At 50.0% G+C, this 70111-nt stretch overlaps 5 protein-coding genes and 3 pseudogenes across 5 annotated transcripts; all 8 read right to left on the reverse strand.

The window, feature by feature from the left end:
- Nucleotides 1–5727: 5727 nt before the first annotated feature.
- Nucleotides 5728–6666, reverse strand: LOC113897838 (olfactory receptor 13J1-like). Its single transcript, XM_027550800.1, has one exon. It carries the CDS (start codon nucleotides 6664–6666, stop codon nucleotides 5728–5730), a length of 939 nt encoding a protein of 312 aa, XP_027406601.1.
- Nucleotides 6667–14522: 7856 nt separating this feature from the next.
- Nucleotides 14523–15495, reverse strand: LOC113897449 (annotated as a pseudogene).
- An 8627-nt stretch (nucleotides 15496–24122) lies between these two features.
- LOC113897839 lies at nucleotides 24123–25060 on the reverse strand (annotated as a pseudogene).
- A 6553-nt stretch (nucleotides 25061–31613) lies between these two features.
- Nucleotides 31614–32599, reverse strand: LOC113897450 (olfactory receptor 2S2-like). Its single transcript, XM_027550210.1, is given in 2 exon segments — nucleotides 31614–31855; nucleotides 31858–32599. Coding segments are annotated over 2 exon segments (984 nt in total).
- Nucleotides 32600–40020: 7421 nt separating this feature from the next.
- Nucleotides 40021–40959, reverse strand: LOC113897840 (olfactory receptor 13J1-like). The gene has a single exon (XM_027550801.1). It carries the CDS (start codon nucleotides 40957–40959, stop codon nucleotides 40021–40023), a length of 939 nt encoding a protein of 312 aa, XP_027406602.1.
- Nucleotides 40960–48360: 7401 nt separating this feature from the next.
- Nucleotides 48361–49323, reverse strand: LOC113897451 (annotated as a pseudogene).
- Nucleotides 49324–57662: 8339 nt separating this feature from the next.
- Nucleotides 57663–58601, reverse strand: LOC113897841 (olfactory receptor 13J1-like). The gene has a single exon (XM_027550802.1). The coding sequence runs from the start codon at nucleotides 58599–58601 to the stop codon at nucleotides 57663–57665; it is 939 nt and encodes a 312-aa protein (XP_027406603.1).
- Nucleotides 58602–65655: 7054 nt separating this feature from the next.
- LOC113897452 (olfactory receptor 2S2-like) lies at nucleotides 65656–66630 on the reverse strand. Its single transcript, XM_027550212.1, has one exon. The coding sequence runs from the start codon at nucleotides 66628–66630 to the stop codon at nucleotides 65656–65658; it is 975 nt and encodes a 324-aa protein (XP_027406013.1).
- Nucleotides 66631–70111: the final 3481 nt, after the last annotated feature.

The raw sequence follows: 70111 nt of genomic DNA on the forward strand, positions 1-70111 counted from the left end.
CCCACCGGCTCCTGTCCCCTCCCTCTTCTGCTTTCCTCAGGCTGGAGCACCTTTCTCTCTGTGGTCATCCTCCAAGGCTCAGCTCACACCCACCTCCTCCCTGGGGCTGCCCTCTCAGATGTCTCCACAGCACTGACCATCCTGACACCATGATGCTCACACAGTCATTAGCACGGTTTGTTGTGCGTGTCATTCTCTCTCACACAATAGACTGTGAGCCACGGAAATCACAGGGCTGTGTCCAATTTACCCCCAACCTCCCCAGCACCCCACACAGGAGCTGCCATTTAAGATCCTGTGCTTTCCTTCCGCTAAAATCCTGATCCCCGATTTCCTACCTTGAGATGACCCTCCTTCTCCTTCCCCCATGTGCACACACAGGATGTGATCACAAGGACGAGAGCTTTGGGGGTGCCATCTCCTCCATGCAAGAACAACTGCTCCCTCTCAAGAGCTAAATGAGGAGACAGGTGGGTTTCCTTACAATTGAAGCATCTGATCAGAACACATTCATGGAAATCAGGAATAGCTCATGAAGCTGTAGGCTTGTCACGCCAAAGAAATAAGACTCTGTGTAGAAAACACCATGCTGCCAGGTTACTGCCAGCTTGGACTGCAACATGGGCTCAGGCTGGCACCACAGACAGCAACTGTAGCTCTCTTGGTCCATCAAGATGAGCTGAGTTTTGGCTATTTTCAGAATGGATAACTAACAAGGACGTATTGTAAAACACATGGAATTGTACCCAATGTTACGTGCCAGCCTGGATGGTGGGGAGGGGTAGGGGGAGAATGGGTCCTTGTATCTGAATGACTGAGTCCCTTCCCTCTTCACCTGAAACTACCTCAATATTGTTCGTCAGCTATACCCCAATACAAAATAAAAAGCTTAAAGTTTAAAATCAAAAAGGTCTTACAGTGGGAAAAAAAAGTTGAGCAGCGTCTTGCTGCAGTAACACACAACCTCAGGATTTTAGTGACTTAGCAGGACAGAGGTTTAGTTTTCACCCTTCATATCCATTGCAGGTTTTCAGGGGGCTCGGTTCCAGGTTGTCATCCTTAGAGGCCCTGGCTCTACCCTCTGGGACGTCACCAGTTCTCACAGCTGGGGAAGAACACAGGAGAATCTCACACCAGCAGGTCACTGGTTCAACCCAGAAGCAACATGTGTCCCATCTGTCCACAGCCTGCTGCCCTGTGTATCCTACAAATGCCCAGAGGAGGACCAGACATGCTGCAGAGCATTTTGGTGCAATGGTGTTTTGCGATAGACTCAGGAAACCACTCTAGTATCTGTCTGACAGGTCTCTCATTCCATCATGTCCTGAAAAGTCAGGTTCACAGACAATCACTGTCTAACTCTCTCCCCACTTGTAGCCCTTCTGAGAGGCAAGGTGATGCCCTGGAAGGAGCCCTAGACTGGGAGTGAGGGGTCCAGGTTTGATTCTTGTTCTTGTTCCCATTCTGCTCTATGACCTTCGTTGAGTTTCTCCTTGTGTGAAATGGAATTATTCAATATGTGGTTTCTTACACTGTGTACCATCCCTTATATATTCCCTCATCGTTCTAGCAACTTCCAACCCAGATAAATATCATGTCAGTTTCATTGACTGGTAAATCTAGTTTGAACCATTTCATTCTTATTTTAAGCTTCAGACATGATTTTAAAACAAAGTTGAGGAGCACAAGAAGAAGCTGCTGTTAGAATGACCCAGAAATTCCCTCATCTGGTTTCCCGGATCACTCCACACTGTGATGGCAGAGATGGTGAGTGTGGGCTTTGGAGTCAGACCGCCAAGCCCAAGTCTGAGACCTGCCACTTGCTAATGGCTTTCTCAGTCTCAGCCTCCTTACCTGTAGGGATAAGAATAGTATTTCCTTGTGGGGGAATTTTGAGGATTCAGTGAAAGTTGTTAGCACAGATGTTTGCACAGGGTAAGTATTCAGCAAGTGAAGTGGATATTATGGTGTCACTTTGTTCCCTTCTCCAAGCAGGTATTCCGGTTTCTGTACGATTAAAGAAGATTTCAGGAGAATAGTCAACATGCTAGATGGATTTTCCTTGCCTCCTACCTGTTGTCCAGTGACATTAGGGCAGGCAGGTGGCTGGAGCAGCTGCCAGGTGAGGTGATCTGAGGCTTGGGAGAGCAGGGGGAGGGAGTGCTGAGTTCATTACCAGCAGACACACTGTGCTGGGTGAGCCAGGATCGAGGCCCCGAGCTCCCGAGGCTCAGCCTCCTGGTCCCCTGCCACGTAGGCATGTCTCCTGCTCCCTGCCTTCCGGGACTTGTAGTCCGTGCCCAATTTAAAGTTCAGACTCTGAAATGACATAAGTTTGCAGACTTGGCACAATGTGGCTTCAAAGACTCCAGGTTCCCTGTGCTGCCCCAGGAGGGCCTGGCTGGGTGAGGTGGGCACAGGAGAGACACTGGACAGGAATCTGAAGACTGGGTCTCACTGCAGCCCTACCGCTTTACCTGAATCTTAGGGGCTATGAAGTGGGGTGTCTCCTGGAAGGAGTGCTGTGGGAACCTGTGCTCATGAAAGATTGTTGTTATAGTTTAGTCGCTAAGTTGTATCTGACTCTTTTGTGTCCTCGTGGACTGTAGCCCACCAGGCTACTCTGTCCATGGGTTTTCCTACACAGAAATACTGGAGTTGCCATTCCCTTCTCCAGGGGATCTTCCCACCCAAGGATCAAAACTGTGTCTCCTGCACTGGCAGGCAGGTTCTTTACCACTGAGCCACCAGGGAAGGTTAAGGAAAGGGAATTGCTGTACAGGGTGAGGCCCTGGGCCCCTGTGACGGATGTGAAGTCAGTGATCGCGCTGGGTGTGTGATTTTCTGCAGGTTCCCTTTCATGTTTCCCTTCCCGTGCCTTTCTCTTTCCTTCACAAGAAACGATGACAACTTGACAGAGCTTAGGACTAAAAACAGCCTTAAATAATGTGGCAGCTATTGCACATTTTCTGAATAAACTGTGATATGTCTCTGGGAATATCTTTTTGTCAACAACACAGGTCGAAATAAAACATTGGAAGACTGTCACCGCTTGTTTTCTAACTGCTGAGGAACGGGACCATCTTGCCACTCCGTGGATGCCCACAGACAAGCTCCCCCCAGCCCTCCCACCATCTCCTGCCTACTCTTCTTCCTTATCTCTCAGGGCGTCTCTCAGGGTGATGCGAATTCCACCCAAAAAACCCAGAAACTCAAGCACCAAACCACAGTCTTCTCCTTCCTCAGCCACCTCTGCCATCAGCCTGATGTCCCAGGACATCAACTCCATGCTCTCTGCCTGACCGCCCACCTGGCTCAGGCCCCATCCGTGCTTCCTCACTTCCTGCCCTCAGGCATGGGTACTTCTCCTCTGTGCTCTATCTGGAGCCACATGATCTTCCATTTCTCAAAAACAATACTATCTTTTAAGTTCTAAGTCATGTTCATTTTAGAAGTATTGAACAAGGCTGGAAAGAATAATTCAGAAAGCAATATTAATCTGTAAATCCATCACCTTTAGGAAATAATTGTAAGTTAATATTTTGTCCTAATTTTCCAGGAATTTCTATATACATACTTGTTCATATATCCTTAAGAAAATATCATTAAAAAATTGAGATTATATTGAGTACAAAGTTACTTGTTCCATCTTTTTTATGTTAATTACAGTGTGAGCATTTCCCGTCATCAATTATTCTTCAAAAAATAAGACTTACAATGGCTGGGTCACAGTCCATCATTGGGCTCCACCAGAATTTATTTACACATTCTGCCCCAGTTGGACATTATGAGTCTTAGAATTTTTTTTACCAAAAATACCTCTGTGATTAATGACATATAGATAGATAAATAGACAAATCTTTGTACCTGTAACAATTTTCTCTGAGTAATTCCTAAAAGTAGAGGTGTTCGGTCAAAGGGTGTGAAGTTTTCAAGTCTCTTGACTGATACCCACAACTTACTTGGCAGGAAGCTCATATAAATTTATTCACACCCTCACCAGCTGTGTATGATATTACCTGCTTCACCGCACTATAGTTAGCGATATATGTCAGAAAAATTCTTTGCAGTTTCATGGGTGAAGTATGGTGTCTAATCAGTGACCCTGCTAAAAGGAAGTGTGATTGTAAACTCCCGTCCCCACAGCATAAAGTCCAAACTCCTGTCATGGCATCAAAGGCCTAGCAGAACATCTCTGCAGAAGCTTCGCCCGGGCTTGGTCAGCTGTGGGCTGCGGGCTGCGCTGCTCTCCTCTGTGCCTCTGTTCTGACCAGCAGAGGAAGCAGGAAGACAGACTGGAGGGTACCTGAGGGCTCAGAGAAGCACTGTGCTTACCTACAGGGCACAGGAGAGCTGGCCTGCTGCTCGGCGGCCGAGCTCTCCCATCACACAAGATGGTACCACTGAGGCCAGAGGAGGCAGGGAATGGAGATGCTATCAAGCCTGAGTCCGTTTCCTCTGTGTGTTCAAACCTGGGAAGAGGCTGAGCTCCAGGAAGAGGTGGAAATGGCAGGGTCTTAGTAGGTGGGTTGAGGACGGGTGAAGCAGAGTCTCCCCAAGGCCACATGAAGCCTGGACGCTCGGCAGGGAGGCAGTGGAGCGGCTGCTGCTAAAGCGACAGAGGAAGCCAGACCCTCCGCTGCTCCGGTGACCAGCGTCCCAGGGCCTGGGCTGGGCTGGAAATCGTGGAGGCTGGGCCTCGGCACTGCCTCTGCTGTGAGCTCCCCAGGTGCTAGACTGTGCCTGTCATCTGTGAACTTCATCTCAGCTCTGCTCAGATTTGGGGAGGACCCCAGGCTCTGCCCTACATTGATGTATTTTCTGTTTATTTGAGAAACCGGTGTGGGCTTGGGGTTGGGCAGGGCCAGACCTTGGGACAGAGTGAAATCCGGTATTACTGGCTCTTAGAGCAACACTGAAATAAAGCAGGAGGAGCACAGTGAGAGGTGCAGAGTGGGGAGGCTTCCTGGAGGAGGTGTCATTCAAGATGGGCCTTGAGGTGGGGGAGGGGTAAATCAGGAGTTGGGGATTAACAGATTTACAGTACTCTATATAAAATAGGAAAACAACAAGGACCTCATGTGTAGCGTAGGGAATTACATTTTCAAAATAAAAAGATGGGCCTCGAGGATCAGACAGTCCTTTTACAAATGGAGCTGTGTGCTGGCTGGGGGCTGCCTTGTGGGAAGAACCAAGAAGGGCACAGAGTCGGGCATTGCTGGGCTCACGAGGCTCTTGCCGGGTTGGTGTGTGCAGCTGACAGGAGGGAGTCTGTGGGGCACAGGGCGGGGAAGGGGATTGGTCATGTCCAGCAGGGCCAAGCTGCAGGGGTCCTGAATGCCCCCAGTAAAGCCCTTTCACTTCATCCTCAGAGCTCTGGGGGAGCTCTGAGCTATTCAGAGGTTCCATTCAAGAGAAAGACATGATCAAATATACTTTTCCGATATATCCCTCTGGATGACGCTTGGAGGATAGATTGGCTGGAACAAGACTGAAATCTTGAGGCCAGCAGGGAGGCTGGTGTGAAGATGCGGGGAGTGGTGCTGAGAGCTGGCCCAGGGCTCTGCCTGGGGAAGGAACAAAGGCGGAATTGTGAGCTCGGATCAGTGGGAGGTGGTGCTGCCTTTCTGGGTTGAAGATTCCAGACCCCCAACCCTGTGCCCTATCCATCCTCTCTGTAGGCGAAGGCAGACCTGAGCTTCTAACCTGCAGGAGCCCTGGTCTCCCTCACCTGGAGGTCTGTATCCTGCCCCACACCTTCCTGGCGGCCTCCTTCACCTCCTTGTTCCTCAGGCTGTAGATGACGGGGTTCAGCATGGGTGTGACCACAGCATAGAGGACCGTGAAGACCTCGTCAGAGATACGGGCCTCCTTGCTCTTGGGTTTCATGTACATGAAGATGACGGTGCCATAGAAAAGCATCACCACGGCCAGGTGTGCTGAGCAAGTAGAGAAGGCTTTGCGGCGCCCGGCAGCTGAGGGTACCCTCAGGGTGGTGGCCAGGATAAGCGTGTAGGACAGGCAGATGAAGGCCAGGGGCACGGGCAGCAGCAAGATGGCACCCACCAGCAGGAAGACCTCACTGATGGACGTGTCACCACAGGCCAGCTTCAGGACTGCCAGGATCTCGCAGGTGAAGTGACTGACCACACGGTGGCCGCAGAAGGGCAGCCTCATGGCGATGACTGTCTCAGTCACTGACTTGAAGAGACAGAGGACCCAGGCGGTTCCCGCCAGCAACCAGCAGAGCCTGTGGCTCATCAACACGGGGTACCTAAGTGGCCAGCAGATGGCCAGGTAGCGATCATAGGCCATGATGGTGAGCAGCAGACACTCTGTGGAGCCTGTAGACAGACTCAGACACATCTGGAGTGCACAGCCAAGAAAGGAGATGGTCTTCTGGGCTGACAGGAGGTGGACAAGCATCAGGGGCACAAAAGTGGATGTGTAGCAGATGTCCAGGATGGAGAGGTTGCCCAGGAAGAAGTACATGGGTGTGTGCAGGCGGGCATCCAGCACGCTGACTGCCACGATGCCTGTGTTCCCCAGCAGGGTCACCAGGTACATGGCTGAGCACAGAGGGAAGAGCAGGTGCTCCAGGGCAGGGTAACCTGAAAATCCTTTCAGGAAGAACTCAGAGACCTCTGTGCTATTGACTCGCTCCATATCACAGAGCTCTGGAGGGATGCATGGCTGGGAGGCCGGGAAAGAGGGTGCAGGGTTTATGGGTGAAGCGTATTGCTAGGGCCATTTTGAGCCCTGACACATTTTCTCTCTGAAACTCTGGGCAGTCCCCATACTTCTTGCAGTTCTCAATAGTTCCACGTAAAAAAGAGGAATGAGGTAGGTCAGAATTTCTCTAAGAGAGTGTTAATGGAAATGTGGGCAATCTGAAAAAGCAATTTGAAACAACATTGGATTAATCAAAAGCAAATAATTGACTGCGGAACTTCTCAGAGTCGTTAACACACCACTGTGATTGTGACTTTCTGAAAGTGATGCAGAGAGTAGGTAGTTCCCAAACTTATTTGACCATAGATTCTCCTTTTACAGAGCACCCGTTAACCTTCTGCAAATAAGTATTCTAGCAGCATAGTTTCGGGAACAATGGGCTGGATGGAAGGTCCTCAAATCTTAGAAGCACCTGTAAAGATCGCATGAGAATCACCTGGAAAGTTTGTGAAAGCACAGTGTCTATCTTATTCAGTCTGAGTGATGCTGTTATGTTGGTCAGGGGACCACACTTTGAGAATCACTGGGCTAGATGGTCTCTGAGGGTCCTCCTGGCTTTCAGGAAGCCTTGAATTGTATCACACTGTTCCCACGGATGAAGATGCCTGTCTCATTTATCTCCCAGCCTGCAAAACTCTGACTTGCCTCTGCAGTCAGCTCTGGTCTCCATGCATGAAGCACACATGCTTTGTATTGGAGGGGCTCCTGGCCTCTGAGCCTATTAGGGGCTCCTGGTCTCTGAGCCTATTAGGGGCTCGTCCACCTGTGAGCCCATAGGTCCTGCTTCATCAGCTACTGGGGACTGACCATCAGAATTGATCTTCACCATATTCATTGGAAGGACTGATGCTGAAACTGAAGCTTCAATACTTTGAACACCTGATGCAAAGAGCTAACTCATTAGCAAAGATCCTGATCCTGGGAAAGATTGAAGGCGGGATGAGAAGGGGAAGACAGAGGATGAGATGGTGGATGGTAGCACTGACTCAAGAGACACGAGTTTGAGCAAGCTCTGGGAGTTGATGATGGACAGAGAAGCCTGGCATGCTGCAGTTCATGGGGTCGCAAAGAGTTGGACACGACTGAGCAACTGAACTGACTACTGATTTGTTTTTGAGTGAAAGTTTGATGGGCCTTTCAGCCTGCCTCTTATTTTGTCTTAACCTTAGCCAGGGCTGCTTGGGCTTCATGAACTCCTAGGCATCAAATTGCAATAAGCTCTGAGAGATTAATCCATTGGAGCTCCCACTGTGCAGGTAGGGAAACCGAGGCTGCACAGTGGGTTCCTGGCAAGATGAGTCTAGAATCCTGTTCTCCTAACAGCATGACAGCTACACTGAGCTCACAGCAGATGTTTGCTTCTGTTAAACCCCAAATATTGGTTGTTCTTTCATCACCCTAGATGGACATCTTTCTCCTAAGTGTCTCCCCCTACTCCTAATCTTCTCACCAGCTAAGGAGCAGGACTTAAATTTTCCCTAGTGTTTTGGGCTCTTGGAACCTGTGGGACACACTGTCCAAGCCTGGTCTGGGCTGGGCACCAGTCCTCTCAATGCCACCCTTGCGGGAGACAGTTTCCTTCTGTTAGTCCTACCATGTTTATTCCTTTCAGAATCGAGACGGGACTGAGTTCCTATCACACCCCAGACAGGGTGCTAGGCATTAGCGGAAGGAATGAGAACACATGGGCCTCCAGGCCAGGAAGTCTCAACCATTCCCTGATAATAATCCTCTCCAGTTCCTAGCTGAGCCTCATCCTGCTTCTGTTGGCATGCCTCTAGTGACAGGAAGGTTACTCCCTTAGACACACTTTTCTTTTTGCTGTCAGGCCACTCAGCGGGTCACGAAATCCTTCCTGATGTGGACTCTCTGTGGGTCTCCCTGGGCCTCCAGCATCCAGTCAGGCCAGGCTGGGGCCCCTGTGGACTCTGCCCTCACATGCACAGATGTGGGGTCCTGAGCTTTGCGTGCTGCCTTGGGGGCGGAGTGGCCTTTCTGCAGCAAAGAGAGCACTGGACCTGTGGCCAGAGCTTCAGAGGACCAGGCAGGGCAGAGGAGGTGTGTGGAGACCAGGCAGGGGCCCTGGACGTATCACGGGAGAAGCAGCAGCCCTGCAGTTGGGGAGCAATCTCTGCCTGGGATGAACCATGAGCACAAAGAAAGCTCAGACCCCTGACATGGTGAGCAGACCTGCTCAGTGCTTAATCTGCCTTCCGGCCCGAGTGCTGAGAACCTGAGAATCTGAGCCGCTCAGCCTTCTCTCCTGGACTGGGTGCCAAGAAGAGCCGGGAGGAGGGATGTGGCTGCAGGCTGTGGGACTCTGCTTCCCAGAGCTGGGCCAGGGAGCTTCGTTTGCAGAGCCCACAGTGTCTTACAGTGTATCTTCTGGCCAAATGCTATCTGAAAACCAGTCCACTTCCCTTGGGGAGCCTCCCTTTTTCCTCTCCCAGCCCACCTGAGTCCTCTGTTCTGTATGCATCATGGCCGTGTGTGTGCACCCGGAGGATGGTGCTCACCTTTCTCACTGGCTGCCAGCCTGTTGCTTAGCCCCACCAGCCCACATGGAGGTCTCCCACTCCCCTCCTCACTCAGATTCTGAAGGCCAAGCTGAAGCCCCCAGCTTGGCCACAGCCAACTTCTTCCTGTCCCATTGCCACTTCCTGAGGCTAAGACACATTGGGAGTGAGCAGCTGGCTGCTCAGTCCGAGTGGTTCCTAGCCTGGATGACACCTGTCTGAACTGGGAGGGGGCTTGCAGATCAGCAAGACTACCCCTTCTTATGTATGGGAGAAATGAAACTCAAAGAAGGAAGGGGCTTGCCCAGTGCTGCACAGTGAGTTAGAGGGGAAACCAGGGCTGCAGGAGTTCCCTGGGGCTCCTGATCCCAGCCCTTTCCTTTGCCCCATGTCATCATTTTTTACTTACCTTCAGCCTCTTCCAGATCCATGAGCCTTGTTTCCTGGAAGATGTTTCTGAGACCAGGAACCTTCACTGGCTGTAATCAGGAGAAAACAGGTCCAAGAAGCAGGTCTGAGCCTCCTCTGTCCAAGGAACCTCAGTGGACAGGACCCGGAGTTTCACATTACTGGAGCTTTCCAAACTAAGAAGACACACCTAGGCTGTCGTAGAGTTTAGTGAAGTGTTTGCAATGTGATACAGTGAAGTGGAGCTCTTAGAACTTGGGAGAAGTAGACCAAGCACTTAGAATTCAGCGCGTTTTCTGCAGTTTATCAGGCTTTATAGAACTAGGAAATTCTGGTGGGCTCAAGGCTGAGCAGGGTGCCCAGTGGTTCACTGTCAGCAGCCAGGGACTGCCCGCCCGAGGAGTTCCCAGCCCCAGGCTGGCTGACAGCCTCCTGGGGAGCAAGGACGTTTCAGAGCTTCCTGAACCTGGGGACTGCACCATCCCCAAGGCAATTTAGAGGCAGAAGGGGAAATTCACCCAGCTTAGAAATTTTGGGATACTTCAGGGATGATGTCCCAAAGACCCAATTACACAGAGTCTACTTAGAGATCTTAATTGGTGTACAAAAGTTGGAGGAGGTGGCTCAGGGCCAGGACTCCACCTTCACAGGTCAGTCCTCAGTGTGGGCCATCAACATTTACAGGATCAATAAATGAATGGATGGATGGATGCAGAATTAAGTCAATGTATAGGCCACTCTTGGTGAATACATTTAAAGACATTGGGGTGACTGAATGAACAATTGATAGGCAGTTTCACCTTTAAGGGAATCTCTGTCCCCATTAACAGTCACACTCAATTTCCACTCAAGCTTCTTCTGGCCATCAGCTCAGTTCAGTCACTCAGTCGTGTCTGACTCTTTGCAACCCCAAGAATTGCAGCATGCCAGGCCTCCCTGTCCATCACCAACTCCTGGAGTTCACTCAAACTCATGTCCATTCATTGGTGATGCCATCCAATCATCTCATCCTCTGTCTTCCCCTTCTCCTCCTGCCTCCAATCTTTCCCAGCCTCAGCATCTTTCCCAATGAGTCAGTTCTTCGCATCAGGTGTCCAGAATATTGGAGCTTCAGGTTCAGTATCAGTCCTTCCAATGAATATTCAGGGTTGATTGCCTTTCGGATTGATTGGTTTGATCTCCTTGCTGTCCAAGGGACTCTCATGAGTCTTCTCTACCGGAGTCCAGCCCCAGTGGATCCAGGGAATTCAAAGGGGAGATGGCTTCGGCGATCAGGATATGATAGAATTAAAGATATAAAGAGTGGTTAAATAAGGATAGCTCAGTGAGAAAAGTCAGTGGAGAAAAGAGGCTGAATAACTTGGTTTACGTGGAAACCCAATAAAATTCCAAGACAAGGAATTTGTGTCACCTACCTAGGCCGCAGGCATCCTCCCGTTCTCCCAAAGGAGAGGAGACACTAAGGACTCCCTTGTCAGATCTTAGAAGCCCAGGCAAATTAGTAGGGTTGACGAGCCTCCACGTTCCAGATGGAAATTCAGCCAGAGGTGAGAGAAAGAACGACATGGGGAGATGAAACTTTGGTGAACAAGCCCGCACTTTATTTTCCAAAGTAGTTTTTATACCTTAAGTTATGCATAGAAGATAATGCGGGAAGGGGTAGAGTCAGCAGTAAGCCAGGCTTTCTTCCTGAAAACTTATAATATGCAAAAGTTTAGGTGATTTACATCACCTTCTGGCCAGGAGGCCTGTTAACATTTTACGACCCTTTCTTCAGAAAACTTATTTTTCTCTAAAGGTGATTATTCTAAAGTCAGGCGCCACCCTCCGAAAGCATTAGATAAAGTTGCATTCCTATAGGGCAAAGGTGTGGTGGGCTATAACAAGAAAAGAATTAACTCAAGGGCCCAAGGTTACAAACATTAAAGCTACTACTTACATTCCTATACACCAATTATATTAATCAATACACTCCCAGGGACACAGTAGGTAAGGGATATGGAAACTTAGCAGCAAACTTTGGCCCAATAATTGAAAAACCCTTACACCAATACAATTTCAAATCAATCTTTTAACAGCTCATAGGAATCTGTATTTAGACAGTTTAGAACATCTCATGCTTCTTACGGTTGGGAGGCTGTGAACAATCACATGTGGCCGGAAGAACCTGTTCAGGCAGGCTAGAGGACTTCCAAAGGAGTTTGTAGGTTGAAACACTCTTGTCATGCCCAGGAACTTTATTAACCGGAGCTGTAAGTTAACTCTTTTTCAGAGAGAGGTGGTGGGGGACAGCCCCCGTAAAGTCAGAGGTGTAGGTGAGAGCACAAAGCAGTAAAGTAGGCAGACTCTGATTTTGGGGGTAGATGCTCGAGAATTTCCAGGGGGATTCCTGAGGCTCGATCCCGCCTTTGCATATGCCGAGCCTCCTTCCTCATGACCTTTGCCATGGGTGGAGTTCCTCACGCTGGCTCCCGGCACTTCTCCAACACCACAGTTCAAAAGCATCAATTCTTCGGTGATCAGCTTTCTTTATGGCACAACTCTCACATCCATACATGACTACTGGAAAAACCACAGCTTTGACTAGACAAACCTTTGTCGGCAAAGTAATATGTCTGCTTTGTAATATGCTGTCTAGGTTTCTCATACTTTTTCTTTCAAGTAGCCAAGTGTCTTTGAATTTCATGCCTGTGGTCACCATATACAGTGATTTTTAGAGCCCAAGAAAATAGTCTGTCACTGTTTCCATTGTTTCCTCATCTGTTTGCCATGAAGTGATTGAACTGGATGCCATGATCTTTGTTTTTTGAATGTTGAATTTTAAACCAGCTTTTTCACTCTTCTCTTTCACCTTCATCAAGAGGCTCTTTAGTTCCTCTTCAATTTCTGCCAATAGGGTGGTGTCATCTGCGTATTTGAGTGACAGTTCAATAACCTTCTGTTGGGAAAGCTCTGTGGAGCTACAGAGACAAGCCCCTAAAGAGTCCTGCCTTCGAGGCACCCACATTGTTATGAAACATTGTGGACACAAAGCAGAAGGGCTTCAGTTCAGTTCAGTCCTTCAGTTGTGTCTGAATCTTTGTGACCCCATGTACTGCAGCATGCCAGGCCTCCCTGTCCATCACCAACTCCCGGAGTTTACTCAAACTCATGCCCATTGAGTTGGTGATGCCATCCAACAATCTCATCCTCTGTTGTCCCCTTGTCCTCCTGCCTTCAATTTTCCCAGCATCAGGGTCTTTTCAAATGTCAGGTCTTTGCATCAGGTGGCCAAAGTATTGGAGTTTCAGCTTCAATATCTGTCAGTAGGGTTTAGATAGCAAACAAAATGTGCCAACAAAGTGTGGTGGGACACAAAGGAGAGAGCCCCTTTAAAAAGCTAGGAAAGGCTGTGTTCAAGTGATGGAGTCTAAGGTGGCTTGAAAAAAAGCCCCAGATCTCCCCAGGGAACAGCATGAACAACATACAGAGATGTGCGGAGTACCGACAGTGTGGAGAGGGGTTTGTGGTGTGCAGGGGTGAGTAGAACATTGGGCTCACAAAGCGGGGGCTGTTTTCTGGAGGCCCAAGGACTCAGCTGAAGAATGTGGTCTTCCTTCTGTGGTAGGGGGAGGCATCATAGGTTCTTGGGTGGTGAATCAGCCAGGATCTGGCCAAAGTAGCAGGACCAGTGTGTGATGTAAGGCTTTGTTGTGGAGAACAGAGCTGTCATTTGTGGGAGCTGCAGGAGAAGCCTGTGCCATGCTCGGCCTCTGTGCTTGGTGGCTTGCTCTCGGGTGGCATGAAGGGGCAGGTGAGGACAGACCAGTGCTCAAGAGAACATGGTGGAACTCATGTCTGGCCCTCACTGCCTTCGACTCAGTGACACTGGTGACCCGCAGGAGGACCTGGCACTCTCTGCATTGAGCTCCCTTCGCTCCGGCCTCACAGCAGCTGCAGGTGGCCTGGCAGGAGCCCAAGGGGCTGCACTGACAGCAAGTGAGGGCTCCACCACCTCAGCACGGCCTTGCCTCTGCCTTTCCATCTCTTCCAGATTCTCTCGTGCTCAACCTGAACCCAGAACCTGAGAGCAGAGTAAGCTCTTGGAGGGCCGGTGGAAACCTAGCTGGATACTCCAGTCCAGAGTCACACAAGCCAGCTAACCAGTGCTCCCTGGGTTGATTAACCGGGAAGCAGCCAGTGAGGCACAGCTGGCCAGAGAATGGAAGCTCTAGAAATCTCTAGTAGCTCCTGGGTTGGCTGTAGGGTAGTGGCATTGTCACCAGGCTCTTCAGGATTCCTTAGTCTTACCCATCCCTCCAGAAGTGGGGTAAGTGGGCATCCCCAGGCCTTGGTGTCTGCTCTGGCCTGTGCCCTGAATGATTGGCCAAGGAGGTAGAAGTGGAAGCACCAGGTCATTTCTGAGTGGGAGCTGAAAGAATCCACATAGGCTTTGTCATCTTCTCTTCTTCTTTTGCCATTTGACCAGTAGTGTGCATAAGGCAGATGCTTTATCATCTTGAGGCCCACAGGATGAAAAAGATGAAGTAGACCCCCATTCAACCTCTGATGGACCTGGAGATTGAGCAAGAAAAAGAACCTTTGTGTTTTTAAGCCTCTGCAATTTTGAAGTCACACCACAGTATAACTAGTTCCCCAGGTGGTGCTAGTGGTAAAGAATCCCCCTGACAATACAGGAGACATAAGAGACCTTGGTTCGATACCTGGGTCGGGAAGATCCCCTGGAAGAGGACCTGGCAAACTACTCTAGTATTCTTGCCTGAAGAATGCCATGGACAAAGAAGCCTGGAAGACTAGAGTCCATAGGTTCCCAAAGATTTGGACAGGACTAAAGTGACTTAGCACACACACACCTGCCTGATGGACTTAGAGAACAACAGGAAAGTGGGATATTTTCCTGGAGAGGAGATCTCCCCTCAGCAGAGCTACGGCAGCAGCTTTCATCTCTGCATTCCTTAGGCTGTAGATGATGGGGTTAAGCGATGGGGTCACGACCCCGTAGAACAATGCAAGAAGCTTATCCAAGTAGAGGTCCTTGGCCTTGGGCTTGAAATACATGAAGGAGATAGTCCCATAGAAATCACCACCACTGTGAGGTGGGCAGAGCAGGTAGAGAAGGCTTTGTGCCGGCCGGCAGCAGAGGGCACCCTCAGGAGGGCAGTGAGGATGAACACGTAGGACAGGAAGATGAGCAGCAGTGGGGGCAGTGTCACAACAGCTGAAGACACCGTTAATATCAGTGCATTGAGAGAGATGTCCCCACAGGCTAGTTTCAGCACTGCCAAGTTCTCACAGAAGAAGGGATTGATGATATTGTGGCCACAGAAGGGGAGGCTCCAGGTGAGATTGGAATGGAGAAGGGAGTTGGCAAAGCCTTCCCCCCAGCTCAGTGCCACCATCCACATGCTCGTGTGCCAGCTCATGAGCTCTGAGTAGCAAAGCAGCTGGCAGATGGCCACGTACCAGTCATGCACCATCATGGCCAGGAGCACGCACTCCATGGAGCCCAGCGCCAGGGTAGGGTACATCTGCAGGGCACAGCCAGGGAAGGAGATGGTGCTTTGGGTTTCCAAGAAGTTGACCATTATGAGAGGCATGAAAGAGAATGTGCCACAGATGTCCATGAGGCCAGGTTGCTGAGGAAGAAGTACATGGGGGTGTGCAGGTGGGGGTCCAGCATGTTCAGCCCGATGAGGAGGGCGTTCCCCAGCACGTTCATGGAGTAGATGCCCAGGCAGAGTAAAAACAGGACCATCTCTAGGTTGTGGTGGTTGTGTAGCCCCAGCAGGGCAAAGTCTGTCACGACCGTCTGGTTTGCCCCATTCGTCTCACTCTTCATCCGTCTCATTGTCTTTCTTTTCCCATCTGCACCATGAAGGTTTGGATGAAAGCACCAGTGGGCCTGGGAGCCAAGCAACATGGATGTGTGACCTGGGGCGGGTCAGCCCTGCCTCTGGAACTCAGTTTCACCATCGGTACAATGAGAGAGTGGACTTCAGGTCTGCAAGCCAGCCCCCTCAGTTCTGTAGTTCTGGTGTAAGTTACAGGAGACAGGGTCCATTATAATCACCTAGGCTCTTCTCTCTTCTCCCCAGGCTGCCCTAGGGGAGACAAGAGAATAAATTCTTGTTTCTTGAGCTCCTTTTGAATCTGCAGTACTCTTGGTTATTAAGAGGAAGCACGTTTTCTAGGTTATGATTTCATGTGGCTGAATGATGCCCATAGGATTTCAGATTCATTCAGTTACTGAGGATTTGTTGAGTGCCTACCCTGTGCAGGGTGTTTAGGTGCTGGGCTATATCAGTAAGAAAACTATGTGGACAAGAGATGCCGCATTTGTAACAAGCGCTGCTCCTCTTTCTCAAATTAAGTGGGATGAGCTTGGGAAGGCACGTGGGTGATGAGTGATGGTCACCTCATTCCTTTGGGCATAAAGGTTGAACATTTCTACTGCATAGGGTGGCCAAGGGCTGTGGGAGGAAGAAGGGAGCAGGCAACTGTGCAGGGGGCAGGTGGGAGACAAGGAGAGAGGAGCTGGGCTCTGAAGAGAAGAAGCATCCCCCTAGTGGGGAGTAGAGGGAGGACAAGCCTTCAAAAGGGAACTTCTTGGGCAAAGGTATAGCTCTGGGGACAGACATGGTTTATTGAGGAAGAGTAAGCTCACCGGCTGATATGAACGATAGATGCAATTCTACAGGAAGAATGAGAGGGAGGGAACCATTGCTGAATGACAGAGAGGACCCTCAGGTGTCTTTTCAGGACTTATTCAGGTGTCTCTCCTTAAGATCAGAGACCATGAATTGAATTTTAAAAGAATATACAAGAACATACTTATCCCAATAGAGTCACTGGTCACAATATTTAACTCTCGACATAGAAGAAAATTGAGTCTCCTCTTGGCCTCCATATAGCTTTTTAGAATAAATGATATTGACAATAATATTTCACAGGAGGGAAATGCAGGTTCTAATCTGGCAGAGGTGTCCTGGGTCACTGACCCACTCTATAAGGGGAAGGTGGGAAGCGGCCACATCTTTGCCCAGGAGCCTCAATGTCTCTTCTGAGGTGGGCTCAGCCCCTTGGGAAATGCCAGTGTCTGGAGGGAGCCAAGTGTCAAGTGTCAGATGGACAGCTGTCTTGTGGCCCAGGTGACCCCCTGCTCTTAGGGATAAATAGGAGCTGATAGTGAACTTCCCTCCCTCCATCTCTTCACTCCTTGATGGACGTGAGGCCAGTGCCCCATGACAACATTAGAGTCCTCTCTGTCCTTCAGCAATGGTTCCCTCCCTCTCATTCTTCCTGTAGAATTGTATCTATCGTTCATATCAGCCGGTGAGCTTACTCTTCCTCAATAAACCATGTCTGTCCCCAGAGCTATAACTTTGCCCAAGAAGTTCCATTTTGAAGGCTTGTCCTCCCTCTCCTCCCCACTAGGGGGATGCTTCTTGTCCTCTTCAGAGCCCCGCTCCTCTCTCCTCGTCTCCCACCTGCCCCCTGCACAGTTGCCTGCTCCCTTCTTCCTCCCACAGCCCTTGGCCACCCTCCGTGTTCTTATGTTGCACACCTGTCTCCTCTGTCACACCTGAGAGCAGACTCTGTCTACTTCGTCCAGGCGCCTCATACTGTGAATGCTTCCAAGGCCAGTCAGTCAACAGATCGTCAGTTCAAAAACCCAGCACTGCTTCACAGCTTCATAACTAAGTATGCTGCTACTGCTGCTAAGTCGCTTCAGTCGTGTCCGACTCTGTGGGACCCCATAGACGGCAGCCCACGAGGCTCCCCCATCCCTGGGATTTTCCAGGGAAGAACATTGGAGTGGGTTGCCATTGCCTTCTCCAATGCAGGAAAGTGAAAAGTGAAAGTGAAGTCGCTGAGTCTTGTCTGACTCTTAGCAATCCCATGGACTGCAGCCCACCAGGCTCCTCCGTCCATGGGATTTTCCAGGCAAGAGTACTGGATTGGGATGCCATTGCCTTCTCTGATAATTAAGAATAGCTCTGCAATATCGACCAAGTCACTTGGCCTGTGAGACTCAATTTCCTCTTGAAAAGTGGGGATTCTGTGTAGTCCAGATGAGACTCACATTAAAAAGTACCAGTAAATCACCTAGCGGCAAGGCTTCAGGTCAGAGACTGTGCCTTCAACCATGGCACCTGCTGGATCTGTGCTCCCCTCCTCCCAGAAAAGACCTCCAGCATCTGTCAGGACTCCCTCTCTCCCCAGAGCTTGTGCTGGTTCTCCCTCCTCCAGCCTAAATCAGGGTGATATTGTTAAGGAAGTTTCTGGATCATATGGGGTAGGTGATTAATCTGGGTCAGTCATTGACCATAAATCTTACCCATGCAAACACTTGAAGGTAGGGATTCTTTTGCTGAAGTTTGGCAAACAGGTGAATAACTGCCTGAGTGTGATGGCTTATTAAGTCGCACATCCAGGATATTAATATGGTGCACCTACTATGCACTGAGTGCTGGCAACACAGCAGAGGCTTATGTGCCTTCTTCCCTCGCAGTGTTTGCAGGCACCCTCTTTTTCTTCAGGTGACCTTGATCCTATTCCCTCCTCTCACTTGGCTTTAGAAACATCTAGATTCTCTTTGAGTCTGGAATGTAAAGACAGAGTAAAACTTGATGTCTGGAAAGCAGAAGTTAAAAGGGCAGGTCTCTCCTAGGTTATGACTTCATGTGGCTGGATTAAGTCCACAGCTTCATTTCAGATTCAAGTATAAGGCCTTTGTCTATGTCCAAGAGTCCTGATAACCTCCAATTCTGACACTGGACACAGGAGTGGGGGTGTTTTCAGGCAAGTAAATGGTAGGAAACCACCTAACTCTGCATTTCTCTCCCCAAACTTGTCTCCATCAGAGAGACCAAGTGGGAATGGCATGGACATCGGAGGGCTTTGTCATCAGGCTCTGGCCTCCCCTCAACCCGCCTCACCTCCTGTACCTTCAGCATGCCTCCCCACCTCAGCAGACCACACTCTCCAATGGTGGACAAACCCCACCGGCTCCTGTCCCCTCCCTCTTCTGCTTTCCTCAGGCCGGAGCACCTTTCTCTCTGTACTCATCCTCCAAGGCTCAGCTCACACCCACCTCCTCCCTGGGGCTGACCTTCGTTGAGTTTCTCCTCGTGTGAAATGGAATTATCCAGTGTGGTTTCTTAGACTCTGTACCATCCCTGAAATATTCCCTCATCTTTCTAGCAACTTCCAACCCAGGTAAATATCATGTCAGTTTCATCGGCTGGTGAATCTAGTTTGAACCGTTTCATTCTGATTTTAAGCTTCAGACATGATTTTATTTTATTTTTTTTGTTTATTTTTTTAATTTAATTTTATTTAACTTTACAATATTATATTGGTTTTGCCATATATCAAAATGAGTCCGCCACAGGTATACATGTGTTCCCCATCCTGAACCCTCCTCCCTCCTCCCTCCCCATACCATCCCTCTGGGCCGTCCCAGTGCACCAGCCCCAAGCATCCAGTATCGTGCATCGAACCTGGAGTGGCGACTCGTTTCATATATGATATTATACATATTTCAATGCCATTCTCCCAAATCATCCCACCCTCTCCCTCTCCCACAGAGTCCAAAAGACTGTTCTATACACCAGTGTCTTTTTTGCTGTCTCGTACACAGGGTTATTGTTACCATCTTTCTAAATTCCATATATATGCGTTAGTATAGTGTATTGGTGTTTTTACTTCTGGGATACTTCACTCTGTATAATAGGCTCCAGTTTCATCCACCTCATTAGAACTGATTCAAATGTATTCTTTTTAATGGCTGAGTAATACTCCATTGTGTATACGTACCACAGCTTTCTTATCCATTCATCTGCTGATGGACATCTAGGTTGCTTCCATGTCCTGGCTATTATAAACAGTGCTGCGATGAACATTGAGGTACACGTGTCTCTTTCCCTTCTGGTTTCCTCAGTGTGTATGCCCAGCAGTGGGATCGCTGGATCATAAGGCAGTTCTATTTCCAGTTTTTTAAGGAATCTCCACACTGTTATCCATAGTGGCTGTACTGGTTTGCATTCCCACCAACAGTGTAAGAGGGTTCCCTTTTCTCCACACCCTCTCCAGCATTTATTGCTTGTAGACTTTTGGATCGCAGCCATTCTGACTGGTGTGAAATGGTATCTCATAGTGGTTTGGATTTGCATTTCTCTGATAATGAGTGATGTTGAGCACCTTTTCATGTGTTTGTTAGCCATCTGTATGTTTTCTTTGGAGATATGTCTATTTAGTCCTTTGGCCCATTTTTTGATTGGGTCATTTATTTTTCTGGATTTGAGCTGTAGGAGTTGCTTATATATTTTTGAGATTAGTTGTTTGTCAGTTGCTTCATTTGCTATTATTTTCTCCCATTCTGAACAGACATGATTTTAAAAGGAAGTTGAGGAGCACAAGAAGAAGCTCCTGTTAGAATGACCCAGAAGTTCCCGCATCTGGATTCCCACATCACTCCACACTGTAACAGCAGAGCCGATGAATGTGGGCTTTGGAGTCAGACCGCCAAGCCAAAGTCTGAGACCTGCCACTTGCTAATGGCTTTCTCAGTCTCAGCCTCCTTACCTGTAGGGATAAGAATAGTATTTCCTTGTGGGGGAATTTGAGGATTCAGTGAAAGGCGTTAGCACGGACGTTTGCACAGGGTAAGTATTCAGCAAGTGGTAGTGGTATTGTAGTATCACTTTGTTCCCTTCTCCAAGCAGGTATTCTGGTTTCTGTATGATTAAAAAGATTTCATGAGAATAGTCAACATGCTAGATGGATTTTCCTTGCCTCCTACCTGTTGTCCAGTGACATTAGGGCAGGCAGGTGGCTGGAGAAGCTGCCAGGTGAGGTGATCTGAGGCTTGGGAGAGCAGGGGGAGGGAGTGCTGAGTTCATTACCAGCAGACACACTGTGCTGGGGTGGGCCAGGATCGAGGCCCCGAGCTCCCGAGGCTCAGCCTCCTTGTCCCCTGCCACGTAGCCATCTCTCCTGCTCCCTGCCTTCCGGACTCGTATTCCCTGCCCAATTTAAAGTTCAGACTCTGCAATGACATAAATTTGCAGACTTGGCACAATGTGGCTTCAAAGACTCCAGGTTCCCTGTGCTGCCCCAGGAGGGCCTGGCTGGGTGAGGTGGGCACAGGAGAGACACTGGACAGGAATCTGAAGACTGGGTCTCACTGCAGCCCTGCTCCTTGGACCTGAATCTTGTGGGCTATGAAGTGGGGTGTCCCCTGGCAGTTTTGTGGGAACCTGTGCTCATGAAAGGTTGTTGTTATAGTTCAGCCTCTAAGTTGTGTCTGACTCTTTTTGTGAGTTTTGTGACCCTGTGGACTGTAGTGCACCAGGCTACTCTGTCCATGGGTTTTCCTACACAGAAATACTGGAGTTACCATTCCCTTCTCCAGGGGATCTTCCACCCAAGAATCGAAACTGTATCTCCTGCACTGGCAGGCAGGTTCTTGACCACTGAGCCACCAGGGAAGGTTAAGGAAAGGGAATTGCTGTACAGGGTGAGGCCCTGGGCCCCTGTGACGGATGTGAAGTCAGTGATCGCGCTGGGTGTGTGAGTTTCTGCAGGTCCCCTTTCATGTTTCCCTTCCCGTGCCTTTCTCTTTCCTTCACAAGAAACGATGACAACTTGACAGAGCTTAGGACTAAAAACAGCCTTAAATAATGCGGCAGCAATTGCACATTTTCTGAATAAACTGTGATATTTCTCTGGAAATATCTTTTTGTCAAGAACACAGGTCGAAATAAAACACTGGAACACTGTCACCGCTTGTTTTCTAACTGCTGAGGAACGGGACCATCTTGCCACTCCGTGGATGCCCACAGACAAGCTCCCTCCAGCCCTCCTGCCACCTCCAGCCTACTCTTGTCTTCCTTATCTCTCAGGGCGTCTCTCAGGGTGATACGATATCCACCCAGAAAACCCAGAAGCTCAAGCATCAATCCATAGTCTCCTCCTTTCTCAGCCATCTCTGCCTTCAGCCCGATGTCCCCAGGACATCAGCTCCAGGCTGTCTTCCTGACCACCCACATGGCTCAGGCCCCATCCCCGCTTCCTCACTTCCTGTCCTCGGGCGTGGGCGCTTCTGCTCTGTGCTCTATCTGGAGCCACATGATCTTCCATTTCTCAAAAATAATACTATCTTTTAAGTTCTAACTCATGTTCATTTTAGAAGTATTGAACAAGGTTGGAAAGAATAATTAAGAAGGCAATATTAATCTGTAAATCCATCACCTTTAGGAAACAATTGTAAGTTAATATTTTGTCCTAATTTTCCAGGAATTTCTTTATACATACTTATCCATATATCCTTAAGAAAATATCATTTAAAAATTGAGATTATATTGAGTACAAAGCTACTTGTTCTACCTTTTTTATGTTAATTACAGTGTGAGCATTTTCCATCATCAATTATTCTTCAAAAAATAAGATTTACAATGGCTGGGTCACAGTCCATCATTGGGCTCCACCAGAATTTACTTACACATTCTGCACCAGTTAGACATTATGAGTCTTAGAATTTTTTGTTACCAAAAATACCTCTGTGATTAATGACATATAGATAGATAAATAGACAAATCTTTGTACCTGTAACAATTTTCTCTGAGTAATTCTTAAAACTGGAGGTGTTGGGTCAAAGGGTGTGAAGTTTTCATGTCTCTTAACTGATACCCAAACTTACTTGGCAGGAAGTTCATACAAATTTATTCACACCCTCCCCAGCTGTGTATGATATTACCTGCTTCACCGCACTATAGTTAGCGATATATGTTAGAAAAGTTCTTTGCCAGTTTCATGGGTGAAGTATGGTGTCTAATCAGTGACCCTGCTAAAAGGAAGTGTGATTGTAAACTCCCGTCCCCACAGCATAAAGTCCAAACTCCTGTCATGGCATCAAAGGCCTAGCAGAACATCTCTGCAGAAGCTTCGCCCGGGCTTGGTCAGCTGTGGGCTGCGGGCTGTGCTGCTCTCCTCTGTGCCTCTGTTCTGACCAGCAGAGGAAGCAGGAAGACAGACTGGAGGGTACCTGAGGGCTCAGAGAAGCACTGTGCTTACCTACAGGGCGCAGGAGAGCTGGCCTGCTGCTCAGCGGCTGAGCTCTCCCATCACACAAGATGGTACCACTGAGGCCAGAGGGGGCAGGGAATGGAGATGCTGTCAAGCCTGAGTCCGTTTCCTCTGTGTGTTCAAACCTGGGAAGAGGCCGAGCTCCAGGAAGAGGTGGAAATGGCAGGGTCTTAGTAGGTGGGTTGAAGACAGGTGAAGCAGAGTCTCCCCAAGGCCACATGAAGCCTGGACGCTCGGCAGGGAGGCAGTGGAGCAGCTGCTGCTAAAGCGACAGAGGAAGCCAGACCCTCAGCTGCTCCGGTGACCAGTGTCCCAGGGCCTGGGCTGGGCTGGAAATCGTGGAGGCTGGGCCTTGGCACTGCCTCTGCTGTGAGCTCCCCAAGCGCTAGACTGTGCCTGTCATCTGTGAACTTCATCTCAGCTCTGCTCGATTTGGGGAGGACCCCAGGCTCTGCCCTACATTGATGTATTTTCTGTTTATTTGAGAAACCGGTGTGGGCTTGGGGTTGGGCAGGGCCAGACCTTGGGACAGAGTGAAATCCCGTATTACTGGCTCTTAGAGCAACACTGAAATAAAGCAGGTGGATCACAGTGAGAGGTGCAGAGTGGGGAGGCTTCCTGGAGGAGGTGTCATTCAAGATGGGCCTTGAGGTGGGAGAGGGGTAAATCAGGAGTTGGGGATTAACAGATTTACAGTACTCTATATAAAATAGGAAAACAACAAGGACCTCATGTGTAGCTTAGAGAATTTCATTTTAAAAATAAAAAGATGGGCCTCGAGGATCAGGCAGTCCTTTTACACATGTAGCTGTGTGCTGGGTGGGAGCTGCCTTGTGGGAAGAACCAAGAAGGGCACAGAGCTGGGCATTACTGTGCGCAACTTTTGCCGGGTTGGTGTGTGCAGTTGACAGGAGGGAATCTGTGGGGCACAGGGCGGGGAAGGGGATTGGTCATGACCAGCAGGGCCAGGCTACAGGGGTCTGGAATGCCCCCAGTGAAGCCCTTTCATTTCATCCTGAGAGCTCTGGGAGCCATTCAGGGGTTTCAGCCAAGAGAATCATGATCAAATAGACTTTTCCGAAATAACCCTTTGGATGACCCTTGGAGGATACATTGAGAGAAACAAGACTGAAATTTTGAGGACAGCAGGGAGGCTGATGGGAAGACGCGGGGACTAATGCTGAGAGCTGGCCCAGGGCTCTTGCCTGGGGAAGGAACAAAGGCGGAATTGTGAGCTCAGATCTGTGGCAGGAATAGTGGGAGGTGGTGCTGCCTTTCTGGGTTGAAGATTCCAGACCCCCAACCCTGTGCCCTATCCATCCTCTCTGTAGGCGAAGGCAGACCTGAGCTGCTAACCTGCAGGAGCCCTGGCCTCCCTCACCTGGAGGTCTGTATCCTGCCCCACACCTTCCTGGCAGCCTCCTTCACCTCCTTGTTCCTCAGGCTGTAGATGACGGGGTTCAGCATGGGTGTGACCACAGCATAGAGGACCGTGAAGACCTCGTCAGAGATATGGGCCTCCTTGCTCTTGGGTTTCATGTACATGAAGATGACAGTCCCATAGAAAAGCATCACCACGGCCAGGTGTGCTGAGCAAGTAGAGAAGGCTTTGCGGCGCCCGGCGGCTGAGGGTACCCTCAGGGTGGTGGCCAGGATAAGCGTGTAGGACAGGCAGATGAAGGCCAGGGGCACGGGCAGCAGCAAGATGGCACCCACCAGCAGGAAGACCTCACTGATGGACGTGTCACCACAGGCCAGCTTCAGGACTGCCAGGATCTCGCAGGCGAAGTGACTGACCACACGGTGGCCGCAGAAGGGCAGCCTCATGGCGATGACTGTCTCAGTCACTGACTTGCAGAGACCAAGGACCCAGGCGGCTCCCGCCAGCAACCAGCAGAGCCGGTGGCTCATCAGCACGGGGTACCTAAGTGGCCAGCAGATGGCCAGGTAGCGATCATAGGCCATGATGGTGAGCAGCAGACACTCTGTGGAGCCTGTAGACAGACCCAGACACATCTGGAGTGCACAGCCAAGAAAGGAGATGGTCTTCTGGGCTGACAGGAGGTGGACAAGCATCAGGGGACAAAAGTGGACGTGTAGCAGATGTCCAGGATGGAGAGGTTGCCCAGGAAGAAGTACATGGGTGTGTGCAGGTGGGCATCCAGCACGCTGACCGCCACGATGCCTGTGTTCCCCAGCAGGGTCACCAGGTACATGGCTGAGCACAGAGGGAAGAGCAGGTGCTCCAGGGCAGGGTAACCTGAAAATCCTTTCAGGAAGAACTCAGACACCTCGGTGCTGTTGACTGGCTCCATATCACAGAGCTCTGGAGGGACGCACGGCTAGGAGGCAGGGAAAGAGGGTGCAGGGTTTATGGGTGAAGCGTATTGCTAGGGCCTTTTCGATCCCTGACACACTTTCTCTCTGAAACTCTGGGCAGTCCCCATACTTCTTCCAATCTTCAATAGATCCACGTGAAAAATGAGGAATGAGGTGGGTCAGAATTTCTCTAAGAGAGTGTTAATGGAAATGTGGGCAATCTGAAAAAGCAATTTGAAACAACGTTGGATTAATCAAAAGCAAAGAATTTACTGTGGAACTTCTCAGAGTCGTTAACACACCACTGTGATTGGTGACTTTCTGAAAGTGATGCAGAGAGTAGGTAGTTCCCAAACTTATTTGACCATAGATCCTCCTTTTACAGAGCACCCGTTAACCTCCTGCAAATAAGTATTCTAGCAGCACAGTTTTGGGAACAATGGGCTGGATGGAAGGTCCTCAAATCTTAGAATCACCTGTAAGGATTACATGGGAATCACCTAGAAAGTTTGTGAAAACAGAGTTTCTATCTTATTCAGTCTGAGTGATGCTGTTCTGTTTGTTAGGGCACCACACTTTGAGAATTACTGGGCTAGATGGTCTCTGAGGGTCCTCCTGGCTTTCAGGAAGTCTTGAGTTGTATCATACTGTTCCCACGGATGAAGATGCCTGTCTCATTTATCCCCCAGCCTGCAAAACTCTGATTTACCTCTGCAGTCAGCTCTGGTCTCCATGCATGAAGCACATGTGCTTTGTATTGGAGGGGCTCCTGGCCTCTGAGCCTATTAGGGGCTCGTCCATAAATCCTGTGAGCCCATAAATCCTGCTCATCAGCTACTGTGGATTGACCTTCAGAATTCATCCTCATCATATTCATTGGAAGGACTGATGCTGAAACTGAAGCACCAATACTTCGACCACCTGATGCAAAGAGCTGACTCATTAGAAAAGATCCTCATTCTGGGAAAGATTGAAGGCGGGAGGAGAAGGGGAAGACAGAGGATGAGATGGTTGGATGGCACCACTGACTCAAGAGACATGAATTTGAGCAAGCTCTGGGATTTGATGATGGACACGGAAGCCTGGCATGCTGCAGTTCATGGGGTCGCAAAGAGTTGGACACGACTGAGCAACTGAACTGACTACTGATGTGCTTTTGAGTGAAAGTTTGATGGACCTTTCAGCCTGCCTCCTGTTTTCTCTTAACCTGAGCCAGGGCTCCTTGGGCTTCATGAACTCCTAGGCATCAAATTGCAATAAGCTCTGAGAGATTAATCCATTGGAGCTCCCACTGTACAGGTAGGGAAACTGAGGCTGAACAGCAGGTTCCTGGCAAGATGAGTCTAGAATCCTGTTCTAACAGCAAGACAGCTGCACTGAGCTCATAGCAGATGTTTGCTTCTGTTAAACCCCAAATATTGGTTGGTCTTTCATCACCCTAGATGGACATCTTTCTCCTAAGTGTCTCCCCCTACTCCCAATCTTCTCACCAGCTAAGGAGCAGGACTTAAACATTCCCTCGTGTTTCGGGCTCTTGGAACCCGTGGGACACACTGTCTAAGCCTGGTCTGGGCTGGGCACCAGTCCTCTCAATGCCACCCTTGCGGGAGACAGTTTCCTTCTGTTAGTCCTACCATGTTTATTGCTTTCAGAATCGAGAAGGGATTGAGTTCCTGTCACACCCCAGACAGGGTGCTAGGCATTAGCGGAAGGAATGAGAACACATGTGCTTCCAGGCCAGGAAGCCTCAACCATTCCCTGATAATAATCCTCTCCAGTTCCTAGCTGAGCCTCATCCTGCTTTTCTTGGCATGCCTCTAGTGACGGGAAGGTTACTCCCTTAGACACACTTTTCTTTTTGCTGTCAGGCCACTAGGCGCGTCACGAAATCCTTCCTAATGTGGACTCTCTCTGGGTCTCCCTGGGCCTCCACCACCAAGTCAAGCCCATGCTGGGGCCGTTGTGTACTATGCCATCACATGCACAGATGCGGGGTCCTTAGCTTTGCATGCTGCCTCAGGGCGGAGGGGCCTTATGCAGCAAAGAGAGCACTGGCCTTGCCCTGGGATGTCAGATAGAAGGCCGCTCAGCCTTCTGTCCTGGACTGTCGGCCAAGAAGATCTGGGAGGAGGGAGGTGGATGCAGGCTGTGGGACTCTGCTTCCCTGAGCTGGGCCAGGGAGCTTCGTTTGCAGAGCCCACAGTGTCTTTCAGCTTATCTTCTGGCCAAATGCTATGTGAAAACCAGTTCAAGTGCCACTTCCCCTGGGGAGCCTCCCTTTATCCTCTCCCAGCCCAACTGAACCCTCTGTCCTGTATGCATCACGGCCGAGTGTGTGCACCTGGAGGATGGTGCTCACCTTTCTCACTGGCTTCCAGCCTGTTGCTTAGCCCCACCAGCATGCAGGGAGCTCTCCCTCTCCCCTCCTCACCCAGATTCTGAAGGCCAAGCTGAAGCCCCTAGCCTGGCCACAGCCAACTTTTTCCTGTCCCATTGCCACTTCCTGAGGCTAAGACACATTGGGAATGAGCAGCTGGCTGCTCAATCCGAGTGGCTCCTAGCCTGGATGACACCTGTCTGAACTGGGAGGGGGCTTGCAGATCAGCAAGACCACCCCTTGGTATGTATGGGAGAAATGAAACTCAAAGAAGGAAGGGGCTTGCCCAGTGCTGCACAGTGAGTTAGAGGGGAAACCAGGGCTGCAGGAGTTCCCTGGGGCTCCTGATCCCAGCCCTTTCCTCTGCCCCATGTCACCATTTTTTTACTTACCTTCAGCCTCTTCCAGATCCATGTGCCTTGTTTCCTGGAAGATGCTTCTGAGACAAGGAACCTTCACTGGCTGTAATCAGGAGAAAACAGGTCCAAGAAGCAGATCTGAGCCTCCTCTATCCAGGGAACCTCAGTGGTCAGGACCCAGAGTTTCACATTACGGGAGCTTTCCAAACTAAGAAGACACACCTAGGCTGTCGTAGAGTTTAGTGAAGTGTTTGCAATGTGATACAGTGAAGTGGAGCTCTTAGAATTTGGGAGAAGTAGACCAAGCACTTAGAATGCAGCGCATTCTCTGCCATGTGTCAGGGTTGGTAGAACTAGGAGATTCTGGTGGGCTAAAGGCTGAGCAGGGTGCCCCGTGGTTCACTGTCAGCAGCCAGGGACTGCCCGCCCAATCAGCTCCCAGCCCCATGCTGGCTGACAGCCTCCTGGGGAGCAGGGACCTTTCAAAACTCCCTGCACCAGGCAACCGCACCATCCCCAAGGCAATTTAGAGGCAGAAGGGGAAATTCACCCAGCTTAGAAACTTTGGGGTACTTCAGGGATGATGTCCCAAAGACCCAATTACACAGAGTCTACTTAGAGATCTTAATTGGTGTACAAAAGTTGGGGGAGGTGGCTCAGGGCCAGGAATCCACCCTCACAGGTCAGTCCTCAGTGTGGGCCATGAACGTGTACAGGATCAATAAATGAATGGATGGATGGATGCACAATTAAGTCAATGTATAGGCCACTCTTGTTGAATACATTTAAAGACATTGGGGTGACTGAATGAACAATTGATAGGCAGTTTCACCTTTAAGGGAAACTCTGTCCCCATTAACAGCCACACTCCATTTCCACTCAAGTTTCTTCTGGCCCTCAGTTCAGTTCAGTCGCTCAGTCGTGTCTGACTCTTTGCGAGCCCATGAATCACAGCATGCCAGGCCTCCCTGTCCATCACCAACTCCTGGAGTTCACTCAAACTCATGTCCATTCATTGGTGATGCCATCCAACCATCTCATCCTCTGTCTTCCCCTTCTCCTCCTGCCTCCAACCTTTCCCAGCATCAGCATCTTTCCCAATGAGTCAGTTCTTCGCATCAGGTGGCTAAAATATTGGAGCTTCAGGTTCAGCATCAGTTCTTCCAATGAATATTCAGGATTGATTGCCTTTAGGATTGATTGGTTTGATCTCCTTGCTGTCCAAGGGACTCTCAAGAGTCTTCTCCAACACCACAGTTCAAAAGCATCAATTCTTTGGTGCTCAGCTTTCTTTATGGCACAACTCTCACATCCATACACGACTACTGGAAAAACCACAGCTTGGCTAGACAAACCTTTGTCGGCAAAGTAATGTGTCTGCTTTGGAATATGCTGTCTAGGTTTGTCATAGTTTTTGTTCCAAGTCGCCAAGTGTCTTTGAATTTCATGGCTGTGGTCAGCATATACAGTGATTTTTGGAGCCCAAGAAAATAGTCTGTCACTGATTCCATTGTTTCCTCATCTGTTTGCCATGAAGTGATTGGACTGGATGCCATGATCTTTGTTTTTTGAATGTTGAGTTTTAAAGCAGCTTTTTTGCTCTCCTCTTTCACCTTCATCAAGAGGCTCTTTAGTTCCTCTTCAATTTCTGCCAATAGGGTGGTGTCATCTGTGTATTTGAGTGACAGTTCAATAACCTTCTGTTGGGAAAGTTCTGTGGAGCTACAGAGACAAGCCCCTAAAGAGTCCTGCCTTCGAGGCACCCACATTGTTATGAAACATTGTGGACACAAAGCAGAAGGGCTTCAGTTCAGTTCAGTCGCTCAGTCATGTCCCACTCTTGTGACCCCATGGACTGCAGCATGCCAGGCCTCCCTGTCCATCACCAACTCCCGGAGTTTACTCAAACTCATGCCTATTGAGTTGGTGATACCATCCAACCATCTCATCCTCTGTCGTCCCCTTCTTCTCCCACCTTCAATCTTTCCGAGCATCAGGGTCTTTTCAAATGTCAGTTCTTTGCATCAGGTGGCCAAAGTATTGGAGTTTCAGCCTCAACATCAGTCAGAAAGGTTTACATAGCAAACAAACTGTGCCAACAAAGTGTGGTGGGACACAAAGGAGAGAGCCCCTTTAAAAAGCTAGGAAAGGCTGTGTTCAAGTGATGGTGTCTAAGGTGGCTTGAAAAAAAAGTTCCAGATCTCCCCAGGGAACAGCATGAACAACATACAGAGATGTGGGGAGTACTGACAATGTGGAGAGGGGTTGGTGGTGTGCAGCGTGGGTAGAACATCAGGCTCACAAAGTAGGGGGCTGTTTTCTGGGGGCCCAAGGACTCAGCTGAAGAATGTGGTCTTCCTTCTGTGGTAAGAGGGAGGCACCATAGGTTCTTGGGTGGTGAATCAGCCAGGATTGGCCAAAGTAGCAGGACCAGTGTGAGTGATGTAAGGCTTTGTTGTGGAGAACAGAGCTGTCATTTGTGGGAGCTGCAGGAGAAGCCTGTGCCATGCTCAGCCTCTGCGCTTGGTGTCACGTCTGAAGCTGTGCTCCGGTGGGTATGGGGCAGGTGGGGACAGACCAGCGCTCAAGAGGACACGGTGGAACCCATGTCAGGCCCTCATTGTCTTGGATTCAGTGACACTGGTGACCCACAGGAAGACCTGGCACTCTCTGATTGGAGCTCCCTTCGCTCGGGCCTCACAGCAGCTGCAGGTGGCCTGGCAGGAGCCCGAGGGGCTACACTGACAGCAAGTGAGAGCTCCACCACCTCAGCGCGGCCTTGCCTCTGCCTTTCCATCTCTTCCAGATTCTCTCGTGCTCAACCTGAACCCAGAACCTGAGAGCAGAGTAAGCTCTTGGAGGGCCGGTGGAAACCTAGCTGGATACTCCAGTCCAGAGTCACACAAGCCAGCTAACCAGGGCTCCCTGGGGTGATTAACCTGGAAGCAGCCAGTGAGGCACAGCTGGCCAGAGAATGGAAGCTCTAGAACTCTCTAGTAGCTCCTGGGTTGACGGTAGGGTAGTGGCATTGTCACCAGGCTCTTCAGGATTCCTTAGTCTTACCCGTCCCTCCAGAAATGGGGTAGGTGGGCATCCCCAGGCCTTGGTGTCCGCTCTGGCCTGTGCCCTGAATGATTGGCCAAGGAGGTAGAAGTAGAAGTAACAGGTCATTTCTGAGTGGGAAGCTGAAAGAATCCACACAGGCTTTGTCATCTTCTCTTCTTCTTTTATCATTTGATCAGTAGTGTGCATAAGGCAGATGCTTTATCATCTTGAGGCCCAGAGGATGAAAAAGATGAAGTTGATCCCCCGTCCAAAATCTGATGGACCTGGAGAGTGAGCAAGTGCACTGGGATGACCCAGAGGGAGAGTATGGGGAGGGAGGAGGGAGGAGGGTTCAGGATGGGGAAAACAGGTATACCTGTGGCGGATTCATTTCGATAATTGGCAAAACTAATACAATATCGTAAAGTTTAAACATAAAATAAAATTAAAAAAAATAAAATAAAATTAAGCAGAGAGAAAAAGAAAAGAAATAAAAAAAAAGAACCTTTGTGTTTTTAAGCCTCTGCAATTTTGAAGTCACGCCACAGTATAACTAGTTCCCCAGGTGGTGCTAGTGGTAAAGAATCCCCCTGCCAATACAGGAGACATAAGAGACCTTGGTTCGATACCTGGGTTGGGAAGATCCCCTGGAAGAGGACCTGGCAACCCACTCGAGTATTCTTGCCTGGAGAATACCATGGACCTTTAAAGAAGCCTGGAAGACTAGAGTCCATAGGTTCCCAAAGATTTGGACAGGACTAAAGTGACTCAGCACACACACACCTGCCTGATGGACTTGAGAACAACAGGAGAGCGGGCCATCTTCCTGGAGAGGAGGTCTCCTCTCAGCAGAGCTATGGCAGCAGCTTTCATCTCTGCATTCCTTAGGCTGTAGATGATGGGGTTCAGCGATGGGGTCACGACCCCGTAGAACAATGCAAGAAACTTATCCAAGTAGAGGTCCTTGGCCTTGGGCTTGAAGTACATGAAGGAGATAGTCCCATAGAAATCACCACCACTGTGAGGTGGGCAGAGCAGGTAGAGAAGGCTTTGTGCCGGCCGGCAGCAGAGGGCACCCTCAGGATGGCAGTGAGGATGAACACGTACGACAGGATGATGAGCAGCAGTGGGGGCAGTGTCACAATAGCTGAAGACACCGTTAATATCAGTGCATTGAGAGAGATGTCCCCACAGGCGAGTTTCAGCACTGCCAAGATCTCACAGAAGTGGTTGATGATATTGTGGCCACAGAAGGGGAGGCTCCAGGTGAGATTGGAATGGAGAAGGGAGTTGGCAAAGCCTGCCCCCCAGCTCAGCACCACCATCCACATGCTCGTGTGCCAGCTCATGAGCTCTGAGTAGCGAAGCGGCTGGCAGATGGCCACGGACCGGTCACACGCCATCATGGCCAGGAGCACGCACTCCGTGGAGCCTAGTGCCTGGGTCATGTACATCTGCAGGGTACAGCCAGAGAAGGAGATGGTGCTCTGGGTTTCCAGGAAGTTGACCAGCATGAGAGGCACGAAGGAGGATGTGCCAGAGATGTCCATGAGGGCGAGGTTGCTGAGGAAGAAGTACATGGGGGTGTGCAGGCGGGAGTCCAGCATGTTCAGCCCGATGAGGAGGGCATTCCCCAGCACGTTCACAGAGTAGATGCCCAGGCAGAGCACAAACAGGACCATCTCTAGGTTGTGGTGGTCGTGTAGCCCCAGCAGGACAAACTCTGTCATGACCGTCTGGTTTGCCCCACTCATCTCAGTCTCCATCCATCTCATTTCGCTCTTTTCCTATCTGCACCATGAAGGTGTTGGATTAATCACCAGTGGGCCTGGGAGCCAAGTAACGTGGATGTGTGACCTGGGGCGGGTCAGCCCTGCCTCTGGAACTCAGTTTCACCATCAGTACAATGAGAGAGTGGACTTCAGGTCTGCAAGCCAGCCCCCTCAGTTCTGTAGTTCTGGTGTAACTTACAGGAGATGGTGGTCCATTCTTATCTCCTAAGCTCTTCTCTCTTCTCCCCAGGCTGACCTAGGGGAGACAAGAGAATACATTTTTGTTTCTTGAGCTCCTTTTAAATCTGCAGTGCTCTTGGTTATTAAGAGGAAGCACGTTTTCTAGGTTATGACTTCATGTGGTTGAATGATGCCCACAGGATTTCAGATTCATTCAGTTACTGAGAATTTGTTGAGTGCCTACCCTGTGCAGGGTGTTTAGGTGCTGGGCTATATCAGTAAGAAAACTATGTGGACAAGAGATGCTGCATTTGTAACAAGTGCTGCTCCTCTTTCTCAAATTAAGTGGGATGAGCTTGGGAAGGCACGTGGGTGATGAGTGATGGTCACCTCATTCCTTTGGGCATAAAGGTTGAACATTTCTACTGCAAAAGATGTACAGCCTTATGCAGGTGTCTCTCCTTAAGATCACAGACCATGAATTGATTTTTAAAAGAATATACAAGAACATACTTATCCCAATAGAGCCACTGATCACAACATTTAACTCTGGTCATAAAAGCCAGTTGAGTATCTTCTTGGCCTCCATATAGCTTTTTAGAATAAATGATATTGACAATAATATTACACAGGAGGGAAAGGTAGGTTCTAATCTGGCAGAGGTGTCCTGGGTCACTGACCCACTCTATAAAGGGAGGGTGGGAAGCTGCCACAGTCTTTGCCCAGGAGCCTCCATGTCTCTTCTGAGGTGGGCTCAGCCCCTTGGGAAATGCCAGTGTCTGGAGGGAGCCAAGTGTCAAGTGTCAGATGGACAGCTGTCTTGTGGCCCAGGTGACCCCCTGCTCTTAGGGATAAATAGGAGCTGATAGTGAACTTCCCTCCCTCCATCTCTTCACTCCTTGATGGACGTGAGGCCAATGTCCTATGACAACATTAGAGTCCTCTCTGTCCTTCAGCAATGGTTCCCTCCCTCTCATTCTTCCTGTAGAATTGCATCTATCGTTCAAATCAGCCGGTGAGCTTAACTCTTCCTAAATAAACCATGTCTGTCCCCAGAGCCATAACTTTGCCCAAGAAGTTCCCTTTTGAAGGCTTGTCCTCCCTCTCCTCCCCACTAGGGGGATGCTTCTTGTCCTCTTCAGAGCCCAACTCCTCTCTCCTTGTCTCCCACCTGCCCCCTGCACAGTTGCCTGCTCCCTTCTTCCTCCCACAGCCCTTGGCCACCCTCCCTGTTCTTGTGCTGCACACCTGTCTCCTCTGTCACACCTGAGAGCAGCCTCTGTCTACTTCGTCCAGGCACCTCATACTGTGAATGCTTCCAAGGCCAGTCAGTCAACAGATAGTCAGCTCAAAAACCCAGCACTGCATGACAGCTTCATAACTATGTATACCTCTCCAATATTGACCAAGTCACTTGGCCTGTGAGCCCCAATTTCCTTTTGAAAAGTGGGGATTCTGTGTATCGAGATGCGACTCACATAAAAAGTACTGGTAAATCACCTAGCGGCAAGGCTTCAGGTCAGAGACTGTGCCTTCAACCACGGCACCTGCTGGATCTGTGCTCCCCTCCTCCCAGACAAGACCTCCAGCATCTGTCAGGACTCCCTCTCTCCCCAGAGCTTGTGCTGGTTTTCCCTCCCCCAGCCTAAATCAGGGTGATATTATGAAGGAAGTTTCTGGATCATATGGGGTAGGTGATTAATCTGGATCAGTCATTGACCGTAAATCTTACCCATGCAAACATTTGAAGGTAGGGATTCTCTTGCTGAAGTTTGGCAAACAGGTGAATATCTCCCTCAGTGTGATGGCTTATTAATTCGCACATCCAGGATATTATTATGGAGCACCTACTATGCACTGAGTGCTGGCGACACAGCAGAGGCTTATGTGCCTTCTTCCCTCGCAGTGTTTGCAGGCATCCCCTTTCTCTTGGTGACCTTGATCCTATTCCCTCCTCTCACTTGGCTTTAGAAACATCTAGATTCTCTTTGAGTCTGGAATGTAAAGACAGAGTAAAACTTGAGGTCTGGAAAGCAGAAGTTAAAAGGGCAGGTCTTTCCCAGGTTATGACTTCATGTGGCTGGATTAAGTCCACAGCTTCATTTCAGATTCAAGTATAAGACCTTTGTCTATGTCCAAGAGTCCTGATAACCTCCCATTCCGACACTGGACACAGGAGTGGGGCTGTTTCCAGGCAAGTAAATGGTAGGAAACCACCTAACTCTGCATTTCTCTCCCCAAACTTGTCTCCATCAGAGAGACTAAGTGGGAATGGCATGGACATCGGAGGGCTTTGTCATCAGGCTCTGGCCTCCCCTCAACCCCGCCTCACCTCCTGCACCTTCGGGCATGCCTCCCCACTTCAGCAGACCACACTCCCCATTGGTGGACAAACCCCACCGGCTCCTGTCCCCTCCTTTTCCCGCTGCTTTCCTCAGGCTGGAGCACCTTTCTCTCTGTACTCATCCTCCAAGGCTCAGCTCACACCCACCTCCTCCCTGGGGCTGCCCTCTCAGATGTCTCCACAGCACTGACCATCCTGACACCATGATGCTCACACAGTCATTAGCACGGTTTGTTGTGCATGTCATTCTCTCTCACACAATAGACTGTGAGCCACGGAAATCACAGGGCTGTGTCCAATTTACCCCCAACCTCCCCAGCACCCCACACAGGAGCTGCCATTTCAGATCCTGAGCTTTCCTTCCGCTAAAATCCTGATCCCCGATTTCCTACTTTGAGATGACCCTCCTTCTCCTTCCCCCATGTGCACACACAGGATGTGATCACAAGGACGAGAGCTTTGGGGGTGCCATCTCCTCCATGCAAGAACAACTGCTCCCTCTCAAGAGCTAAATGAGGAGACAGGTGGGTTTCCTTGCAATTGAACCATCTGATCAGAACACATTCATGGAAATCAGGAATAGCCCATGAAGCTGTAGGCTTGTCACGCCAAAGAAATAAGACTCTGTGTAGAAAACACCATGCTGCCAGGTTACTGACAGCTTGGACTGCAACATGGGCTCAGGCTGGCACCACAGACAGCAACTGTAGCTCTCTCGGTCCATCAAGATGAGCTGAGTTTTGGCTATATTCAGAATGGATAACTAACAAGGACGTATTGTAAAACACATGGAATTGTACCCAATGTTACGTGCCAGCCTGGATGGTGGGGAGGGTGAGGGGGAGAATGGGTCCTTGTATCTGAATGACTGAGTCCCTTCCCTGTTCACCTGAAACTACCTCAATATTGTTCATCGGCTATACCCCCAATACAAAATAAAAAGCTTAAAGTTTAAAATCAAAAAGATCTTACAGTGGGAAAAAAAAGTTGAGCAGAGTCTTGCTGCAGTAACACACAACCTCAGGATTTTAGTGATTTAGCAGCACAGAGGTTTAGTTTTCACCCTTCATATCCATTGCAGGTTTTCAGGGGGCTCGGTTCCATGTTGTCATCCTTAGAGGCCCTGGCTCCACCCTCTGGGACGTCACCAGTTCTCACAGCTGGGGAAGAACACAGGAGAATCTCACACCAGCAGGTCACTGGTCCAACCCAGAAGCAACATGTGTCCCATCTGTCCACAGCCTGCTGCCCTGTGTAATCCTACAAATGCCCAGAGGAGGACCAGACATGCTGCAGAGCATTTTGGTGCAATGGTGTTCTGCAGTAGACTCAGGAAACCACTCTAGTATCTGTCTGACAGGTCTCTCATTCCATCATGTCCTGGAAAGTCAGGTTCACAGACAATCACTGTCTAACTCTCTCCCCACTTGTAGCCCTTCTGAGAGGCAAGGTGATGCCCTGGAAGGAGCCCTAGACTGGGAGTGAGGGGTCCAGGTTTGATTCTTGCCCTTGTTCCCCTTCTGCTCTATGACCTTCGTTGAGTTTCTCCTTGTGTGAAATGGAATTATTCAATATGTGGTTTTTAACACTCTGTACCATCCCTGAAATATTCCTTCATCTTTCTAGCAACTTCCAACCCAGATAAATATCATGTCAGTTTCATTGGCTGGTAAATCTAGTTTGAACCATTTCATTCTTATTTTAAGCTTCAGACATGATTTAAAAGGAAGTTGAGGAGCACAAGGAGAAGCTGCTGTTAGAATGACCCAGAAGTTCCCTCATCTGGATTCCCGCATCACTCCACACTGTGACGGCAGAGCCGGTGAGTGTGGGCTTTGGAGTCAGACCGCCAAGCCCAAGTCTGAGACCTGCCACTTGCTAATGGCTTTCTCAGTCTCAGCCTCCTTACCTGTAGGGATAAGAATAATATTTCCTTGTGGGGGAATTTGAGGATTCAGTGAAAGGCGTTTGCACGGACGTTTGCACAGGGTAAGTATTCAGCAAGTGGTAGTGGTATTGTAGTATCACTTTGTTCCCTTCTCCAAGCAGGTATTCTGGTTTCTGTATGATTAAAAAGATTTCATGAGAATAGTCAACATGCTAGATGGATTTTCCTTGCCTCCTACCTGTTGTCCAGTGACATTAGGGCAGGCAGGTGGCTGGAGAAGCTGCCAGGTGAGGTGATCTGAGGCTTGGGAGAGCAGGGGGAGGGAGTGCTGAGTTCATTACCAGCAGACACACTGTGCTGGGGTGGGCCAGGATCGAGGCCCCGAGCTCCCGAGGCTCAGCCTCCTTGTCCCCTGCCATGTAGGCCTCTCTCCTGCTCCCTGCCTTCCGGGACTCGTAGTCCCTTTCCAATTTAAAGTTCAGACTCTGATGACACAGGTTTGCAGACTTGGCACAATGTGGCTTCAGAGACTCCAGGTTCCCTGTGCTGCCCCAGGAGGGCCTGGCTGGGTGAGGTGGGCACAGGAGAGACACTGGACAGGAATCTGAAGACTGGGTCTCACTGCAGCCCTGCCGCTTGGACCTGAATCTTAGGGGCTATGAAGTGGGGTGTCTCCTGGAAGGAGTGCTGTGGGAACCTGTGCTCATGAAAGATTGTTGTTATAGTTCAGCCGCTAAGTTGTGTCTGACTCTTTTTGTGAGTTTTGTGACCCTGTGGACTGTAGCCCAACAGGCTACTCTGTCCATGGGTTTTCCTACACCGATATACTGGAGTTGCCATACTTATTTATATATCCTTAAGAAAATATCATTAAAAAATTGAGATTATATTGAGTACAAAGTTACTTGTTCAACCTTTTTTATGTTAATTACAGTGTGAGCATTTCCCTTCATCAATTATTCTTCAAAAAATAAGATTTACAATGGCTGTGTCACAATCCATCATTTTGCTCTACCTGAATTTGTTTACACATTCTGACCCAGTTGGACATTATGAGTCTTAGAATTTTGTATTACCAAAAATACCTCTCTGATTAATGACAAATAGATAAATAGACAAATCTTTGTACCTGTAACAATTTTCTCTGACTAGTTCCTAAAAGTAGAGGTGTTCGGTCAAAGGGTGTGAAGTTTTCAAGTCTCTTGATTCATATGCACAACTTAATTGGCAGGAAGTTCATATAAATTTATTCACACCCTCCCCAGCTGTGTATGATATTACCTGCTTCACCGCACTATAGTTAGCGATATATGTTAGAAAAATTGTTTGCAATTTCATGGGTGAAGTATGGTGTCTAATCAGTGACCCTGCTAAAAGGAAGTGTGATTGTAAACTCCCGTCCCCACAGCATAAAGTCCAAACTCCTGTCACGGCATCAAAGGCCTAGCAGAACATCTCTGCAGAAGCTTCGCCCGGGCTTGGTCAGTTGTGGGCTGGGGGCTGCGCTGCTCTCCACTGTGCCTCTGTTCTGACCAGCAGAGGAAGCAGGAAGATGGACTGGAGGGTACCTGAGGGCTCAGACAAGCACTGTGCTTACCTACAGGGCGCAGGAGAGCTGGCCTGCTGCTTGGCGGCTGAGCTCTCCCATCACACAAGATGGTACCACTGAGGCCAGAGGGGGCAGGGAATGGAGATGCTATCAAGCCTGAGTCCGTTTCCTCTGTGTGTTCAAACCCGGGAAGAGGCCGAGCTCCAGGAAGAGGTGGAAATGGCAGGGTCTTAGCAGGTGGGTTGAAGACGGGTGAAGCGGAGTCTCCCCAAGGCCACATGAAGCCTGGATGCTCGGCAGGGAGGCAGTGGAGCGGCTGCTGCTAAAGCGACAGAGGAAGCCAGACCCTCCGCTGCTCCGGTGACCAGCGTCCCAGGGCCTGGGCTGGGCTGGAAATCGTGGAGGCTGGGCCTTGGCACTGCCTCTGCTGTGAGCTCCCCAGGCGCTAGACTGTGCCTGTCATCTGTGAACTTCATCTCAGCTCTGCTCAGATTTGGGGAGGACCCCAGGCTCTGCCCTACATTGATATATTTTCTGTTTATTTAAGAAACCGGTGTGGGCTTGGGGTTGGGCAGGGCCAGACCTTGGGACAGAGTGAAATCCGGTATTACTGGCTCTTAGAGCAACACTGAAATAAAGCAGGAGGAGCACAATGAGAGGTGCAGTGTGGGGAGGCTTCCTGGAAGAGGTGTCATTCAAGATGGGCCTTGAGGTGGGGGAGGGGTAAATCAGGAGTTGGGGATTAACAGATTTACAGTACTCTATGTAAAATAGGAAAACAACAAGGACCTCATGTGTAGCGTAGGGAATTACATTTTAAAAATAAAAGGACAGTCCTCGAGGATCAGATAGTCCTTTTACACAGGGAGCTGTGTGCTGGCTGGGGGCTGCCTTGTGGGAAGAACCAAGAAGGGCACAGAGTCGGGTATTGCTGGGCACACAAGGCTCCTGCCGGGTTGGTGTGTGTGGCTGACAGGAGGGAGTCTGTGGGGCACAGGGTGGGGAAGGGGATTGGTCATGTCCAGCAGGGCCAGGCTGCAGTGGTCTGGAATGCCCCCGCGAAGCCCTTTCACTTCATCCTGAGAGCTCTGGGAGCCATTCAGTGGTTTTAGCCAAGAAAGAGACATGATCAAATAGACTTTTCCGAAATATCCCTTTGGATGACCCTTGGAGGATAGATTGGCTGGAACAAGACTGAAATCTTGAGTCCAGCCGGGAGGCTGGGGTGAAGTAGCAGAGACTGATGCTGAGAGCTGGCCCAGGGCTCTGCCTGGGGAAGGAACAAAGGTGGAATTGTGAGCTTGGATCTGTGGCAGGATCAGTGGGAGGTGGTGCTGCCTTTCTGGGTTGAAGATTCCAGACCCCCAACCCTGTGCCCTACCCATCCTCTCTGTAGGCGAAGGCAGACCTGAGCTGTTAACCTGCAGGAGCCCTGGTCTCCCTCACCTGGAGGTCTGTATCCTGCCCCACACCTTCCTGGCGGCCTCCTTCACCTCCTTGTTCCTCAGGCTGTAGATGATGGGGTTCAGCATGGGTGTGACCACAGCATAGAGGACCGTGAAGACCTCGTCAGAGATACGGGCCTCCTTGCTCTTGGGTTTCATGTACATGAAGATAACGGTGCCGTAGTAAAGCATCACCACGGCCAGGTGTGCTGAGCAAGTAGAGAAGGCTTTGCGGCGCCCGGCGGCTGAGGGTACCCTCAGGGTGGTGGCCAGGATAAGCGTGTAGGACAGGCAGATGAAGGCCAGGGGCACGGGCAGCAGCAAGATGGCACCCACCAGCAGGAAGACCTCACTGATGGACGTGTCACCACAGGCCAGCTTCAGGACTGCCAGGATCTCGCAGGCGAAGTGACTGACCACACGGTGGCCGCAGAAGGGCAGCCTCATGGCGATGACTGTCTCAGTCACTGACATGAAGAGACAGAAGACCCAGGCGGCTCCCGCCAGCAACCAGCAGAGCCGGTGGCTCATCAGCACGGGGTACCTAAGAGGCTGGCAGATGGCCAGGTAGCGATCATAGGCCATGATGGTGAGCAGCAGACACTCTGTGGAGCCTGTAGACAGACCCAGACACATCTGGAGTGCGCAGCCAAGAAAGGAGATGGTCTTCTGGGCTGACAGGAGGTGGACAAGCATCAGGGGGACAAAAGTGGACGTGTAGCAGATGTCCAGGATGGAGAGGTTGCCCAGGAAGAAGTACATGGGTGTGTGCAGGTGGGCATCCAGCACACTGACCGCCACGATGCCTGTGTTCCCCAGCAGGGTCACCAGGTACATGGCTGAGCACAGAGGGAAAAGCAGGTGCTCCAGGGCAGGGTAACCTGAAAATCCTTTCAGGAAGAACTCAGACACCTCTGTGCTGTTGACTGGCTCCATATCACAGAGCTCTGGAGGGACGCACGGCTAGGAGGCAGGGAAAGAGGGTGCAGGGTTTAGGGGTGAAGCGTATTGCTAGGGCTTTTCGATCCCTGACACACTTTCTCTCTGAAACTCTGGGCAGTCCCCATACTTCTTCCAATCTTCAATAGATCCACGTGAAAAATGAGGAATGAGGTGGGTCAGAATTTCTCTAAGAGAGTGTTAATGGAAATGTGGGCAATCTGTAAAAGCAATTTGAAACAACGTTGGATTAATCAAAAGCAAAGAATTTACTGTGGAACTTCTCAGAGTCATTAACACACCACTGTGATTGGTGACTTTCTGAAAGTGATGCAGAGAGTAGGTAGTTCCCAAACTTATTTGACCATAGATCCTCCTTTTACAGAGCACCCGTTAACCTCCTGCAAATAAGTATTCTAGCAGCAGAGTTTTGGGAACAATGGGCTGGATGGAAGGTCCTCAAATCTTAGAAGCACCTGTAAGGATTACATGGGAATCACCTGGAAAGTTTGTGAAAGCACAGTTTCTATCTTATTCAGTCTGAGTGATGCTGTTCTGTTGGTCAGGGGACCACACTTTGAGAATCACTGGGCTAGATGGTCTCTGAGGGTCCTCCTGGCTTTCAGGAAGACGAGTTGTATCATACTGTTCCCACGGATGGAGATGCCTGTCTCATTTATCTCCAAGCCTGCAAAACTCTGACATGCCTTTGCAGTCAGCTCTGGTCTCCATGCATGAAGCACACATGCTTTGTATTGGAGGGGCTCCTGGCCTCTGAGCCTATTAGGGGCTCGTCCACCTGTGAGCCCATAGGTCCTGCTTCATCAGCTACTGCGGATTGACCTTCAGAATTGATCTTCACCATATTCATTGGAAGGACTGATGCTGAAACTGAAGCACCAATACTTTGACCATCTGATGGAAAGATCTGACTAATTAGCAAAGACCCTGATTCTGGGAAAGATTGAAGGCGGGAGGAGACAGGGAAGACAGAGGATGAGATGGTTGGATGGAACCACTGACTCAAGAGACACGAGTTTGAGCAAGCACTGGGATTGATGATGGACAGGGAAGCCTAGCATGGTGCAGTTCATGGGGTCACAAAGATTTGGACACGTCTGAGCAACTGAACTGACTACTGATGTGTTTTTGAGTGAAAGTTTGATGGGCCTTTCAGCCTGCCTCTTATTTTCTCTTAACCTGAGCCAGGGCTCCTTGGGCTTCATGAACTCCTAGGCATCAAATTGCAATAAGCTCTGAGAGATTAATCCACTGGAGCTCCCACTGTACAGGTAGGGAAACTGAGGCTGCACAGCAGGTTCCTGGCAAGATGAGTCTAGAATCCTGTTCTCCTAACAGCATGAAAGCTGCACTGAGCTCACAGCAGATGTTTGCTTCTGTTAAACCCCAAATATTGGTTGTTCTTTCATCACCCTAGATGGACATCTTTCTCCTAAGTGTCTCCCCCTACTCCCAATCTTCTCAGCAGCTAAGGAGCAGGACTTAAACTTTCCCTCGTGTTTCGGGCTCTTGGAACCCGTGGGACACACTGTTCAAGCCTGGTCTGGGTTAGGCACCAGTCCTCTCAATGCCACCCTTGCGGGAGACAATTTCCTTCTGTTAGTCCTACCATGTTTATTGCTTTCAGAATCGAGAAGGGATTGAGATCCTATCACACCCCAGACAGGGTGCTAGGCATTAGCGGAAGGAATGAGAACACATGTGCCTCCAGGCCAGGAAGCCTCAACCATTCCCTGATAATAATCCTCTCCAGTTCCTAGCTGAGCCTCATCCTGCTTCTGTTGGCATGCCTCTAGTTGGCATGCCTCTAGTGACGGGAAGGTTACTCCCTTAGACACACTTTTCTTTTTGCTGTCAGGCCACTCGACGCGTCACAAAATCCTTCCTGATGTGGACTCTCTCTGGGTCTCCCTGGGCCTCCAGCACCCAGTCAGGCCCAGGCTGGGGTCCCTGTGGACTCTGCCCTCACATGCACAGACGTGGGGTCCCGAGCTTTGCGCGCTGCCTCGGAGGCGGAGGGGCATTTCTGCAGCAAAGAGAGCACTGGCCTTGCCCTGGGATCTCAGATAGAAGGTCTTCCCTCGCTTTGACTGTTTCTATGTACATTGCTGGGTCAGCAGAGCGTGAGCTGGGAGCTCCCTTCAAGTCTCAGCAGAGAAACTCCAGGCTGGCTTCCTGGAGAGGCACCCTGGACGGAGTAGCAGTGGCAGCAGGAGGCGTGCCAGGGTTGGGGAGGCACAGAGGTGGTGGGCACTGTGCTGCAGCCCCAGTGGCTGGGTCAGGCAATGGCCTCCTTCTTTGCGTAGTTCAACGGACCACAGAATTTATCCCCGAAAGTCATTGGCAACTGTCTGCAGTCAATGGCTGCAGACACGCTTGTCAGAAGATACATAAGCCCACACAGGCCACCACACAGGCACCTACCTGCCTGTGTGCACAAACACTTGACTGGCAGCCAGGTGCACACATTCACCTGTGAGTATACACACCACATCAGGCTCATGTGTGCATGTACAGTCCTTTGCTTGAGTGTATGTGCCGCAGGCACTCTCTTGTTCTCTTTCACACACACACATGCACACACACATGCACACACACACACACACACACACACAACCAGTAGAGCAGACCCTTGGACCTGTGCCAGAGCTTCAGAGGACCAGGCAGGACACAGAAGGTGCGTGGAGACCAGGCAGGGGCCCTGGGCATATCACAGGAGAAGCAGCAGCCCTGCGCTTGGGGAGCAATCTCTGCCTGGGATGAACCATGAGCACAAAGAAAGCTCAGACCCCTGACATGGTGAGCAGACCTGCTCAGTGCTTCATCTGCATTCTGGCCTGAGTGCTGAGAAACTGAGAATCTGAGCCGCTCAGCCCTCTCTCCTGGACTGGGTGCCAAGAAGAGCCTGGAGGAGCGATGTGGCTGCAGGCTGTGGGACTCTGCTTCCCAGAGCTGGGCCAGGGAGCTTTGTTTGCAGAGCCCACAGTGTCTTTCAGCGTATCTTCTGGCCAAATGCTATGTGAAAACCAGTTCAAGTGCCACTTCCCCTGGGAAGCCTCCCTTTATCCTCTCCCAGCCCACCTGAGCCCTCTGTCCTGTATGCATCACGGCCGTGTGTGTGCACCTGGAGGATGGTGCTCACCTTTCTCACTGGCTTCCAGCCTGTTGCTTAGCCCCACCAGCCCACAGGGAGGTCTCCCACTCCCCTCCTCACCCAGATTCTGAAGGCCAAGCTGAAGCCCCCAGCCTGGCCACAGCCAACTTCTTCCTGTCCCATTGCCACTTCCTGAGGCGAAGACACATTGGGAGTGAGCAGCTGGCTGCTCAATCCAAGCGGTTCCTAGCCTGGATGACTCCTGTCTGAACTGGGAGGGGGCTTGCAGATCAGCAAGACCACCCCATCAGCAAGTATGGGAGAAATGAAACTCAAAGAAGGAAGGGGCTTGCCCAGTGCTGCACAGTGAGTTAGAGGGGAAACCAGGGCTGCAGGAGTTCCCTGGGGCTCCTGATCCCAGCCCTTTCCTCTGCCCCATGTCACCATTTTTTTACTTACCTTCAGCCTCTTCCAGATCCATGTGCCTTGTTTCCTGGAAGATGTTTCTGAGACCAGGAACCTTCACTGGCTGTAATCAGGAGAAAACAGGTCCAAGAAGCAGGTCTGAGCCTCCTCTAGCCAGGGAACCTCAGTGGACAGGACCCGGAGTTTCACATTACTGGAGCTTTCCAAACTAAGAAGACACACCTAGGCTGTCGTAGAGTTTAGTGAAGTGTTTGCAATATGATACAGTTAAGTGGAGCTCTTAGAATTTGGGAGAAGTAGACCAAGCACTTAGAATGCAGCGCATTCTCTGCAGTGTGTCAGGTTTGGTAGAACTAGGAGATTCTGGTGGGCTCAAGGCTGAGCAGGGTGCCCAGTGGTTCATTGTCAGCAACCAGGGACTGCCCGCCTGATCAGCTCCCAGCCCCACGCTGGCTGACAGCCTCCTGGGGAGCAGGGACCTTTCAAAGCTCCCTGCACCAGGGGAACGCACCATCCCCAAGGCAATTTAGAGGCAGAAGGGGAAATTCACCCAGCTTAGAAACTTTGGGGTACTTCAGGGATGATGTCCCAAAGACCCAATTACACAGAGTCTACTTAGAGATCTTAATTGGTGTACAAAAGTTGGGGGAGGTGGCTCAGGGCCAGGAATCCACCCTCACAGGTCAGTCCTCAGTGTGGGCCATGAACGTGTACAGGATCAATAAATGAATGGATGGATGGATGCAGAATTAAGTCAATGTATAGGCCACTCTTGGTGAATACATTTAAAGACATTGGGGTGACTGAATGAACAATTGATAGGCAGTTTCACCTTTAAGGGAAACTCTGTCCCCATTAACAGCCACACTCCATTTCCACTCAAGTTTCTTCTGGCCCTCTTTCAGTTCAGTCGCTCAGTCGTGTCTGACTCTTTGCGAGTCCATGAATCACAGCACGCCAGGCCTCCCTGTCCATTACCAACTCCTGGAGTTCACTCAAACTCATGTCCATTCATTGGTGATGCCATCCAACCATCTCATCCTCTGTCTTCCCCTTCTCCTCCTGCCTCCAACCTTTCCCAGCATCAGCATCTTTCCCAATGAGTCAGTTCTTCGCATCAGGTGGCTAAAATATTGGAGCTTCAGGTTCAGCATCAGTCCTTCCAATGAATATTCAGGATTGATTGCCTTTAGGATTGATTGGTTTGATCTCCTTGCTGTCCAAGGGACTCTCAAGAGTCTTCTCCAACACCACAGTTCAAAAGCATCAATTCTTTGGTGCTCAGCTTTCTTTATGGCACAACTCTCACATCCATACATGACTACTGGAAAAACCACAGTTTTGACTAGACAGACCTTTGTCGGCAAAGTAATGTGTCTGCTTTGTAATATGCTGTCTAGGTTTGTCATAGTTTTTCTTCCAAGTCGCCAAGTGTCTTTGAATTTCATGGCTGTGGTCAGCATATACAGTGATTTTTGGAGCCCAAGAAAATAGTCTGTGACTGATTCCATTGTTTCCTCATCTGTTTGCCATGAAGTGATTGGACTGGATGCCATGATCTTTGTTTTTTGAATGTTGAATTTTAAACCAGCTTTTTCGCTCTCCTCTTTCACCTTCATCAAGAGGCTCTTTAGTTCCTCTTCAATTTCTGCCAATAGGGTGGTGTCATCTGCGTATTTGAGTGACAGTTCAATAACCTTCTGTTGAAAGCTCTGTGGAGCTACAGAGACAAGCCCCTAAAGAGTCCTGCCTTCGAGGCACCCACATTGTTATGAAACATTGTGGACACAAAGCAGAAGGGCTTCAGTTCAGTTCAGTCGCTCAGTCGTGTCCCACTCTTTGTGACCCCATGGACTGCAGCATGCCAGGCCTCCATGTCCATCACCAACTCCCGGAGTTTACTCAAACTCATGCCCATTGAGTTGGTGATACCATCCAACCATCTCATCCTCTGTCGTCCCCTTCTTCTCCCACCTTCAACCTTTCCCAGCATCAGGGTCTTTTCAAATGTCAGTTCTTTGCATCAGGTGGCCCAAGTATTGGAGTTTCAGCCTCAACATCAGTCAGAAAGATTTACATAGCAAACAAACTGTGCCAACAAAGTGTGGTGGGACACAAAGCAGAGAGCCCCTTTAAAAAGCTAGGAAAGGCTGTGTTCAAGTGATGGTGTCTAAGGTGGCTTGAAAAAAAGTTCCAGATCTCCCCAGGGAACAGCATGAACAACATACAGAGATGTGGGGAGTACTGACAATGTGGAGAGGGGTTGGTGGTGTGCAGCGTGGATAGAACATCAGGCTCACAAAGCGGGGGCTGTTTTCTGGGGACCCAAGGACTCAGCTGAAGAATGTGGTCTTCCTTCTGTGGTAAGAAGGAGGCACCATAGGTTCTTGGGTGGTGAATCAGCCAGGATCTGGCCAAAGTAGCAGGACCAGTGTGAGTGATTAAGGCTTTGTTGTGGAGAACAGAGCTGTCATTTGTGGGAGCTGCAGGAGAAGCCTGTGCCATGCTCGGCCTCTGCGCTTGGTGTCGCGTCTGAAGCTGTGCTCCGGTGGGTATGGGGCAGGTGGGGACAGACCAGCGCTCAAGAGGACACGGTGGAACCCATGTCAGGCCCTCATTGTCTTGGGTTCAGTGACACTGGTGACCCACAGGAGGACCTGGCACTCTCTGATTGGAGCTCCCTTCGCTCGGGCCTCAGAGCAGCTGCAGGTGGCCTGGCAGGAGCCCGAGGGGCTACACAGACAGCAAGTGAGGGCTCCACCACCTCAGCACGGCCTTGCCTCTGCCTTTCCATCTCTTCCAGATTCTCTCGTGCTCAACCTGAACCCAGAACCTGAGAGCAGAGTAAACTCTTGGAGGGCCGGTGGAAACCTAGCTGGATACTCCAGTCCAGAGTCACACAAGCCAGCTAACCAGGGCTCCCTGGGGTGATTAACCGGGAAGCAGCCAGTGAGGCACAGCTGGCCAGAGAATGGAAGCTCTAGAAATCTCTAGTAGCTCCTGGGTTGATGGTAGGGTAGTGGCATTGTCACCAGGCTCTTCAGGATTCCTTAGTCTTACCCGTCCTTCAAGAAGTGGGGTAGGTGGGCATCCCCAGGCCTTGGTGTCCGCTCTGGCCTGTGCCCTGAATGATTGGCCAAGGAGGTAGAAGTAGAAGTAACAGGTCATTTCTGAGTGGGAGCTGAAAGAATCCACACAGGCTTTGTCATCTTCTCTTCTTCTTTTGCCATTTGACCAGCAGTGTGCATAAGGCTGATGCTTTATCATCTTGAGGCCCACAGGATGAAAAAGATGAAGTTGATCCCCCGTCCAAAATCTGATGGACTTGGAGAGTGAGCAAGTGCACTGGGATGACCCAGAGGGAGGGTATGGGGAGGGAGGAGGGAGGAGGGTTCAGGATGGGGAACACAGGTATACCTGTGGAGGATTCATTTCGATAATTGGCAAAACTAATACAATATTGTAAAGTTTAAAAATAAAATAAAATTTAAAAAAATAATAAAATAAAATAAAATTAAGCAGAGAGAAAAAAAAGAAAGAAAAAAAATTAAAAAAAAGAAAAAGAACCTTTTTATTTTTAAGTCTCTGCAATTTTGAAGTCATGGCCACAGTATAACTAGTTCCCCAGGTGGCGCTAGTGGTAAAAAAAATCCCCCTGCCAATACAGGAGACATAAGAGAACTTGTTTCGATACCTGGGTCGGGAAGATCCCCTGGAAGAGGACCTCGCAACCCACTCGAGTATTCTTGCTTGAAGAATGCCATGGACAAAGAAGCCTGGAAGGCTAGAGTCTATAGGTTCCCAAAGATTTGGACAGGACTAAAGTGACTCAGCACACACACACCTGCCTGATGGACTTAGAGAACAACAGGAAAGCGGGCCATCTTCGTGGAGAGGAGATCTCCGCTCAGCAGAGCTACGGCAGCAGCTTTCACCTCTGCATTCCTTAGGCTGTAGATGATGGGTTTCAATGAGGGGGTCACGACCCCATAGAACAATGCAAGAAGCTTATCCAAGTAGAGGTCCTTGGCTTTGGGCTTGAAGTACATGAAGGAGGTAGTCCCATAGAAAATCACCACCACTGTGAGGTGGGCAGAGCAGGTAGAGAAGGCTTTGTGCCAGCTGGCAGCAGAGGGCACCCTCAAGAGGGCAGTGAGAATGAACCCTTAGGACAGGAAGATGAGCAGCAGTGGGGGCAGTGTCACAACAGCTGAAGACACCGTTAATAGCAGTGCATTGAGACAGATGTCCCCACAGGCTAGTTTCAGCACTGCCAAGATTTCACAGAAGAAGTGGTTGATGATATTGTGGCCACAGAAGGGGAGGCTCCAGGTGAGAATGGAATGGAGAAGGGAGTTGGCAAAGCCTTCCCCCCAGCTCAGGGTTGCCATCCACATGCACGTGTGCCAGCTCATGAGCTCTGAGTAGGGAAGAGGCTGGCAGATGGCCACATACCGGTCACACGCCATCATGGCCAAGAGCACGCACTCCGTGGTGCCCAGCGCCAGGGTCAGGTACATCTGCAGGGCACAGCCAGAGAAGGAGATGGTGCTCTGGGTTTCCAGGAAGTTGACCAGCATGAGAGGCACGAAGGAGGATGTGCCAGAGATGTCCATGAGGGCGAGGTTGCTGAGGAAGAAGTATATGGGGGTGTGCAGGTGGGGGTCCAGCATGTTCAGCCCAATGAGGAGGGCGTTCCCCAGCACGTTCACGGAGTAGATGCCCAGGCAGAGCACAAACAGGACCATCTCTAGGTTGTAGTGGTCGTGTGGCCCCAGCAGGACAAACTCTGTCACGACCGTCTGGTTTGCCCCATTCATCTCACTCTCCATCTGTCTCGTTCTCCCTCTTTTCCCATCTGCACCATGAAGGTGTTGGTTAAGCACCAATGGGCCTGGGAGCCAAGCAACATGGATGTATGACCTGGGGCAGGTCAGCCCCGCCTCTGGAACTCAGGTTCACCATCAGTATAATGAGAGAGTGGACGTCAGGTCTGTAAGCAAGCCCCCTCAGTTCTGTCGTTCTGGTGTAACTTACAGGAGATTGGGTCCATTCTAATCTCCTAAGCTCTTCTCTCTTCTCCCCAGGCTGACCTAGGGGAGACAAGAGAATAAATTGTTGTTTCTTGAGCTCTTTGAATCTGCAGTGTTCTTGGTTATTAAGAGGAAGCACGTTTTCTAGGTTATGACTTCATATGGCTGAATGATGCCCATAGGATTTCAGATTCATTCACTTACTGAGGATTTGACAGTGCCTACCCTGTGCAGGGTGTTTAGGTGCTGGGCTATATCAGTAAGAAAACTAAGTGAACAAAAGATGCCACAATTATAACAAGTGCTGCTCCTCTTTCTCAAATTAAGTGGGATGAGCTTGGGAAGGCAGGTGGATGATGAGTGATGGTCACCTCATTCCTTTGGGCATAAAGGTTGAACATTTCTACTGCATAGGATGTACAAGCCTTATTCAGGTGTCTCTCATTAAGATCAGAGACCATGCATTGATTTTTAAAAGAATATACAAAAACATACTTATCCCAATAGAGCCACTGGTCACAACATTTAACTCTGGTCATAAAAGCCAGTTGAGTATCTTCTTGGCCTCCATATAGCTTTTTAGAATAAATAATGTTGACAATAATATTACAGAGGAGGGAAATTCAGGTTCTAATCTGGCAGAGGTGTCCTAGGTCACTGACCCGCTCTATAAAGGAAAGGTGGGAAGTGGCCACAGTCTTTACCCAGGAGCCTCCATGTCTCTTCTGAGGTGGGCTCAGCCCCTTGGGAAATGCCAGTGTCTGGAGGGAGCCAAGTGTCAAGTGTCAGATGGACACCTGTCTTGTGGCCCAGGTGACCCCCTGCTCTTAGGGATAAATAGGAGCTGATAGTGAACTTCCCTCCCTCCATCTCTTCACTCCTTGATGGACGTGAGGCCAGTGCCCCATGACAACATTAGAGTCCTCTCTGTCCTTCAGCAATGGTTCCCTCCCTCTCATTCTTCCTGTAGAATTGCATCTATCGTTCATATCAGCCGGTGAGCTTACTCTTCCTCAATAAACCATGTCTGCCCCAGAGCTATACCTTTGCCCAAGAAGTTCCCTTTTGAAGGCTTGTCCTCCCTCTCCTCCCCACTAGGGGGATGCTTCTTGTTCTCTTCAGAGCCCAGCTCCTCTCTCCTTGTCTCCCACCTGCCCCCTGCACAGTTGCCTGCTCCCTCCTTCCTCCCACAGCACTTGGCCATCCTCCCTGTTCTTGTGCTGCACACCTGGCTCCTCTGTCACTCCTGAGAGCAGACTCTGTCTACTTTGTCCAGGCACCTCATACTGTGAATGTTCCAAGGCCAGTCAGTCAACAGATAGTCAGTTCAAAAACCCAGCACTGCATGACTGCTTCATAACTAAGTATAGCTCTCCAATATTGACCAAGTCACTTGGCCTGTGAGCCTCAATTTCCTTTTGAAAAGTGGGGATTCTGTGTAGTCCAGATGCGACTCACATAAAAAAGTACTGGTAAATCACCTAGCGGCAAGGCTTCAGGTCAGAGACTGTGCCTTCAACCACGGCACCTGCTGGATCTGTGCTCCCCTCCTCCCAGACAAGACCTCCAGCATCTGTCAGGACTCCCTCTCTCCCCAGAGCTTGTGCTGGTTTTCCCTCCCCCAGCCTAAATCAGGGTGATATTATGAAGGAAGTTTCTGGATCATATGGGGTAGGTGATTAATCTGGATCAGTCATTGACCGTAAATCTTACCCATGCAAACATTTGAAGGTAGGGATTCTCTTGCTGAAGTTTGGCAAACAGGTGAATATCTCCCTCAGTGTGATGGCTTATTAATTCGCACATCCAGGATATTATTATGGAGCACCTACTATGCACTGAGTGCTGGCGACACAGCAGAGGCTTATGTGCCTTCTTCCCTCGCAGTGTTTGCAGGCATCCCCTTTCTCTTGGTGACCTTGATCCTATTCCCTCCTCTCACTTGGCTTTAGAAACATCTAGATTCTCTTTGAGTCTCGAATGTAAAGACAGAGTAAAACTTGAGGTCTGGAAAGCAGAAGTTAAAAGGGCAGGTCTTTCCCAGGTTATGACTTCATGTGGCTGGATTAAGTCCACAGCTTCATTTCAGATTCAAGTATAAGACCTTTGTCTATGTCCAAGAGTCCTGATAACCTCCAATTCCGACACTGGACACAGGAGTGGGGCTGTTTTCAGGCAAGTAAATGGTAGGAAACCATCTAACTCTGCATTTCTCTCCCCAAACTTGTCTCCATCAGAGAGACCAAGTGGGAATGGCATGGACATCGGAGGGCTTTGTCATCAGGCTCTGGCCTCCCCTCAACCCGCCTCACCTCCTGCACCTTCGGGCATGCCTCCCCACCTCAGCAGACCACACTCCCCATTGGTGGACAAACCCCACTAGCTCCTGTCCCCTCCCTTTCCTCCTGCTTTCCTCAGGCTGGAGCACCTTTCTCTCTGTACTCATCCTCCAAGGCTCAGCTCACACCCACCTCCTCCCTGGGGCTGCCCTCTCAGACGTCTCCACAGCACTGACCATCCTGACACCATGATGCTCACACAGTCATTAGCACGGTTTGTTGTGCATGTCATTCTCTCTTATATAATAGACTATGAACCACGGAAATCACAGGGCTGTGTCCAATTTACCCCAACCTCCGCAGCGCCCCACACAGGAGCTGCTGTATAAGATCCAGTGCTTTCCTTCTGCTAAAATCCTGATCCCCGATTTCCTACCTTGAGATCACCCTCCTTCTCCTTTCCCCTATGTGCACACACAGGATGTGATCACAAGGACGAGAGCTTTGGGGTGCCATCTCCTCCATGCAAGAACAACTGCTCCCTCTCAAGAGCTAAATGAGGAGAGAGGTGGGTTTCCTTTCAATTTAAGCATCTGTTCAGAACACATTCACGGAAATCAGGAATAGCCCATGAAGCTGTAGGCTTGTCACGCCAAAGAAATACGACTCTGTGTAGAAAACACCATGCTGCCAGGTTACTGCCAGCTTGGACTGCAACATGGGCTCAGGCTGGCACCACAGACAGCAACTGTAGCTCTCTTGGTCCATCAAGATGAGCTGAGTTTTGGCTATTTTCAGAATGGATAACTAACAAGGACGTATTGCACAACACATGGAATTGTACTCAATGTTATGTGCCAGGGAGGGGGAGGAGGAGAATGGGTCCTTGTATCTGAATGACTGAGTCCCTTCCCTGTTCACCTGAAACTACCTCAATATTGTTCATCTGCTATACCCCCAATACAAAATAAAAAGCTTAAAGTTTAAAATCAAAAAGATCTTACAGTGGGAAAAAAAAGATGAGCAGAGTCTTGCTGCAGTAACACACAACCTCAGGATTTTAGTGACTTAGCAGGACAGAGGTTTAGTTTTCACCCTTCATATCCATTGCAGGTTTTCAGGGGGCTCGGTTCCAGGTTGTCATCCTCAGAGACACTGGCTCCTCCCTTTGGGATGTCACCAGTTCTCACAGCTGGGGAAGAACACAGGAGAATCTCACACCAGCAGGTCACTGGTCCAAACCAGAAGCGACATGTGTCCCATCTGTCCACAGCCTGCTACCCTGTGTAATCCTACAAATGCCCAGAGGAGGACGACCAGACATGCTGCAGAGCATTTTGGTGCAATGGTGTTTTGCAGTAGACTCAGGAAACCACTCTAGCATCTGTCTGACAGGTCTGTCATTTCATCATGTCCTGGAAAGTCAGGTTCACAGAGAATCACTGTCTAATTCTCTCCCCACTTGTAGCCCTTCTGAGAAGCAAGGTGATGCCCTGGAAGGAGCCCTAGACTGGGAGTGAGGGATCCAGGTTTGATTCTTGCCCTTGTTCCCCTTCTGCTCTATGACCTTCATTGAGTTTCTCCTCGTGTGAAATGGAATCATTCAATATGTGGCTTCTTACACTCTGTACCATCCCCGAAATATTCCTTCATCGTTCTAGCAACTTCCAACCCAGATAAATATCATGTCAGTTTCATTGGCTGGTAAATCTAGTTTGAACCATTTCATTCTTATTTTAAGCTTCAGACATGATTTAAAGGAAGTTGAGGAGTACAAGGAGAAGCTGCTGTTAGAATGACCCAGAAGTTCCTGCATCTGGATTCCCGCATCACTCCACACTGTGATGGCAGAGACGGTGAGTGTGGGCTTTGGAGACAGACCGCCAAGCCCAAGTCTGAGACCTGCCACTTGCTAATGGCTTTCTCAGTCTCAGCCTCCTTACCTGTAGGGATAAGAATAGTATTTCCTTGTGGGGGAATTTGAGGATTCAGTGAAAGGCGTTTGCACGGACGTTTGCACAGGGTAAGTATTCAGCAAGTGGTAGTGGTATTGTAGTATCACTTTGTTCCCTTCTCCAAGGAGGTATTCTGGTTTCTGTATGATTAAAGAAGATTTCATGAGAATAGTCAACATGCTAGATGGATTTTCCTTGCCTCCTACCTGTTGTCCAGTGACATTAGGGCAGGCAGGTGGTTGGAGCAGCTGCCGGGTGAGGTGATCTGAGGCTTGGGAGAGCAGGGTGAGGGAGTGCTGAGTTCATTACCAGCAGACACACTGTGCTGGGGTGGGCCAGGATCGAGGCCCCGAGCTCCCAAGGCTCAGCCTCCTGGTCCCCTGCCATGTAGGCCTCTCTCCTGCTCCCTGCCTTCCGGGACTCGTATTCCCTGCCCAATTTAAAGTTCAGACTCTGCAATGACACAAGTTTGCAGACGTGGCACAATGTGGCTTCTGAGACTCCAGGTTCCCTGTGCTGCCCCAGGAGGGCCTGGCTGGGTGAGGTGGGCACAGGAGAGACACTGGACAGGAATCTGAAGACTGGGTCTCACTGCAGCCTGGGTCTCACTGCAGCCCTGCCCCTTGGACCTGAAACTTGGGAGCTATGAAGTGGGATGTCTCCTGGCAGGAGTGCCGTGGGAACCTGTGCTCATGAAAGGTTGTTGTTATAGTTTAGTCGCTAAGCTGTGTCTGACTCTTCTTGTGAGTGTTGTGACCCTGTGGACTGTAGCGCACCAGGCTACTCTGTCCATGGGTTTTCCTACACAGAAATACTGGAGTTGCCATTCCCTTCTCCAGGGGATCTTCCACCCAAGAATCGAAACTGTATCTCCTGCACTGGCAGGCAGGTTCTTTACCACTGAGCCACCAGGGAAGGTTAAGGAAAGGGAATTGCTGTACAGGGTGAGGCCCTGGGCCCCTGTGATGGATGTGAAGTCAGTGATTGCGCTGGGTGTGTGAGTTTCTGCAGGTCCCCTTTCATGTTTCCCTTGCTGTGCCTTTCTCTTTCCTTCACAAGAAACGATGACAACTTGACAGAGCTTAGGACTAAAAACAGCCTTAAATAATGCGGCAGCAATTGCACATTTTCTGAATAAACTGTGATATGTCTCTGGGAATATCTTTTTGTCAAGAACACAGGTCGAAATAAAACATTGGAAGACTGTCACCGCTTGTTTTCTAACTGCTGAGGAACAGGACCATCTTGCCACCATGGATGCCCACAGACAAGCTCCCCCCAGCCCTCCCGCCACCTCCAGCCTACTCTTTGCTTCCTTATCTCTCAGGGCGTCTCTCAGGGTGATGCAATATCCATCCAAAAACCTCAGAAGCTCAAGCACCAAACCACAGTCTCCTCCTTCCTCAGCCACCTCTGCCTTCAGTCCGATATCCCCAGGACATCAGCTCCACGCTCTCTGCCTGACCGTCCACCTGGCTCAGGCCCCATCCATGCTTCCTCACTTCCTTCCCTCAGGCATGGGTGCTTCCCCTCTGTGCTCTATCTGGAGCCACGTGATCTTCCATTTCTCAAAAAGAATACTTCTTTTAAGTTCTAAGTCATGTTCATTTTAGAAGTATTGAACAAGGTTGGAAAGAATAATTCAGAAAGCAATATTAATCTGTAACTCCATCACCTGTAGGAAACATTTGTTAGTTAATGTTTTGTCCTAATTTTCCAGGAATTTCTATATACATACTTATTCATATATCCTTAAGAAAGTATCATTAAAAAAATTGAGATTATATTAAGTACAAAGTTACTTGTTCTACCTTTTTTATGTTAATTACAGTGTGAGCATTTCCCTTCATCAATTATTCTTCAAAAAATAAGATTTACAATGGCTGTGTCACAATCCATCATTGGGCGCCACCAGAATTTATTTACACATTCTGCCCCAGTTAAACATTATGAGTCTTACAATTTTTTGTTGCCAAAAATACCTCTGTGACTAATAACATATAGATAGATATATGGACAAATCATTGTACCTGTAATAATTTTCTCTGACTAGTTCCTAAAAGTAGAGGTGTTCGGTCAAAGGGTGTGAAGTTTTCAAGTCTCTTGACTGATACCCACAACTTACTTGGCAGGAAGCTCATATAAATTTATTCACACCCTCACCAGCTGTGTATGATATTACCTGCTTCACCGCACTATAGTTAGCAATATATGTCAGAAAAATTCTTTGCAGTTTCATGGGTGAAGTATGGTGTCTAATCAGTGACCTTGCTAAAAGGAAGTGTGATTGTAAACTCCCGTCCCCACAGCATAAAGTCCAAACTCCTGTCATGGCATCAAAGGCCTAGCAGAACATCTCTGCAGAAGCTTCGCCCGGGCTTGGTCAGCTGTGGGCTGCGGGCTGCGCTGCTCTCCTCTGTGCCTCTGTTCTGACCAGCAGAGGAAGCAGGAAGACGGACTGGAGGGTACCTGAGGGCTCAGACAAGCACTGTGCTTACCTACAGGGCGCAGGAGAGCTGGCCTGCTGCTCGGCGGCTGAGCTCTCCCATCACACAAGATGGTACCACTGAGGCCAGAGGGGGCAGGGAATGGAGATGCTGTCAAGCCTGAGTCCGTTTCCTCTGTGTGTTCAAACCTGGGAAGAGGCTGAGCTCCAGGAAGAGGTGGAAATGGCAGGGTCTTAGTAGGTGGGTTGAAGATGGGTGAAGCAGAGTCTCCCCAAGGCCACATGAAGCCTGGACGCTCGGCAGGGAGGCAGTGGAGCGGCTGCTGCTAAAGTGACAGAGGAAGCCAGACCCTCCGCTGTTCTGGTGACCAGCGTCCCAGGACCTGGGCTGGGCTGGAAATCGTGGAGGCTGGGCCTCGGCACTGCCTCTGCCGTCAGCTCCCCAGGCGCTAGACTCTGCCTGTCATCTGTGAACTTCATCTCAGCTCTGCTCAGATTTGGGGAGGACCCCAGGCTCTGCCCTACATTGATGTATTTTCTGTTTATTTGAGAAACCGGTGTGGGCTTGGGGTTGGGCAGGGCCAGACCTTGGGACAGAGTGAAATCCCGTATTACTGGCTCTTAGAGCAACACTGAAATAAAGCAGGAGGAGCACAGTGAGAGGTGCAGAGTGGGGAGGCTTCCTGGAGGAGGTGTCATTCAAGATGGGCCTTGAGGTGGGGGAGGGGTAAATCAGGAGTTGGGGATTAACAGATTTACAGTACTCTATATAAAATAGGAAAACAACAAGGACCTCATGTGTAGCTTAGAGAATTTCATTTTAAAAATAAAAAGAAGGCCTCGAGGATCAGGAAGTCCTTTTACAGAGGGAGCTGTGTGTCAGGTGGGAGCTGCCTTGTGGGAAGAACCAAGAAGGGCACAGAGTCAGGCATTGCTGGGCACACGAGGCTCCTGCCGGGTTGGTGTGTGGGGCTGACAAGAGGGAGTCTGTGTGACACAGGGCGGGGAAGGGGATTGGTCATGAGCAGCAGGGCCAGGCTGCAGGGGTCTGGAATACCCCCAGCGAAGCCCTTTCATTTCATCCTGAGAGCTCTGGGAGCCATTCAGGGATTTCAGCCAAGACAGACACATGATCAAATAGACTTTTCCGAAATATCCCTCTGGATGACCCTTGGAGGATAGATTGGCTGGAACAAGACTGAAATCTTGAGGCCAGCAGGGAGGCTGGTGTGAAGATGCGGGGACTGATGCTCAGAGCTGGCCCAAAGCTCTGCCTGGGGAAGGAACAAAGGTGGAATTGTGAGCTCGGATATGTGGCAGGATCAGTGGGAGGTGGTGCTGCCTTTCTGGGTTGAAGATTCCAGACCCCCAACTCTGCGCCCTACCCATCCTCTCTGTAGGCGAAGGCAAACCTGAGCTGCTAACCTGCAGGAGCCCCGGCCTCCCTCACCTGGAGGTCTGTATCCTGCCCCACACCTTCCTGGCAGCCTCCTTCACCTCCTTGTTCCTCAGGCTGTAGATGACGGGGTTCAGCATGGGTGTGACCACAGCATAGAGGACCGTGAAGACCTCGTCAGAGATATGAGCCTCCTTGCTCTTGGGTTTCATGTACATGAAGATGACGGTGCCATAGAAAAGCATCACCACGGCCAGGTGTGCTGAGCAAGTAGAGAAGGCTTTGTGGCGCCCAGCAGCTGAGGGTACCCTCAGGGTGGTGGCCAGGATAAGTGTGTAGGACAGGCAGATGAAGGCCAGGGGCACGGGCAGCAGCAAGATGGCACCCACCAGCAGGAAGACCTCACTGATGGACGTGTCACCACAGGCCAGCTTCAGGACTGCCAGGATCTCGCAGGTGAAGTGACTGACCACACGGTGGCCGCAGAAGGGCAGCCTCATGGCGATGACTGTCTCAGTCACTGACTTGCAGAGACCAAGGACCCAGGCAGCCCCGGCCAGCAACCAGCAGAGCCTGTGGCTCATCAGCACGGGGTACCTAAGGAGCCGGCAGATGGCCAGGTAGCGATCATAGGCCATGATGGCGAGCAGCAGACACTCTGTGGAGCCTGTAAACAGACTCAGACACATCTGGAGTGCGCAGCCAAGAAAGGAGATGGTCTTCTGGGCTGACAGGAGGTGGACAAGCATCAGGGGCACAAAAGTGGACGTGTAGCAGATGTCCAGGATGGAGAGGTTGCCCAGGAAGAAGTACATGGGTGTGTGCAGGCGGGCATCCAGCACGCTGACTGCCACAATGCCTGTGTTCCCCAGCAGGGTCACCAGGTACATGGCTGAGCACAGAGGGAAGAGCAGGTGCTCCAGGGCAGGGTAACCTGAAAATCCTTTCAGGAAGAACTCAGACACCTCTGTGCTGTTGACTGGCTCCATATCACAGAGCTCTGGAGGGATGCATGGCTGTGAGGCAGGGTAAGAGGGTGCAGGGTTTATGGGTGAAGAATATTGCTAGGGCCTTTTTGAGCCCTAACACACTTTCTCTCTGAGACTTTGGGTAGTCCCAATACTTCTTCCAGTTTTCAATAGATCCACGTGGAAAATGAGGAATGAGGTGGGTCAGAATTTCTCTAAGAGAGTGTTAATGGAAATGTGGGCAATCTGAAAAAGCAATTTGAAACAACATTGGATTAATCAAAAGCAAAGAATTAACTGCGGAACTTCTCAGAGTCATTAACACACCACTGTGATTGGTGACTTTCTGAAAGTGATGCAGAGAGTAAGCAGTTCCCAAACTTATTTGACCATAGATCCACCTTTTACAGAGCACCTGTTAACCTTCTGCAAATGAGTATTCTAGTAGCAGAGTTTCGGGAACAATGAGCTGGATGGAAGGTCCTCAAATCTTAGAAGCACCTGTAAGGATTACATGAGAATCACCTGGAAAGTTTGTGAAAACACAGTTTCTATCTTATTCAGTCTGAGTGATGCTGTTCTGTTGGTCAGGGGACCACACTTTGAGAATCACTGGGCTAGATGGTCTCTGAGGGTCCTCCTGGCTTTCAGGAAGTCTTGAGTTATATCACACTTCCCACTGATGAAGATGCCCGTCTCATTTATCTCTCAGCCTGCAAAACTCTGACTTGCCTCTGCAGTCAGCTCTGGTCTCCATGCATGAAGCACACGTGCTTTGTATTGGAGGGGCTCCTGGCCTCTGAGCCTATTAGGGGCTCGTCCACCTGTGAGCCCATAGGTCCTGCTTCATCAGCTACTGTGGATTGACCTTCAGAATTGATCTTCACCATATTCATTGGAAGGACTGATGCTGAAACTGAAGCACCAATACTTTGACCACCTGATGCAAAGAGCTGACTAATTAGCAAAGACCCTGATTCTGGGAAAGATTGAAGGAGGGAGGAGAAGGGGAAGACAGAGGATAAGATGGTTGGATGCCACCACTGACTCAAGAGACATGAGTTTGAGCAAGCACTGGGATTGATGATAGACAGGAAAGCCTAGCATGCTGCAGTTCATGGGATCGCAAAGTTTTGGACATGACTGAACAACTGAACTGACTACCTATGTGTTTTTGAGTGAAAGTTTGATGGACCTTTCAGCCTGTCTCCTATTTTCTCTTAACCTGAGCCAGGGCTGCTTGGGCTTCATGAACTCCTAGGCATCAAATTGCAATAAGCTCTGAGAGATTAATCCACTGGAGCTCTCACTGTGCAGGTAGGGAAACTGAGGCTGCACAGCAGGTTCCTGGTAAGATGAGTCTAGAATCCTGTTCTCCTAACAACAAGACAGCTGCACTGAGCTCATAGCAAATGTTTGCTTCTGTTAAACCCCAAATATTGGTTGTTCTTTCATCACCCTAGATGGACATCTTTCTCCTAAGTGTCTCCCCTACTCCCAATCTTCTCAGCAGCTAAGGAGCAGGACTTAAACTTTCCCTCGTGTTTCGGGCTCTTGGAACCCGTGGGACACACTGTCCAAGCCTGGTCTGGGTTGGGCACCAGTCCTCTCAATGCCACCCTTGCTGGAGACAGTTTCCTTCTGTTAGTCCTACCATGTTTATTCCTTTCAGAATCGAGACGGGACTGAGTTCTTATCACACCCCAGACAGGGTGCTAGGCATTAGCGGAAGGAATGAGAACACATGGGCCTCCAGGCCAGGAAGCCTCAACCATTCCATGACAATAATCCTCTCCAGTTCCTAGCTGAGCCTCATCCTGCTTCTGTTGGCATGCCTCTAGTGACAGAAAGGTTACTCCCTTAGACACACTTTTCTTTTTGCTGTCAGGCCACTCGACGCATCACAAAATCCTTCCTGATGTGGACTCTCTCTGGGTCTCCCTGGCGCTCCACCACCCAGTCAGGCCCAGGCTGGGGCCCCCTGTGGACTCTGCCCTCACATGCACAGACGTGGGGTCCCGAGCTTTGCGTGCTGCCTCGGGGGCGGAGGGGTCTTTCTGCAGCAAAGAGAGCAATGGCCTTGCCCTGGGATTCCAGATAGAAGGTCTTGCCTCACTTTGACTGTGTCTAGAGATGCACCTGTCTACCTGTGTGCACAAACACTTGACTGGCAGCCAGGTGCACATGTTCACCTGTGAGTATATACACCACGTCAGGCTCATGTGTGTGCATGTACAGTCCTTTGCTTGAGTGTATGTGTAGCAGGCACTCTCTTGTTCTCTTTCACACACACACATACACACACACACACACACACACACACACACAACCAGTAGAGCAGGCCCTTGGACCTGTGGCCAGAGCTTCAGAGGACCAGGCTGGACAGAGGAGGTGTGTGGAGACCAGGCAGGGGCCCTGGACGTATCACGGGAGAAGCAGCAGCCCTGCGGTTGGGGAGCAATCTCTGCCTGGGATGAACCATGAGCACAAAGAAAGCTCAGACTCAGGACACGGTGAGCAGACCTGCTCAGTGCTTCATCGGCCTTCCGGCCTGAGTGCTGAGAACCTGAGAATCTGAGCCGCTCAGCCCTCTCTCCTGGACTGGGTGCCAAGAAGAGCCGGGAGGAGGGATGTGGCTGCAGGCTGTGGGACTCTGCTTCCCAGAGCTGGGCCAGGGAGCTTTGTTTGCAGAGCCCACAGTGTCTTTCAGTGTATCTTCTGGCCAAATGCTATCTGAAAACCAGTTCAAGTGCCACTTCCCCTGGGGAGCCTCCCTTTATCCTCTCCCAGCACACCTGAGCCCTCTGTCCTGTATGCATCATGGCTGTGTGTGTGCACCTGGAGGATGGTGCTCAGCTTTCTCACCGGCTTCCAGCCTGTTGCTTAGCCCCACCAGCCCACATGGAGATCTCCCTCTCCCCTCCTCACTCAGATTCTGAAGGCCAAGCTGAAGCCCTCAGCCTGGCCACAGCCAACTTCTTCCTGTCCCATTGCCACTTCCTGAGGCTAAGACACATTGGGAGTGAGCAGCTGGCTGCTCAATCTGAGTAGTTCCTAGCCTGGATGTCACCTGTCTGAACTGGGAGGGGGTTTGCAGATCAGCAAGACCACCCCTTGTTATGTATGGGAGAAATGAAACTCAAAGAAGGAAGGGGCTTGCCCAGTGCTGCACAGTGAGTTAGAGGGGAAACCAGGGCTGCAGGAGTTCCCTGGGGCTCCTGATCCCAGCCCTTTCCTCTGCCCCATGTCACCATTTTTTTACTTACCTTCAGCCTCTTCCAGATCCATGTGCCTTGTTTCCTGGAAGATGTTTCTGAGACCAGGAACCTTCACTGGCTGTAATCAGGAGAAAACAGGTCCAAGAAGCAGGTCTGAGCCTCCTCTATCCAGGGAACCTCAGTGGACAGGACGCGGAGTTACACATTACTGGAGATTTCCAAACTAAGAAGACTCACCTAGGCTGTCGTAGAGTTTAGTAAAGTGTTTGCAATATGATACAGTGAAGTGGAGCTCTTAGAATTTGGGAGAAGTAGACCAAGCACTTAGAATGCAGCGCATTCTCTGCAGTGTGTCAGGTTTGGTAGAACTAGGAGATTCTGGTGGGCTCAAGGCTGAGCAGGGTGCCCAGTGGTTCACTGTCAGCAATCAGGGACTGCCCACCCGATCAGCTCCCAGCCCCATGCTGGCTGACAGCCTCCTGGGGAGCAGGGACCTTTCAAAGCTCCCTGCACCAGGGGACCGCACCATCCCCAAGGCAATTTAGAGGCAGAAGGGGAAATTCACCCAGCTTAGAAACCTTTGGGTACTTCAGGGATGATGTCCCAAAGACCCAATTACACAGAGTCTACTTAGAGATCTTAATTGATGTAGAAAAGTTGGAGGAGGTGGCTCAGGGCCAGGAATCCACCCTCACGGGTCAGTCCTCAGTGTGGGCCATGAACGTATACAGGATCAATAAATGAATGGATGGATGGATGCACAATTAAGTCAATGTATAGGCCACTCTTGGTGAATACATTTAAAGACATTGGGGTGACTGAATGAACAATTGATAGGCAGTTTCACCTTTAAGGGAAACTCTGTCCCCATTAACAGCCACACTCCATTTCCACTCAAGTTTCTTCTGGCCCTCAGTTCAGTTCAGTTGCTCAGTCATGTCTGACTCTTTGCGAGCCCATGAATCGCAGCACGCCAGGCCTCCCTGTCCATCACCAACTCCTGGAGTTCACTCAAACTCATGTCCATTCATTGGTGATGCCATCCAACCATCTCATCCTCTGTCTTCCCCTTCTCCTCCTGCCTCCAACCTTTCCCAGCATCAGCATCTTTCCCAATGAGTCAGTTCTTCACATCAGGTGGCTAAAATATTGGAGCTTCAGGTTCAGCATCAGTCCTTCCAATGAATATTCAGGATTGATTGCCTTTAGGATGGATTGGTTTGATCTCCTTGCTGTCCAAGGGACTCTCAAGAGTCTTCTCCAACACCACAGTTCAAAAGCATCAATTCTTTGGTGCTCAGCTTTCTTTATGGCACAACTCTCACATCCATACACGACTACTGGAAAAACCACAGGTTTGACTAGACAGACCTTTGTCGGCAAAGTAATGTGTCTGCTTTGTAATATGCTGTCTAGGTTTGTCATAGTTTTTCTTCCAAGTCGCCAAGTGTCTTTGAATTTCATGGCTGTGGTCAGCATATACAGTGATTTTTGGAGCCCAAGAAAATAGTCTGTCACTGATTCCATTGTTTCCTCATCTGTTTGCCATGAAGTGATTGGACTGGATGCCATGATCTTTGTTTTTTGAATGTTGAGTTTTAAACCAGCTTTTTTGCTCTCCTCTTTCACCTTCATCAAGAGGCCCTTTAGTTCCTCTTCAATTTCTGCCAATAGGGTGGTGTCATCTGCGTATTTGAGTGACAGTTCAATAACCTTCTGTTGGGAAAGTTCTGTGGAGCTACAGAGACAAGCCCCTAAAGAGTCCTGCCTTCGAGGCACCCACATTGTTATGAAACATTGTGGACACAAAGCAGAAGGGCTTCAGTTCAGTTCAGTCCCTCAGTCGTGTCCCACTCTTGTAACCCCATGGACTGCAGCATGCCAGGCCTCCCTGTCCATCACCAACTCCCGGAGTTTACTCAAACTCATGCCCATTGAGTTGGTGATGCCATCCAACCATCTCATCCTCTGTCGTCCCCTTCTTCTCCCACCTTCAATCTTTCCCAGTATCAGGGTCTTTTCAAATGTCAGTTCTTTGCATCAGGTGGCCAAAGTATTGGAGTTTCAGCCTCAACATCAGTCAGAAGGGTTTACATAGCAAACAAACTGTGCCAACAAAGTGTGGTGGGACACAAAGGAGAGAGCCCCTTTAAAAAGCTAGGAAAGGCTGTGTTCAAGTGATGGTGTCTAAGGTGGCTTGAAAAAAAATTCCAGATCTCCCCAGGGAACAGCATGAACAACATACAGAGATGTGGGGAGTACTGACAATGTGGAGAGGGGTTGGTGGTGTGCAGCGTGGATAGAACATCAGGCTCACAAAGCGGGGGCTGTTTTCTGGGGGCCCAAGGACTCAGCTGAAGAATGTGGTCTTCCTTCTGTGGTAAGAGGGAGGCACCATAGGTTCTTGGGTGGTGAATCAGCCAGGATGTGGCCAAAGTAGCAGGACCAGTGTGTGATGTAAGGCTTTGTTGTGGAGAACAGAGCTGTCATTTGTGGGAGCTGCAGGAGAAGCCTGTGCCATGCTCGGCCTCTGCGCTTGGTGTCGCGTCTGAAGCTGTGCTCCGGTGGGTATGGGGCAGGTGGGGACAGACCAGCGCTCAAGAGGACACGGTGGGACCCATGTCAGGCCCTCATTGTCTTGGGTTCAGTGACACTGGTGACCCACAGGAGGACCTGGCACTCTCTGATTGGAGCTCCCTTCGCTCGGGCCTCACAGCAGCTGCAGGTGGCCTGGCAGGAGCCCGAGGGGCTGCACTGACAGCAAGTGAGGGCTCCACCACCTCAGCACGGCCTTGCCTCTGCCTTTCCATCTCTTCCAGATTCTCTCGTGCTCAACCTGAACCCAGAACCTGAGAGCAGAGTAAGCTCTTGGAGGGCCGGTGGAAACCTAGCTGGATACTCCAGTCCAGAGTCACACAAGCCAGCTAACCAGGGCTCCCTGGGGTGATTAACCTGGAAGCAGCCAGTGAGGCACAGCTGGCCAGAGAATGGAAGCTCTAGAAATCTCTAGTAGCTCCTGGGTTGACGGTAGGGTAGTGGCATTGTCACCAGGCTCTTCAGGATTCCTTAGTCTTATCCGTCCCTCCAGAAATGGGGTAGGTGGGCATCCCCAGGCCTTGGTGTCCGCTCTGGCCTGTGCCCTGAATGATTGGCCAAGGAGGTAGAAGTAGAAGTAACAGGTAATTTCTGAGTGGAAGCTGAAAGAATCCACACAGGCTTTGTCATCTTCTCCTCTTCTTTTATCATTTGACTAGTAGTGTGCATAAGGCAGATGCTTTATCATCTTGAGGCCCACAGGATGAAAAAGATGAAGTTGATCCCCCGTCCAAAATCTGATGGACTTGGAGAGTGAGCAAGTGCACTGGGATGACCCAGAGGGAGAGTATGGGGAGGGAGGAGGGAGGAGGGTTCAGGATGGGGAACACAGGTATACCTGTGGCAGATTCATTTCGATAATTGGCAAAACTAATACAATATTGTAAAGTTTAAACATAAAATAAAATTAAAAAATAAAATAAAATAAAATTAAGCAGAGAGAAAAAAAAAGAAATAAAAAAAAAGAAAAAGAACCTTTGTATTTTTAAGCCTCTGCAATTTTGAAGTCACGCCACAGTATAACTAGTTCCCGAGGTGGCGCTAGTGGTAAAGAATCCCCCTGACAATACAGGAGACATAAGAGACCTTGGTTCGATACCTGGGTCGGGAAGATCCCCTGGAAGAGGACCTGGCAACCCACTCGAGTATTCTTGCCTGGAGAATACCATGGACAAAGAAGCCTGGAAGACTAGAGTCCATAGGTTCCCAAAGATTTGGACAGGACTAAAGTGACTCAGCACACACACACCTGCCTGATGGACTTAGAGAACAACAGGAAAGCGGGCCATCTTCCTGGAGAGGAGATCTCCGCTCAGCAGAGCTACGGCAGCAGCTTTCACCTCTGCATTCCTTAGGCTGTAGATGATGGGGTTCAGCGATGGGGTCACGACCCCATAGAAAAATGCAAGAAGCTTATTCAAGTAGAGGTCCTTGGCCTTGGGCTTGAAATACATGAAGGAGATAGTCCCATAGAAAATCACCAGCACTGTGAGGTGGGCAGAGCAGGTAGAGAAGGCTTTGTGCCCGCCGGCAGCAGAGGGCACCCGCAGGAGGGCAGTGAGGATGAACACGTAGGACAGGAAGATGAGCAGCAGTGGGGGCAGTGTCACAACAGCTGAAGACACCGTTAATAGCAGTGCATTGAGACAGATGTCCCCACAGGCTAGTTTCAGCACTGCCAAGATTTCACAGAAGAAGTGGTTGATGATATTGTGGCCACAGAAGGGGAGGCTCCAGGTGAGAATGGAATGGAGAAGGGAGTTGGCAAAGCCCTCCCCCCAGGTCAGGGTCGCCATCCACATGCACGTGTGCCAGCTCATGAGCTCTGAGTAGGGAAGAGGCTGGCAGATGGCCACATACCCGTCACACGCCATCATGGCCAAGAGCACGCACTCCGTGGTGCCCAGCGCCAGGGTCAGGTACATCTGCAGGGCACAGGCAGGGAAGGAGATGGTGCTCTGGGTTTCCAGGAAGTTGACCAGCATGAGAGGCAGGAAAAAGGATGTGCCAGAGATGTCCATGAGGGCGAGGTTGCTGAGGAAGAAGTACATGGGGGTGTGCAGGTGGGGGTCCAGCATGTTCAGCCCGATGAGGAGGGTGTTCCCCAGCACGTTCGCGGAGTGGATGCCCAGGCAGAGCACAAACAGGACCATCTCTAGATTGTAGTGGTCGTGTAGCCCCACCAGGACAAACTCTGTTTCGGCCATCTGCTTTGCCCCATTCGTCTCACTCTCCATCCGTCTCGTTCTCCCTCTTTTCCCATCTGCACCATGAAGCTGTTGGTTAAGCACCAATGGGCCTGGGAGCCAAGCAACATGGATGTGTGACCTGGGGAGGGTCAGCCCCGCCTCTGGAACTCAGGTTCACCATCAGTATAATGAGAGAGTGGACGTCAGGTCTGTAAGCAAACCCCCTCAGTTTTGTCGTTCTGGTGTAACTTACAGGAGATCGGGTCCATTCTAATCTCCTAAGCTCTTCTCTCTTCTCTCCAGGCTGACCTAGGGGAGACGAGAGAATAAATTGTTGTTTCTTGAGCTCTTTGAATCTGCAGTGTTCTTGGTTATTAAGAGGAAGCACGTTTTCTAGGTTATGACTTCATATGGCTGAATGATGCCCATAGGATTTCAGATTCATTCACTTACTGAGGATTTGACAGTGCCTACCCTGTGCAGGGTGTTTAGGTGCTGGGCTATAGCAGTAAGAAAACTAAGAGAACAAAAGATGCCACAATTATAACAAGTGCTGCTCCTCTTTCTCAAATTAAGTGGGATGAGCTTGGGAAGGCAGGTGGGTGATGAATGATGGTCACCTCATTCCTTTGGGCATAAAGGTTGAACATTTCTACTGTATAGGATGTACAAGCCTTATTCAGGTGTCTCTCCTTAAGATCAGAGACCATGCATTGATTTTTAAAAGAATATACAAGAACATACTTATCCCAATAGAGCCACAGGTCACAACATTTAACTCTAGTCATAAAAGCCATTTGAGTCTCTTCTTGGCCTCCATATAGCTTTTTAGAATAAATGATATTGACAATAATATTACACAGGAGGGAAATGCAGGTTCTAATCTGGCAGAGGTGTCCTGGGTCACTGACCTGCTCTATAAAGGGAAGGTGGGAAGCGGCCACAGTCTTTGCCCAGGAGCCTCCATGTCTCTTCTGAGCTGGTCTCAGCCCCTTGGGAAATGCCAGTGTCTGGAGGGAGCCAAGTGTCAAGTGTTAGATGGAGAGCTGTCTTGTGGCCCAGTTGACCCCCTGCTCTTAGGGATAAATAGGAGCTGATAGTAAACTTTAACTTGTCAGAAGATCAAATCATTCCTCCCTCCATCTCTTCACTCCTTGATGGACATGAGGCCAATGTCCTGTGACAACATTAGAGTCCTCTCTGTCCTTCAGCAATGGTTCCCTCCCTCTCATTCTTCCTGTAGAATTGCATCTATCGTTCATATCAGCCGGTGAGCTTACTCTTCCTAAATAAACCATGTCTGTCCCCAGAGCTATACCTTTGCCCAAGAAGTTCCCTTTTGAAGGCTTGTCCTCTGTCTCCTCCCCACTAGGGGAATGCTTCTTGTCCTCTTCAGAGCCCAACTCCTCTCTCCTCCTCTCCCACCTGCCCCCTGCACAGTTGCCTGCTCCCTTCTTCCTCCCACAGCCCTTGGCCATCCTCCCCGTTCTTGTGCTGCACACCTGTCTCCTCTGTCACACCTGAGAGCAGACTCTGTCTACTTTGTCCAGGCACCTCATACTGTGAATGCTTCCAAGGCCAGTCAGTCAACAGATAGTCAGTTCAAAAACCCAGCACTGCATGACAGCTTCATAACTAAGTATAGCTCTCAACATTGACCAAGTCACTTGGCCTGCGAGCCTCAATTTCCTTTTGAAAAGTGGGGATTCTGTGTAGTCCAGATGAGACTCACATTAAAAAGTACTGGTAAATCACCTAGCGGCAAGGCTTCAGGTCAGAGAGTGAGCCTTCAACCATGGCACCTGCTGGATCAGTGCTCCCCTCCTCCCAGACAAGACCTCCAGCATCTGTCAGGACTCCCTCTCTCCCCAGAGCTTCTGCTGGTTTTCCCTCCCCCAGCCTAAATCAGGGTGATATTATTAAGGAAGTTTCTGGATCATATGGGGTAGGTGATTAATCTGGGTCAGACATTGACCGTAAATCTTACCCGTGTAAACATTTGAAGATTGTCTTGCTGAAGTTTGGCAAACAGGTGAATAACTGCCTGAGTGTGATGGCTTATTAATTCGCACATCCAGGATATTATTATGGAGCACCTACTATGCACTGAGTGCTGGTGACTCAGCAGAGGCTTACGTGCCTTCTTCCCTCCCAGTGTTTGCAGGCATCCCCTTTCTCTTGGTGACCTTGATCCTATTCCCTCCTCTCACTTGGCTTTAGAAACATCTAGATTCTCTTTGAGTCTCGAATGTAAAAACAGAGTAAAACTTGAGGTCTGGAAAGCAGAAGTTAAAAGGGCAGGTCTCTCCCAGGTTATGACTTCATGTGGCTGGATTAAGTCCACAGCTTCATTTCAGATTCAAGTATAAGACCTTTGTCTATGTCCAAGAGTCCTGATAACCTCCAATTCCGACACTGGACACAGGAGTGGGGCTGTTTCCAGGCAAGTAAATGGTAGGAAACCACCTAACTCTGCATTTCTCTCCCCAAACTTGTCTCCATCAGAGAGACTAAGTGGGAATGGCATGGACATCGGAGGGCTTTGTCATCAGGCTCTGGCCTCCCCTCAACCCCGCCTCACCTCCTGCACCTTCGGGCATGCCTCCCCACCTCAGCAGACTACACTCCCCAATGGTGGACAAACCCTACCGGCTCCTGTCCCCTCCCTCTTCTGCTTTCCTCAGGCTAGAGCACCTTTCTCTCTGTACTCATCCTCCAAGGCTCAGCTCACACCCACCTCCTCCCTGGGGCTGCCCTCTCAGACGTCTGCACAGCACTGACCATTCTGACACCATGATGCTCACACAGTCATTAGCACGGTTTGTTGTGCATGTCATTCTCTCTCACACAATAGACTGTGAGCCACGGAAATCACAGGGCTGTGTCCAATTTACCCCCAACCTCCCCAGCACCCCACACAGGAGCTGCCGTTTGAGATCCAGTGCTTTCCTTCTGCTAAAATCTCAATTTCCTACCTTGAGATCACCCTCCTTCTCCTTCCCCCATGTGCATACACAGGATGTGATCACAAGGACGAGAGCTTTAGGGGTGCCATCTCTTCCATGCAAGAACAACTGCTCTCTCTGAAGAGCTAAATGAGGAGACAGGTGGGTTTCCTTGCAATTTAAGCATCTGATCAGAACATTCATGGAAATCAGGAATAGCCCATGAAGCTGTAGGCTTGTGACCCCAAAGAAATGGGACCATCTTGGCACTCCATGGATGCCCACAGACAAGCTCCCCCCAGCCCTCCCGCCACCTCCAGCCTACTCTTTTCTTCCTTATCTCTCAGGGCGTCTCTCAGGGTGATGCGATATCCATCCAAAAACCCCAGAAGCTCAAGCATCAAACCACAGTCTCCTCCTTCTTCAGCCATCTCTGCCATCAGCCCGATGTCCCCAGGACATCAGCTCCACGCTCTCTGCCTGACCGCCCACCTGGTTCAGGCCCCATCCATGCTTCCTCACTTCCTGCCTTCAGGCATGGGCGCTTTTCCTCTGTGCTCTATCTGGAGCCACGTGATCTTCCA

The sequence above is a fragment of the Bos indicus x Bos taurus genome, chromosome 8 (assembly GCF_003369695.1).
Source record: "Bos indicus x Bos taurus breed Angus x Brahman F1 hybrid chromosome 8, Bos_hybrid_MaternalHap_v2.0, whole genome shotgun sequence".
NCBI classification, from domain to species: Eukaryota; Metazoa; Chordata; class Mammalia; order Artiodactyla; family Bovidae; genus Bos; species Bos indicus x Bos taurus.

Excerpts from the sequence above, each read along its gene's own strand:
- LOC113897838 (XM_027550800.1), bottom strand. The coding sequence starts at position 6,666 with ATGGAGCGAGTCAATAGCACAGAGGTCTCTGAGTTCTTCCTGAAAGGA.
- LOC113897840 (XM_027550801.1), bottom strand. The coding sequence starts at position 40,959 with ATGGAGCCAGTCAACAGCACAGAGGTGTCTGAGTTCTTCCTGAAAGGA.
- LOC113897841 (XM_027550802.1), bottom strand. The coding sequence starts at position 58,601 with ATGGAGCCAGTCAACAGCACAGAGGTGTCTGAGTTCTTCCTGAAAGGA.
- LOC113897452 (XM_027550212.1), bottom strand. The coding sequence starts at position 66,630 with ATGGAGAGTGAGACGAATGGGGCAAAGCAGATGGCCGAAACAGAGTTT.